Source organism: Bos indicus x Bos taurus, chromosome 5 (genome assembly GCF_003369695.1).
Source record: "Bos indicus x Bos taurus breed Angus x Brahman F1 hybrid chromosome 5, Bos_hybrid_MaternalHap_v2.0, whole genome shotgun sequence".
Lineage (NCBI taxonomy): Eukaryota > Metazoa > Chordata > Mammalia > Artiodactyla > Bovidae > Bos > Bos indicus x Bos taurus.
Window position 1 is genome coordinate 14,314,028 of NC_040080.1, and position 52,226 is coordinate 14,366,253.

Below are 52,226 nucleotides of genomic sequence, written 5' to 3' on the forward strand. Positions count from 1 at the left end.
TAAGTCGCTTCAGTTGTGTCCGACTCTGTGCGACCCCATAGACGGCAGCCCACCAAGCTCCCCCGTCCCTGGGATTCTCCAGGCAAGAACACTGGAGTGAGTTGCCATTTCCTTCTCCAGTGCATGAAAGTGAAAAGTGAAAGTGAAGCCGCTCAGTCATATCCGACTCTTCGCGACCCCATGGACTGCAGCCTACCAGGCTCCTCCGCCCATGGGATTTTCCAGGCAAGAGTACTGGAGTGGGTTGCCAAAGGGCTGCCAGGGGCCAAGCCTAGGACTTTGTGCCCGGAGCAGGTCAGTCTAGGCGGAGGTGGGGGCTGAAGCCGGGTGGGTCTAAGCACACTGCTGACCCCACGCTCCCAGTGCCAGCGGTTAACATTAAACCCTAGGACCGAACGTGTCTGGAGCTGTACATCCACGAAGCAGGACTGCTGGCCGCACTCCAGCCTCAAATCAGACTAACCGCAATCGGAGCCGCAGCAGCCTTATCATCGCTGAGCCTCCAGCCCTGGGTTTGCCCCGGCGCGACCCGTCTGCCGGGCTCGGGGCGGGGCCGCCGCACCTGCCGCGCTCCAATCACGGGCCTGCGCGCAGCGGCGCACGCGCCACGGCCCTGGGCGGGATCTGGCCACCCATCAGTCTTCGCGACCTGCCGGGCCTCCGCCTCTCTGATTGGCTGGTCAGGGAGTGACGTAGAGTCCGCCTTCACCTATAGCTGCGGAGCCGGCCGGCGGCGCGGTGCGGAAGCGGCGGGGCTCGGCGGGCGCAGTGCTGGGCAGCGGGTGCAGTGCTGGGCAGCGGGTGCGGATTCTGGCGGCGCTGAGGTCCTTGGTCCTCTGGCTCCGGGCGTGGGCGGGATGACGCGCTTCGCTCTGACCGTGGTCCGGCAGTGAGTATGGCCGTCGCGGGCTGCCCTTGTCCCTTCCGTGGCGTGCTGCGGGGCTGGGCCGGGGGGACCCAGGATCCGCACCCGCCGCGCCAGTCCTGTCACGTGTGTTCCCCCTCTGCTCGGCCTGGCGATTTCTGGATGTTCCCAGTGAGTTACCCCCTTCCGGCTCTACTGGCCCAGCGACGCTGAGCAGAAGGCCAGGGGTCAGATGTCATCGGTCCCCCAGTACGTGGGGACAGGGATGTCGGAAGGAGTGAGGTCAAGGTCCCGCCCCCCCCCCCCCCCCCACCTCACCCCAGCTTGGGGCTGGCTGAATCCGAAGACACAGTCGAGTCCCCTCACCTCCCGGGCCGCGCGTTTGCCCCCAGCTGGGCCCGCAGGGTCTGCAGCGTGGACCGGCTCGGGGCTGACCTTTCCCCTGCAGGCTCTGCTCCCACTCTGTACCCTCTGTCCCCCAGGCTCGGGTCTGAGATTCTCTTCCCCGCAGAGCTTCGGTCGCTGGGGGAGGAGCTGGGGCCGTGGGAGGGGGGGGGGGGGGCGCCTCGCCCTGCTCTCAGCCGCCTGCACCGCCCTCAACAAATATTTTTAACATGCAGCGTTACAGGGAGCCAAATGCTGACATATCTTGCCATGCCTTCCTTTTCCTTTTCGACTCTATGTTTGCCCGGTGTTAACTGAGTTCAGGGCGGTCAGGAGCACAGATTTTTCAAGCAAGGGCGACATAGATTGGAATCTGGGCTCCACCTGGGAGCCTTGTAACCTGGGCTTCCTTTAACCGACTTAATTTACACGACCTCAGTTTCCTGATTTATAAAATGGGGATAGTGATAGCCCCCACCCCACTGGATTAGTGTGATCATTAAATGTTAGAAAGGTAAAGTGCATAGCACTGGGGAGGGGTGGGGAGCATATATGAGAATTAACGAACTTTTGTTTGTGTTAAGGACAGCTCTGATAAAAATGCAGCGTGTGGTCCAGTATGTGTGTGTGTGGTTAATGGGACCAGCATTCTGAGTGGCTTCTGTGTATCAGAGGACTGGGTTACGGGTCACTAAGATTCCATTTTTGACTTGTTGGAGCTTGCAAGCAACATCAGAATGGTCTAACCTTGTCAAGCTGCCTTTAGTTGCTGTCTTTTTTTGGTCCTGTTCTTCCTGAATAGGAAGGTTATCTCAGCTGTTACCTGAAGTTGTCCCTTTAGGACTCACAGGATTTTAATGGCCAAGCGAGAAATGGAGATCCTTTCTCCACCCCATTCCTCTGCATGTTATAGAATGGTTTATTACCATCATGTGACCTTCCAAGGACTTACAGCTACTCCGTAGCAGAACAGGAACTAGTCTTGATGGCACTTTCCTCTTAATTTGCAGCACTTTCTAGATGCCTGACCCAGTGCCTGACATAAAATTGAAGCCCAGAAGCCATAGAAAATCTAGGCTAAACCACCCCTTGAAAAACAAGCTGATCCCTATTTAGATGCTTAATAGATAATTGTTACATGAATGTATATTTTATCCCCTCCTCCCTTCTTAAAAAGGGCTTGAAAGGTGTAAAGTTGTTCCTCAAAGAAATCCTTTGAGGACTTAATTTAAAAATAAGTCTTAATGAATTAGTATTTGCCAGGTACTGTTGTAATTAAATTCTGACTACCATCCAGTGTGGTAAAGAGGGCCTCTCAATTTGCAGATGAGGAAACAGACACAGAGGTCATGTGACTTGCTTAAAATCACGTGATGAGTTGGGGAGGGGGTTTAAACCAAGGTGGTGGTACTGTGGCCCATCCTGTTAACTGCTTTGCCCTTCTGACTCCTATTTTAGAATTAAAGCCTAGTGTTTGTGGATTGCTTGACTATCACCAGCCATTTCAGAAGCTACTTTTTACTTCTTGTGATCTGACTGTGAAGAGTGATAAGAACAGTTTGCTTTGTTCTTTTCTGTTCATGGGAAAGGGCTTCTCTGGTGGTTCAGTGATAAAGAATCCACCTGTAGTGCAGGAGATGCAGGTTTGATCCCTGGGTCGGGAAGATCCACTGGAGGAGGAAATGGCAACCCACTCCAGTAATCTTGCCTGGAAAACTCCATGAACAGAGGAACCTGGCAGGCTGCAGTCCATGGGGTCAAAAAGAGTTGGACGCTACTTAGCCATCAAGCACACGGGCATCCATAAGAAACTGCAGAGAAAGTGTTGAAATAATTGATAGGGAATAGTTAGTTTCCTCCTTCAGAATTCTCAAAGCTAAAAATTGATGATTCTTTCAGGAAAAGAAACAAGATGCTAAAAGACGCTTACTCCTTGGAAGGAAAGTTATGACCAACTTAGACAGCATATTAAAAAGCAGAGACATTACTTTGTCAACAAAGGTCTGTCTAGTCAAGGCTATGGTTTTTCCAGTGGTCATGTGTGGATGTGAGAGTTGGACTATAAAGAAAGCTGAGCGCCAAAGAACTGATGCTTTTGAACTGTGGTGTTGGAGAAGACTCTTGAGAGTCCCTTGGACTGCAAGGAGATCCAACCAGTCCATCCTAAAGGAGATCAGTCCTGGGTGTTCATTGGAAGGACTGATGTTGAAGCTGAAACTCCAATACTTTGGCCACCTGATGCAAAGAGCTGACTCTTTGGAAAGACCCTGATCCTGGAAAGATTGAGGGCAGGAGGAGAAGGGGACGACAGAGGATGAGATGGTTGGATGGCATCACTGACTCAATGGACATGAGTTTGAGTAGACTCTGGGAGTTGGTGATGGACAGGGAGTCCTGGCGTGCTGCAGTCCATGGAGTTGCAAAGAGTCGGACACGACTGAGCGACTGAACTGAATTGAGTTTTATTGAATGGTGACTCTTCTGATAATGGAAGAAAACTTTAATTGCAATTTAAGCTCAGCCAAACCCTTTATGAATCTTGTGCTTTAAGCTCAGCCAGATTCTTTATGAATCTTGTGCTGTTACTGTCAGCATGTTGATCTTCATCAACATCCTTGAACGTGAGAGTGCCAGTGTGTATCATTGTTGGAACAGAATACCCCAGATTTCAGACTTCAAGTTTACTAATCTGATTGAGCTGTAGTTTCTCATGGTCTTAGAACAGCATTGTTGAAAACCCCAATAAATGCAGAAAAGCCTCTGGTTCCCTCGAAACGTTCTTGTAGGTGTTTGCAGTTAGTTGCCTGCCAAACTACTCCATTTCACTTCCATTTTTAGCTAGTTCTTTAAACATTTTTACAAACTAATTTACTTTTAATTCCTGAAAGATGATTAATTAATATAGGTATTGACAGCAACACTGATTTTATTTTTTTAATTCTGCCTCTTTTGGCAGTTACTTAGTTTTCACTGAATGCTAATCATTGTTCTAATAGAGCAGGCAAGTTGAATATTGGATCATCTGTAAACTCTTATAAAGATACATGTAATTGCTATGTTCCTGTGATGTGTGTTTTCTGGGAGTAGGATTGATTAATTGGAAGAGCCTGTGCAGCTAGGACTAATCTAATGTAGATACAAATGTATCATGAATTGGGTATTTTACATTCCCTAACTCCCACCCAACCATCCAGTGAAAATCCTCACATTCCTAGCCCTTGGAAACTTCGCTATTTTCAAATGAATTAATTGTGGAGGAATCACTGTAAGGCTGTATATTCATGGTTGAATAGCGGGAGAGTACACTCCATTCTCGTGTATACCAGAACATCTACTTTGACAACTCGCCCCAGTTGTACCCTAATGTCCCATGATTTGTCTCTCCTGTGGCAAACCCAAGTACTTGTCTGCTGAATTTGAATTATTTAAAAGGATGTGATTAGGAAATTAAGCTCTCTTACATGGTTTCTAGAGAAGCGCTGTCGAGCATAAACCAGAACTAACAAAATAAAATGTCTTTTAAAGTGAAGAACAGCGTGATAATCCCCCAAACGAACGGTGCATATTTGAGGGCCTATAAATGGCCAGTCATCAGACTTGGCTTCTTGTCATAAGGCTTGGGATTCTTACAGAGTCGGATATCTGTCTTGGAAGTGAATCCCACTGCAGATTTTGCAAATGAGTGCTGTTACTCCTGACTCCTTCAAAATATACTCCTCTGACCTTTCCACTCTCCTGATTTTCCCTGTGGCTGCTACAAGCCAAGCTTTGGTTAGGGAAGTGGATTAATAGTAAACCTATTCTAGCCACCCACTTTTCTTTCCCACTCCCCAAATTAGCTATAACCAGTTGCTTCAAGAATTTGTACAAACCTCTCGAGAAATGTTTGGTTTGTAACAAACATTTACAAAGCTGTAAAACTAAATATTTGTGCACATTTTTTTGGGGGGAAAAAATCCTGTTACTAGATTGCTTCTCTGTGATGTTTATAAGGTGATTTGAAAGCAAAATCTGCCCCATAGGATGCCAGTGCGCCCCGCCCTGCCCTGGCCAGCCTCAATCCAGTTGTTTTGTGACAGTGTTTCTCACCCTGTCACTCTTCTGGTTGCTTCAGAATGGGCTGGGTTTGGTTTTGTAATCCCTCAGCATTGCAGAGCGGAGCAGCTGGGGCCACTCGAGGACTCGGAAGCCAGGGTGGGGACTGTGGGTCCCTGTACCCCTTTCCGCTCCACTCATGGTCCCCTGGACCTGCTCGCTCAGCCCAGCAGATGAATGGGTGGACTGGCTGTCCTATTTGGTCCTGACATCTGGGAAGTAGTTTTGGTCAACATATTTGAAGATTTAACAAAAATTTTCTGTCTGTACATACACTTTTTTTTTTTAATTGGGGTATAATTGCTTTACAGTGTTTTGTTAGTTTCTGCTGTACAACAGTATGAGTCAGATACCGGTACACGTACGTTGCCTCCCTGCCGTCCCTCCCTCCTAGCTTCACGGAGCGCCGAGCTGAGCCCCCTGCCCTGTGCAGCAGCTCCCTCTAGCTATCTGTTGTACACGTGGTGGTGTGTACATCTCGGTGCTACTCAGTTCGTCTGCCCCCCGCCCCCGCCATCCTCCCCCACCACGTCCACAGATGCGCTTTCTACATCTGTGTCTCTGTTCCTACCCTGCAAGGAGTGCATCAAGACTTTTTTCTAGATTGCGTATGTATGTGTTAATATACAATATTTGTTTTTCTCTTTCCGACTTGCTTCACTCTGTACGACAGGCTCTGGGTTTATCCACATCACTTACAACTGACTCAGATTCATTTCTTTTTATGGCTGAGTGACACTCCATTGTGTATCTGTACATATACTTTGAAAAGTAATATTCTCTGCCTTCAATTCACTGAAGATTTATCTATATACATTTTACTTTGGAACAGTTTGAAATTTTTAGCTCATCAATTCGGTACATAGAATAGACAGCTGCAGATAGTTTAGAGTGTCATTTTTACAGGTTAGATTCTTACGTAGGTACAATGTGCTGTCTTTACAAATATCGTGACCTTTCATTGCTGATTTTTTCCCCCTCATTTCAAAAGTAACCTAATTTGATAATAAAGGCTTTCTCCCTGTGTTTCTATTTTAGTGGAGAAACAAGACTTAACAAGGAGAAAATAATTCAAGGTTGGTATTCTCTGACTTTTATTGTTTAGCTCTCTCTGTTCATGTTCATGTGAAATGTAGGTTAAAGAGATCTGATAGGGTAGGATGGACCGGGGGCAGGTCTGGACTGTGAGCTGGGATTACGGAATTAAAGCCTATGGTCACAGAAGTATGATCAGAGTAGATGGTACTCAAGAGGAGTGAGTATCTTGAGTGAGTTGGATGTGAAGACCAGTGGTCTAAATTGTTTGTGGGCGGCTCCAAAGCGACCTCTCAGCTGATTAAGGAGCTGCATTGGGTCTAATTGTCTTCAAATATATCTGCCAGGGTTTAAAATGACTTCATATTTGAAAACAAAAATTTACTGGCTGGTGTTAATGGTATTTTTCCTGCTAAGATATATTATTTTTAGTCGTAAGAAATAAATAGTTTAAAAAGAGAATTCCTGTTCTCACATGGGGTTGTTACTTTATTCCGTCTTGCTCCCCACCCCACCTCAGCCGAGCTTGCTCTGTTAATTTGGGCTCAGGTTCTTTTAATCTCCCTGCGATCCAGCTGGTCTGGCTTCTAAAGAATATCTTTCAGCTAGATATGCTATTTCTGTGCTCTGATGATACAAGCGTTGAGTTTTATATTTTGGGGCTAGGGACATCTGGTGTTTGCAGGAGCTGATTTTTAATACCCCACGTGCCTGCCTCCTTCTGCTGGAAACCAGTCTGTTTCCCACTGACCTGGGCCCCACGCAGAGCATCCTCAGGACTCATTACCTTGTTTGTTCATGGGCCCTGCTCACTTGTCTCGTTTCATTTGAAACTGGCAGTAGAACATGAATAAAAGTTTCCATGTTCAGGACCTGTTGTTTAGATTTGTTTTGTGTTCTTTTTCTCACTTTGGAAGTTAGATGCTTAGTTTCTTCAGTCACAGCCACCTTTTTCTTTTAAGTTTTGTCAGCATTCAAGCTTATATGGTTCTAAGTACCGTTTTTGTTGCATGCCTACAGTTTCGATTTATAGTAATCTAGTAAATAGTCAGTACCAAGTATCTTAAATTTCCATTATGATTTATGATTTCTGTAAGTTATTTCGAACTGTTTTTTAAATTTCCAAATGAGTGGACTCTTTGGTTTTGTTCTTCATCTTTTGTGATTGACTTAGAGTGTGATTGCTTTCTGTTTTGACAATATGGCTTATTTGGTAATATGTCTGAAATTGGTTAGCGTGGTCAGTTTTTATAAATTTACTATATGTTTGAGAAAAATCTTTGTTTTCTAATTGTTGGGTTTGGAGTTTGATATCAAATCATTAATCTTGATTTTGTCGTTCAAATCTTCCCATACTTTACTAGTTTTGTAAATTTACTCATGTGCCTGTATGACCTAAGGGTCAGTTTATGCATGAGATATATTGAATTTCCCACTGTGATGGCCAATTCATCCTTAAATACCTTCAATTTTATCAATTTGTGCTTTATATATATATATTCTGCTTTTACATCCTTCGAGACTATTTTATTAGGTACATACAAATTTAAAGATTGCTCTATCTTCCTGGTGAATTGAACCTTATTTATAGTTATCTTCACAATCCTTAGTGAGACTTCTGTCACAAAGTCATGTATTTCTGAGAGTGATATGGCAGCTCCAGCTGTGTGGGGTTGGAATTTTCCTGGTGTGTATTTTCCCATCCCTTTCTTTTCAGCATTGCTGGGTACTGGTCTCCTAAGTGTTAACCTTGTCAATGGTAGGCAGCTGATTCTGGTTCTCTTAAAAAAAAAAAAAAGCAGTCTTTTTGTTAACTGGTGAGAGTGGTTTAATCCATGTTGACTCTGGTTTCTGGTGTGTTTGGATTTTTCCTTTGTGGTTCTTTTTTTTCCTTCGTTTTCTAATCTTTTCCTTCTCACTCACCTTTACTTCTTAGGTGCCTGCTTTTCTTTCCCTTATCCAACCCACTGTTATCTTGCCTTCTGGCCTTGAAATAAGCCATGTCTGTTCTTTTAATAGTTGTCTTTGTATCTTCACCATTCATACCTAATAAAGTATAAGGTAAATATCCTCTCTCCTGAAAGATGTGTTGGCATGTGCTGTTGTTTTAGTCTCCTGTCCTTTTCACCTGTGCAACCTAGGCATTATTTTACTTAGTGTTTGTTTAATTTACAGCCATACTTGCCAGCTTCTCCTGTCACCATTTCTTTTGCATCTCGGACCTTCATTCCTGAAGCATCTTTTCTGAGAAGTTCTCTTGTGTAAATCGGTTGGTGGTAAAGATAGTTTCAATCAGTTCTATTCCAGGCAGTTCTGTGTCTATTTTCTTTAGTCTTCTTTAGTCCAGTTCTAGACTGATGGTTCTTTTGGAAGCCATTACTCTGCTGGGTTTTTTTATTTTGGCTTCTGTTGCTCCTGTCCAGAGATCTTCTCTCAACCAAATGGTGTCCCATGGTGGATATCCCATCATGGCCATGGTGTCCCATCATATCCCATGGTGTCCCATCTGTCTTTCTCTGTAGCTGTTTTTAAAGTCTTTTTATTTTGGTTTTCTACAGTTTCTCTTACTAAATCTGGTAGGTTTTTTTTTTTTTTTTTTTTAATAATTTATCCTTGGTGTGCATCATGTTTCCTTTATCTGTAGTTTTATGTCTTTCCTGATTTCTGTTCTCCATTTCGCTCTTCCTGTTCTCCATTTCACACTTCCTGTTCTGTTTCATAGTTCCTGTTCTCCATTTCACACTTCCTGTTGTTTCATACTTCCTATTCTCCATTTCACACTTCCTGTTCTCCATTTCACACTTCCTATTATTTCATACTTCCTATTCTCCGTTTCACACTTCCTATTCTCCATTTCACACTTCCTGTTCTGTTTCATAGTTCCTGTTCTCCATTTCACACTTCCTGTTGTTTCATACTTCCTATTCTCCATTTCACACTTCCTGTTCTCCATTTAGCACTTCCTGTTCCTATTTCTGTTTCATAGTTCCTGTTCTCCATTTCACACTTCCTATTCTTCATTTAGCACTTCCTGTTCCATTTCATGCTTCTTGTTCTCCATTTCTCTCTCTCTTGAGTTCCCACTGGCTGTAGTTAGGAATCCTTGTCCTTCCTCCATGTCTTAACTTGTCTGAGACGTGCTCTTATCTCCTCATATCTGTGGGAAAGGGGCACAGGGGACGACTTCAGCCTTACCTTTGGGTTCGTGAAGCTTCTCAGCTTAATGAATTTCCTTTTATCCACTGAGGGATATTTTTTACCTCCACAGCAATTCCGTTTTTTCATTGTTGAAAGATTTGTTTAGCCCCTTCAGAAACCTGTCTGGTTTTGAGGACTTGCTGTTGCTTGTCTTTGTGATGCAGAGTGCAGCCTCTGCTGATCCCACGTCTCAAGCACTGGCGGTTCCAAGTCCGTTACCTGTTGTTTCTGCTGACCCTCATTCACGATGGTTTATTGTCCTGTGTCGTGTCGCTGGCCGAACTGATCTTTGCTCTAAGCTGGTAGAAGGCTTGTCGGCCTTTATGGAGAGTAATTTGCAGTACTGTATGTTACTGAATTTAAACAGTGGAGATAAAGAAGGAAAACTTCTCCAGGTGATGATCCAACCACCCAAATACAGCAGCTGGGCCGAGAAGGTAGATCAGAGGCAGCACTAATGAAACAGGCTGGTAAAGCGATGGGCGGTGCAAGGCAGGGGAGCTGAAGACAGTCTCATCACCCACCAGTTCCCATCAGGCAGACATGCTGGAAAACACTTGGATACCTGAACCTCTATAGGGATTATAGCTTAATTTTGCTTGCTTTTGGTTTTCTGAACAGTTATGTGGAAAGTACTCAAGGAAGTCTTAATAAAATATAAACGCTCTTTATATTCTCTTAGGTATGATTTTTATTTGCATCCGTTATATATATTTGAACATTATTGTTCCTTCTCTTAATACTGCAGGACAAGGAATAGATGAGCCTCTTTCAGAAACTGGATTTAAACAAGCAGCTGCTGCTGGTATATTTCTTAAAGATGTGAAGTTTACTCATGTTTTCTCCAGTGACCTTACAAGGACAAAGCAGGTAAGTTTAGTCAAGGATGAGGCTCGTAAGTCAAAAGTTTCAACAGTTGTACCTTGAAAAATTTCCTCCCAGAGTTCATAGAGAATTAAATCGCACACAAACATCATCCCCAATCCTCTTTCCTCGCTGACAGAAGTTCTTTTTATTTCACTTTTATATTTTATTTTAGTTTGGTAATTTAATCAGAGCAGCTTGGGGGGAAATGTCTAACAAAATGCCAAAAAAAAGGCAAAGAGGGTGTCGTGAGAGAAACTCAGTGGAAACACCAGAGATTTAACGATTGAGATATCAGATATTGAAACTCAGATAGAGTTTAAAAAGCAGTTATGTTGCTATAAAGAAATGAAAGATGTGTGAAATATCTTTAGGGAGCAGATTACTATAAAAACAATCCTAGAGGTTTGAAAAAACCAAATCAACTTCTGAAAGCTAAGGGAAGGAGACTTTAGTGACAACCATGGGGGAATAACAGGGCTGGAATGTAGCCTCCCCCAACAAACAACCAGAAAACAAGACAAAACCTGTGAGACAACTGTTTTCAGATAGTGGACTCCAGGAAGCTTGGGCTGCAGTCTCAGATGGGGTGAAACAAAGGGGATGAGCCCTCAGTTGTCGTGGTTTTCTGACTAAAGTGATCTCCAGACTTCTGCAAAAGCAGCCAGCTGGAGGTCATTGGTCTCCGAGTTGAGGGAACAAAGCTTAGAATTTGGAAGGCTTAAGTAACTAAAATCTGTGGGCGTGCTGGAGGGAGAAATGCACAGAGAAGACTCTAGACACGTGTATAGAAGTCCTCATCAGTCTCTGGTGAACAGTTAGTCTGCACAGGTGTGGCTGGAACCGCACGAGGGCAGAAAACGGAACTCCGGGGGAGAACAGTTGCTGGGGTGCGGTTGTCCAGTTGATTCCTGGGGCCCACACAAAGTGGGGAGGTGTGAGAGCTCCCACAGCACAAGTGGAGGCTTTGCTGAATACAGAGAGTGTGTCACCCCTTCACCGTGAGGCTAAACTGCCCTCAGAGGAGCATAACGAGGGGAGAAGTAGGAGGCGGCAGAAGCAACTCCATCTTCTAGAGATGAAAAAGGCAGTGTTCTGAAATGATAATTCCACAGGGTGGGATTAGCAGTAGGTTAGACACTGTAGATGGAGAAGGCAATGGCACCCCACTCCAGTACTCTTGCCTGGAAAATCCCATGGATGGAGGAGCCTGGTAGGCTGCAGTCCATGAGGTCGCTAAGAGTCGGACACGACTGAGCGACTTCACGTTGACTTTTCACTTCCATGCATTGGAGAAGGAAATGGCAACCCACTCCAGTGTTCTTGCCTAGAGAATCCCAGGGACGGCGGGGCCTGGTGGGCTGCCGTCTATGGGGTCGCACAGAGTCGGATACAACTGAAGCGACTTAGCAGCAGCAGCAGCAGCAGCAGCAACAGACACTGTAGAAGAGGAGGTCAGTGAATGTGAAGACATGGAAACTGAACATTCCAAAATTAACTGTGGAAGGAAAAAAGGCTGGAAAAGGAAAAATGAAGAGTCTCTGAACTGTGGGACAGTACCAGGCAGTGCAGACTTCAACATATAGTTGAAGTCTCAAAAGGGAAACAGGGAAGAGAGTTGGGGTGAGTGTGAAGGTAAAAGATACTTTGAAGAAATGACAACCCTGCAGTGCTTTCAAAAATTAAGGTGAAATAAAGACTTTCTCTTTCAAGCGTGAGTTGAGGGACCCACACTCACATGCTCAGTTGTTTTTGTAAGTGTTTTTGGTCAGTTGGACTTTGACAGAGATGCCAAGATAATTCTGTGTTTGAAAGGGTGGTCTTTTCAATAAAAGGTGTTGAAACAATGGGCCAGCCATCTGGAAAAACATGACATGTGACTCTTGCCTACACAGTACACAAAAACTAACTTGCAGCCCATCATAGAACAAGTCTAAAAGCTAAAGCTATGGGGCTTCTATAAGAAAACACAGGAGAAAGGTCTTTATGAAAGTTTTTTGGGACAAAGCATAAATAAGACACATAGAGGGAGAAAATTATAAATGTGTATGTTATATATGTGTGTATATATCTGACACATATATATTTGTCAGTAAATAACTTTTTATAAGTGATTGATCTACAACCTTTATTATATTAATATATATACCTTTTCCAATAAGATTTTTGCTTTCATGTATTCTTGCTATTAATTAGTGCCCTTTCTTTTAAGCTTAAAGAAGCCCCATATATATTTCTTGTAGGGCTGGTTTCGTGGTGATGAACTCCTTTAGTTTTTGTTTGGAAAACTCTTGATCTTGTCTTCAATTCCGAGCAACCTTGCTGGGTAGAGTATTTTTAGCTGGAATTCTCAGCACTTTGAATATGTCACACCACTACCTCTGACCTGTAAGATTTCTACTAGAAAATCTACTATTAGCCTTTTGGGGTTTTCCTTGTCCTTGGGAGGAGGTGAGTTGAGAGTCTTCCTATGATACCATCCTGAGCCCTCCCAGAATGATTTTTTTCGGGGGGCGGGGTGCGTGTCATACAGAACCTTAGTTCCCCAACCAAGGATCTGAACAGTGCCCCCTGCAATGGAAGCATGCCCCGACCATTGGCGTGCTAGAGGATTCCCCAGTAATGATTATTTTTATGAGAAAAGAAATGGTTGTCTTTTGATTTGCAGACCGTGCATGGGATTTTGGAGAAGAGCAAATTTTGCAAAGATATGACAGTAAAGTATGATTCAAGACTCCGAGAAAGGGTAAGTATTAATAGCTTACTTATACGTTGTTCTTCTACCATAAAATATCACTACAGCAACTCAGTTTATCCCATGGCTAGAAATCAAATGCCTTCCTGCTTGGGATGTGAAATTGGCTATTACATGAAGAATCTACTGTGTGGCAATTACTCTTACTTACTCTCGTGAATAGTGTCTTATTTAATCATTAAAATCGTAGGCGAGAGGCATCTTAAATTATAAAAGTAAGGCATACTTGTGAGGACTTAGTACAGAAGAGTTTAAAAGTGAAAAGTTCTCTTCCCAGCCTCTGATCCTTCTACATCAACACTGGTTGTTAGTGGTCTCTTTGGTCTTCTGATTTAATGACTTATGAAAGGTGTCATTTTAATCTTTCTTACTATGGATTCCTGAGAAGGTAGATTTTCCGTGTCTCTTGGCCATTGGTATTTCCTCTGTGACTTGTGCATTTTGCTAAGTCTTGATTTTTAAGAGCCTAAACAGCTAACGAGCTATGAAGTCACATGGACCTGGGTTTGCATCTTTTCAGAGGAGATAGGATAAAGTAAGCTGAAAGTGTGCTGTAAACATGTACTTAATTGTCTGTGAATTGCAAATTCCCCTTGAGGCACTTTTGTCTGTTGGATCATTGCAGAAATATGGGGTTGCAGAAGGCAGGCCGCTGAGCGAGCTGAGGGCCATGGCCAAAGCGGCAGGGGAGGAGTGCCCAGCATTCACACCGCCTGGAGGAGAGACCTTGGACCAGGTATGCAGCCTGGGGGAAAGTGGCTGTGTCCACGAGCTGGTCGACGTCCGAGTAGCTGAAACCTGACTCCTCTTTGTGAGCGAGATGTTTCTGAGTTTTAGCTGAGCAATTTGCAAGTTGTTTGGTTCACAGAACAACTCTGCATGATACCATTTTTCCCCCCTTTTAACCTGTCCTATCTCGTTTATTAATTTGGCATCATTACTGATCATGGATTTGAGGAAATGCATTGTTAGATGGTCTTGTTAAGAACGGGGAGCAGCAGTCTTTGCAGTGACGGGGGGGTCAGTGAAGCAGGTGTGTGCCGCTCGGGGAGGGCAGCCGATAGAGGCCGTCACGCCTCCCCCGCCCCCACCCCTCCAGGTGACATCATATCCCCTGGAGTGTTCTGCTGCTCAGGTGTGTTACGGGTGGTCGTCTCCCCCATTTTTAATTTTCGTAGTTCCCTTGTAAGGACTTTGCAGAGTTCAGCGAGGGCCGGCCTTTCATCCTTGCTGTCATTGAGCTTCAGAAGCGTTGGACGCGGTTTCCTAGGTGACGCTGTTTCACGACCTTCTGTTTGCTTCAAGTCAGGAGTTGGGCATTGTAACTTACTCACCTTTGCCCCCAAAGTGCTCTCATGGTTCCAGAAATATATTAGGCGCTTACTTACTAGTATCAGTGGAAGTACTGATTGAATGAATAGAGTTTCATCTGCTTCTGTGGTATTACTGACTTACAGAAAAATCAGTTCTGTTTATATCCTAAGTGTTATTCAGTCAATTGTGTCCAACTCTTTTTGACCCCATGGACGGTAGCCCGCCAGGCTGCTCTGTCTGTAGAATTCTTCAGGCAAGAATACTGGAGTGGGTTGCCATTCCCTTCTTCAGGGGATCTTCCTGACCCAGGGATTGAAGCCGGGTCTCCTCCATTGCAGGCACATTCTTTACCATCTGAGCCACCAGGGAAGCCTGTTTATGTCTTAAGATAGTCATTAATGTCAGTTTATTTCACCTTTTTTTTTTTCTTTCATTGCAGCTGAAAAGGCGTGGGAAAGACTTTTTTGAATTTCTTTGTCAACTGATCCTGAAAGAAGCCGGTCAGAATGAACAGTTTTCCCAGGAAGCCCCGAGCAGCTGTCTGGAAAGTTCCCTGGCAGAGATATTTCCTTTAGGGAAGAACTGTGCCTCCACGTTTAACTCTGACAGCGGCACCCCGGGCCTAGCAGCCAGTGTCTTAGTCGTGAGTCATGGCGCCTACATACGAAGCCTGTTGGATTACTTTCTGACTGACCTCAAGTGCTCGTTCCCAGCGACTCTGAGCAGGTCCGAGCTCACGTCAGTCAGCCCTAACACAGGGATGACTGTCTTCATCCTAAACTTTGAGAAAGGAGGCAAAGGGAGACCAACTGCCCAGTGTGTGTGTGTGAACCTCCAGGGCCACCTGGCCGGGGTGAACAAAACTCCCTAAATCTGAATCATCTGCATGGAAATCAGCACATGTGAGCCTCTGAGGGAGTGCCTCTTGACTTTACTTCCGTCCTCTGCTAATGCAGATTTGGAAACAGTTAAAAAGCTGTCTGTTACAGCAGGTTATAAAACTCGAGTGGAATCAGAGCCATGTAAAACACTAATAGAAAACCATCGAAAATGGACTTCTTTGGTGCAAGTACAGTTGGAATTTTCCAGGGTAATTTTACCACCCTGCTCAGTGACCTCTCTGTATTGTAAATGGATGAGGGAACTCAGTATTGTGAATTGAGGCATGAATAACCCTGTTACTATGGTTTGGGGTTTTTTTTTGGTTTTTTTTTTCACCTTTTTAATATCTTTTTTTTTTTTTTTAATGTTTTTCTTTTATGTCTGAAAAATCTAACTTGTTTTCTTGGTATGATACTGTATTTTTTTTTTTTTTCTTTTGCTGTCTTCATCCAGTGCTTGGAAGAGGGTACTTGTAATTTCCACTCCATATTTATGTGACAGATGTTATATTCAAAAAGTCCTTAAAGGAAACCTGCTATCATAGTTTATGTAAAAGCAAATGACACTAAATCTTTACTATGGAAATCAACTGTTGTAACTGTGGATTCTGGAGGGTTTGAGATATAGATGAATATGGCTTGTAGTTTCAGAACAGTATACTGAGGAAGAACCATCACCTATTACAGAATTTTCAAAGAGGGAATCAAAGCAGGAGAAACAAAAAGAGCAGACCTTTCATATCTAACCTGTGGGCTGAAGAATTTAGTTTGAACATGGTGCTTAAGAAAGCACACAGTTGCTGATTTGCTTCAAAGCAGTGGGGATTTGTTCAAGATGAGGTTTCCTCTCTTTTCCACCAGATGGTGCTAGAGAAAAGGGATTTGGGTTATCACCGACTTCATAGACCTGAGTTTGAGCAAGCTCAGGAAGTTGGTGATGGACAGGGAAGCCTGGCACACTGCTGTCGTTGGGGTCGCAAAGAGTCAGACAGGACTGAGCAACGGAACTGAACTGAAATTCTGTGCAACAGATGGGGGTCCCTCTGAAGTCCTCGTCTCCATGGAGAAAGTGTTTTCCATGCAGTTTTGCTTATAAATAGTCATGTTGATGAATGCTGTGAGCCTCAGCTCACAAGAGGGTAAGACTGAGTCTGTCCGTCACTTAAGGCTAAAGTCACACTTAGACGTGCGTCAGGTTTAGGATCACGCAGTCCTCGGTGTGTCCAGTGCCACCGGTGGCCTGGAACGGAGGATGTGGTCGCGCACAGGGAGCTCACTGCAGACAGCTGGCAAGTAATCAGAAAAGGACAAATAAATGCCCACTCCCCCACCCTCCAGAAGTAATAACTAACGCCCTCCTTTTTTAAATAATGCACTGAGATGGAAGTAAAGTTCCTCTAAGCAGCCGTCACTGCCCTGTTGCCTCCTGTTCTCCGCAGAGGCGGCCAGCACCACGGGTCTGCACTCCCACCCGTCCTTCACATGGCTGCCTGGTATCATCAGGGAACGCTATCATTCTGGCGTTTTACAAATGGACACAGCATCGGTCTATTCTGACTTCTCACTTCCTGTGTGTATCTTGGGGCTCTATACTGGTGTGTACAGACCTGGTCACTTCTCTAACCACTGTATTCTGCAGAATAAGCACAGTACGTTTTATTTCTTTATTCTCCCATCAGTGGGTGTTTTGGTTTATTCACCATTTTCTGAATAGAAACAGTGCTTCAGGGAGTGGTCTTGTGCTGTGTCCGAGAAAGCGTGTATCCCCAGCCCGACAGGAGCCAGTATTCTACAGAACAGAGGTTTTTCAGTCTCACTGGAAGTATTTCAAAAGCTCCTGGTCTCCACATCTTTGGCAACACTGGATTTTGTCTGGTGAAATTGTTTTAATCTGACGAGTGAAGGCTATGCCCCTGTGTTAATGAGCTCTTCTGTGACTGCTGGAGTCTGGGCATTTGTGTGTGTGTGTGCATCTTGACCATGGGGTTCCCTCTCTGGCAAGTCATCAGTCCGCATGCATTCTTGGTCTGGCTTTCTGTTCGGCTGCGTAGCTTTTTTGTGGTGAGTTATAGGAGGCCTTGAAGATGTCCTCCAGTTCACTCATCTCTTGTGTATGCCACCATACACCTTTTTCATATGTGTGTCTTTTTTTATTTTGAAGTCAAACGGATATACGCTATTGTTGATGATTTGGGGGAGTTGGGGGTGTCTTTAAGAAGCTTTTCCTACCATGAGGTCATATCCTAATCTCCTTTTTCTTACAGTGTTAAGGAGTTTTCTGAATGTTTCCTCTCATCATCTGGAATTTGTTTTTGAATACTGTAAAGTCAGAATTCTGTTTTAGATATTTTTTCCCATGTGGTGAACGGTTACCAAGTCTTTCTTTTCCCAGTTGGTTCCTGATTCTCAGGCAGACCCCCACGCACCCACATGTGCTAGAGGGAGTGGACTTTGCCCCAGTTCAGGGAGCTCTGGGTTCCCATGCGGGCTTCCCGGGTGGTTCAGCTGTAAAGAATCCACCTGCGATGCAGGAGACTTGAGTTCAGTCCCTGGGTTGGCAAGATCCCCTGGCAAAGGAAATGGCAACCCAGTAAAGCACGCTAGTATACTTGCCTGGGAAATCCCACGGGCAGAGGAGCCTGGTGGGCTCCAGTCCGTGGGGTTGCAAACAGTCGGACATGACTTAGCCACTAAACAACAACTCTGTTCCCGTAGGACTGTCACTCTCAGTTACTGCAGCTTCATGGCCAGGTACTCTGTACGGGGAGCACCTCTATTCTGTACATGTGTTGGAATCAGTTCATTAATTTCCAGAAAAACTCTGTTGCAATTATAACTGGAATCGCATGCCTGTGTTCAATTAGTCATTCGGTAGATTTATTTTGAGCATGGCACATACATGCCAGGCTGTTACAAGAACTATTAGAGCTATTCTAAGAACTGCGAATATATAGCAATGAACAGAAAAATAGACCATCCTTGTGGAAGCCATACTCTGTCCAGGAAGATGAATACAGGACCTGTCGGTGGGCTCTTTGCAGTGGAGGGAAATGAAGCGGGAAGACCCGAGGGAGGCGTGCGGCTTTATTTGAGGGATGCCGGGAGGGTTCCCACAGGTGGGAGCAGAATGTGGGATCCAAAGACTGAAACCAAGAGTGAACTCTGCTTGTCTGTGGGAGGAGACGAGCAACCCAGATGGAGATGGGGACACGGACGGAGGAGGAAGGGTCAAGCTCTGTGTGGGACCCAAGCTGGTGTGGGGGGAGCAGGTACTGGGAAGTCTGGGTGGGCGACAGGAGAAGGGAGCAGAAAGCAGAAGGGATGAGGGAGGGAGGCCTGGCTTTGTGCCTGTTGTAAGGGCTGGGGCTCATCTGTTGATGGGTTAATGTCTGATGGGACCAGGCGGCAACATGGGGAAGATCCGTGGTCAGTAGACTTGCGTTCAGCTTCTAGTAGTTTTGTGGCTGAGTGAGTCTCTTCGTGTCCCCGAGCTTCTATTTCCTTATATTAAGTGGAGAATAATTATAACAAAGTGTGTGTGTGTGTTGGTAACCTTTTGCTTTTGATATGTCATGCCCACAGAAAAGTGGCAAGAATAATACAAGAAACTCCTCATGTTAATCTCTTCACCCAGATTCACCACTTGCTTACATTTTGAGCCATTTGTTTTGTCCTGCAGGCTCGTGGGTATGTTTTCCCCCTGAAACACTGGAGAGCAATCTGGAGATCCCATGCCCTTTCCCCTGCAAAATTTCAGTGTGTTGAAAGTGTTAGTCACTCAGTCGTGTCCGACTCTGCCACCGCATGGACTGTAGCCCACCAGGCTGCTCTGTCCATGGGATTCTCCAGGCAAGAATACTGGAGTGGGTTGTCATTTCCTCTTCCAGGGGGTCTTCCCAACCCAGGGACCAAACCCAGGTCTCCCGTGTCTCCTGTACTGCAGGTGGATTCTTCCTGCAAATTCTTCCTGCAGCCATCCCCAAATCACAGTTTGACTGTGATTACCTTTGTTGTTATTTTTCTTGAGGTTTGATGAACTTCTTGTATCAGTACGTTCATTTTTCATCAGTTTTGGGGAAGTTTCAGTCATTATATCTTCAAATAATATTCCTCAACTTTTTCTGTACCTTTCCTGGAACTCCACTTACACATATTTTGGACAATTTGATACTGTCACACAAATCATTGAGACACCGGTCATGATTTTTTTTAACGTATTTATTCTTTCTTCAGATTAAGAGTATATGTTGACTTTATTATCTTCAATGGCTATTTATCTGCTTAATAAATTTATTATTTCAGATATTGTATCTTTCAATTCTTGATTTCTACTTGGTTCTTTATTCTTTTCTCTGATCTGTTTATTCCTTAGTACCATTCTTTCCTTTTAAATCCTTAAATATATTTATCATAACTGCTTCAAAGTTCCTGTCACTGATTCCAGGATCTGGCTCATCTAATGGCTGGTCTCTAGTGATTGCATTTTCTCTGGACTGTGGGCCATTTCCCCTTATTTTGTCCAGAGCCTGGAATGTGTCGTCTTCCTTCAGAGGGTTACTGGGATCTTGATGTTGTTGTGTCTGTGGGTATTTTTCAAATAGAAAATTTTCTTTCTTTGAAGGAAACAACAAGCTAGAGTGATCAGAAATATAATCACAATTAAAATTTTTTGTTTTCCAGAATTCTGTCTGAATTAGTCAAAATTACTGAGTTCGTTTGTGTATGGGGAAAACCCGGAATATTTTAAAGTTCTGATTTTTTTTCAACTTTGCTTTCTCTACATTTTCCCAGTGCTCCTCCACCATAATTCCTTTTATTCTCATGTTTTGATATATTTTTATGTACGCATACAAAAAAAGAAACACTCAGAGAAGCTGAGATAAATTTTATTTTTTTTAACAGAAGAAAGGAAAAGGGTGGGGTTACATTTTTATAAATATCTATAAATACAGAGCGAGAGGCAAAATCTTCCAAATAAATAAATAAATATTGCCATGTGCTAAGGGACAAAAGACTGTGGGGCTCCCTCGACTCTGCCAAAGAGAAAACCCCAAAGAACCAGTTTTCTGCCAAAGTCCTTTCCATGGAGTTCTCCAGTAGCTCTTAAACAGTATAATAGTATCTCTGATGGGAAATGAAGACTATAGAGGAAACAGTTGCCATGTGCTGCTATTTAGTGTCATACACAGTCTGAGTGTTTCAAAATAGGAACCGGTCCTTCAGCCTAAAGCATCAGGCGAGGACAGTGGATCAGTTTCTACGATTGGGTGCATGATGAGAAGTGGGGGGCGGCAAGGAGGGTGGTGAGGTGACTGGGAAGAAGCTGCTATTCAGATCTGCCCTGCTTGCCCACATTCTCCTCTTCAGGTGGCCATTGAAACAGAGGTAGGAACGGGGCCCCTGAGGATGCCTAAGTCATCAGTGCCCTGCCTGGTGCTCCATCGTCTGTAAGTGAGAGTCGGTATTCCTCAGGATGCCACTGGGGCTTCTGGGACTGAAAACTGTCTTTGGTGCCCCCAGAACTTCCAAGTGGAGTAACACCCAGACATGCCGGCCTAGGAGCCTAGCTAAGCCTCTGGCCATGGCTGCAGGGCAGGTAGGGTGGTGATGAAGAGCTGACAGTGCTGGCTTTTTCTAACTCCTGCACTGGGGTCCCCAGTCCTGGATTTCTTTCCCCAGGATCCTCAATGCCACTTCATGAAAGGGCACAATTGCCACAAAGACCCCAGAACCCACAGTAGTGTTCTCAAGGCCCCTCCCTGCAACAGTTGTGTAGTTGGGATTGCCACTCAACCTGGAAGCAGAGACTTAGCTAAACGCCTCTAAGCAGAGTTTGAATTTTTTTCCCCTTGGAAAAACAAATCCTAGCAGGGTAGATTCTCTGGAGCCAAGACCGGAACCCCTCCTCAGGCTCAATTCACTCAAGCCAGAGGCGGTCCAGGAGGCAGAGCTGTGTCAGGGCCGCAGGCGTCACTCTGGGCCTCAGGCTTTGGTTGCAGAGAGGGACAGGGCAGGGCAGGGGGACCGCCCAGTAGGGAGGGGATGTTTCCACCTTGATCCCTTGCCTCCGGTCTCTGAGGAGTCATTCTGGCTAAATTTTGACCAGCCTACCGCCAATCTTGTGGACAGGCTTTTCCAGAGATGCTTAAGGATGTTTGCGAGTAGGACTGCCCAGTCCATCTGTTAGTGTCCTCTCAGGTCAGGGTCAAGCAGGGTCCAGGCAGATGACACAAAGTAGTGGGTAGTGGAGGATCTGCTGGCTTGGGTCTCCCCTTCACCTCCCTGGGTGAGAGGTGGGCGTGTTGAGGGGATAAACTGCCTAAACCTTTGTTGCTTTTTAAATTTTGTTTGTTTTGGCCCGCAAGATATGTGGGATCTCAGTTCCTCCACCAGGGATCGAACCCACATGCCCTGCATTGGCACGGCTGAATTTTAACCACTGGGCCACCAGGGAAGTCCCTAAGCCTTTGTTCTTAATGATTGGACTGATGGAGAGGACAGGAGGGGGAAGAGGAGAGTGGGTGGGGACACCTTCTCTCCCAGGGGTGCGTGGAGAGGTGGGATGAGGAAGGTGAGGAGTTCCATCCCGCAGGCCTCAAAGGGCGATTCCCCCTGGAGCAGGGAGTGCCGGTCTTCCCGGAGAGGGAGCCGCCACTCCACTCCACCTCCTGTGCTGGGGGTGGCAGGGGAACCTGTCCCCCAGGAGACGATGTGGCTTTCCCAAGTCGGACGCCCTAGGCGAAGCCGGGGAAGGGCCGGCAGCGCTCGGCGCCCGCGGAGCCGGCGCGCACGTCCAGGCGGTGTCCGCGGAGCACCCCGAGCGGGTCGCTGGCGGCAGGGCCGGAGTCCTCGGCGCTGGGCAGCTCCTGGGAGCAGGCGGCGGGCACGGGCGTGGCGCGGGCGCGCGGCTTGAGCACGCTGAGCGGGTCCCCGCCGTCGTGTGCGCTGCGCGTGTGGCGCCGGGGCCGCGCGGTGGCGGCGAAGTGCGGCAGCGGGATCTCGTTCCTGCGCGACAGGAACTGCGCGTATGGGGGCGGGTTGGTGCCCGGCAGGAAGGCGCGCTTGGCCCGGCCCAGGCTGACGAGGAAGCGGTGCTGCGGCGAGTGGTACACGTCGTAGCCGTTCTCCAGTGTCCGCTGCCGGAACCGGCAGCTCTCCGGACTGAAGTGATGCTGCAAGCGGGGCGGGGAGACTGGGGTGAGCCTGGAGCCTGCGGGGACTGGACGCGACCAGCCGCACCCCAGGGACCCCATCCCTCCCTCCCACTCTGCAAGAGCCGTGCCTTAAAAACCCCTTCGTGCCCTGCTGGGCAAAAGGGATTTCCACTCATTTCTAAGCTACCCGGCCCCCAGCGCGGTTCCTCTTGGCCCGCCTGGGGACTCACTGGCGGCCTGTGGCTGCCTGGAGCCACGCTGGACAAAACTAGCTTTCTGGAGGGAGGCCGACTTCCATGCAGCCTCGTCCTGCTCTGTCACTGCCCTTTAAACCCTTTTTGGGCTCAGCGGCGACTTAGGTCAGCCTTTTCACCTGGACAAAGGTGGGGTGAGGTTTGTGGGGCCCCGCATAAGTGAGAGTGCTCCCAGCCGAGACAGAACGTGCGAATTCAGGACATGAACTTCATCACCAGATGACCTAGGCAAGCCCTCACTCAGCCACTAATTGGGGCTGGGTTTTGCCCAGTGACTGCTGGGACCTTTGCAGAGTATGCCATTTAATCCTCAAAGTCCAGGAAAGAAAGTGTTAGGCACTGAGTCGTGTCTGACTCTTTGTGACACCGTGGACTGTAGCCCGCCAGTCTCCTTTGTGCGAGGAATTCTCCAGGCAAGAATACTGGAGTGGGTTGCCATTTCCTTCTTCAGGGGATCTTCCCCACCCAGGGTTTGAACCCAGGTCTCCTGCACTGTAGGCAGATTCTTTACCGACTGAGCTACCAGGGAAGCCCCAGAGTCCAGGAAGTCAGTATTTTAAAGATGAGGACTCTCTATATGCCTGTATGTGGTCAACAGGTATTTTCATATCTATTTATCTATATTTGTTCAACAGATATTTATCTGCTCTGGGTCAGATTCTATGGTGGGTGCTGGGACACAGCAAGCAAAACATAAAGTAATTGCTGTCTTGGAATTTCTGGTGGGAGGAGCTCCGGGGCTCTGCCTTCCTGCTCCTGTTCTAAGGCATGATGTTTGGAACGGCAGTGCTGCCTTGTAGGTCGGAAAAGCCCTTGCTCTCCAGCTCAGAGCAGCTGTCACAGCTGGGACAGAGAGAATTCCTTACAGACCTTGAATTGGGGGAAGCCCACAGGGCATATGATCCACATCCCCACCCTTGACTTCTTCCAGGTCAGGAAACTGAAATTGACGGATAATAGAGGACTTGCCCAAGGACAGGGACATCTAGGAACAACATCATGAGATGCCAGTGGCTCCTCACCCTTTCTTTCTAACGGACTTTACAATATGAACGGATGTGCCGTGAGGACCTGGGCTGCAGACAAGGTGCTGTGCCAGGTACAAAAATGGGGACAAAGGGGGCCAGGTCAGATTAGAAGCTGAGAGCCCAGGAACCATGAGCTGGACTTACTGGGTTCAGACCCCAGTTGTATAAACCAGAGCATCTGATACTTAGATGGGTAAAAGTCCTCAGTGAAAAGATCACCAAGATACACTGCAGGTGGAAATCTTTAAGCTATAAGGTTCTATGTTTTGCCAGAGCTGTGAGATAAGTATTTGCAAATAATAACCCAGCACAGAAAGAAACTCACGGATCCAAAAATGTTGCCTGTGAAGTCCATGCAGAGGTACCGCCTGCTCATCACACCTGTTATCACCACGAAGCCCGCATCCTCCGACCTGATCATCAGGGCGCCTGTGGAGAAAACCATTCAGGTCCAAACCTGGCTTCACATGTGGTCCCCACCTCCAAGAAGCCTGCCTTGATTGATCTGAAGGGGCAGGGTGAGGACTTCACAGAACTCTCCTCACAGTTGTCCTTGTTCAGCCTCTTCTGACTCCCACTTCCCCACGCCCCTCCCCTCCGCCTTGCCTCCTGTTTCTCCCCTGCCTGTAGGGAGCACCCCAAGCTCCCAGCATTCTTCTACCCGTGCCAACACGTTTCTCTCTCCCTGGACTCTGTTGTCCCCTTTGTTTGGCTCATACTTTTATTGTTTGACAGTATGGATCTTAGTTCCCCGTCCAGGGATCGAACCTGTGTCCCCCCTCCCCCCACACATTGGAAGTGCAGAATCTTAACCGTTGGACCACCAGGGAAGTCCTTGGCTCATACTGCTTAATGTTTGCCATGGTGGTCACATTCTCCCAAGATTTTGTGATTTTTAAATCTATGCCCAGATGTCTTTCAGGAATCCAGATTGTACGTGGAGCCTGATCCTCCACCGAGATAGCTGTGTGGAGCCAGCGAGGTGGCAGTCAGCACCCTTTCTATGTGAATCTTCTCCTCTCCTTTCTGTGTATCCAGGTCACTCATGCTCCAAGGCCAGGCTTATATGTCACCATTTTATGGAGACTTTTCTAATCTCCCTCATCTGCATGGACTGTTCTTTCTTCTCAGCCCCTCCAAACAATGCCTCACACCATCAGAGCATGTACCTCATCACCTGTGTTAATAAGTTTATGCCTCTCTAGGGTGGAGAAACAGGTGGTTTAGCTTTCCGTGTTGAATGGATGCAGGGAATTACTTCCTCCTTCTTCATCACTATTCTTTTTCCTTTTCTCACTTGCTGGTGCCCCTCTCCCCCAGGGGTAGCCTCTCTCAAAACCTAGCCCTGGGGCTTCCCTGGTGATCCAGTGGTTGGGAATCCACCTGCCAATGCAGGGGACACGGTTTCGATCCCTGGTTCGGGAGATTCCACATGCTGCGGGGCAGCTAAGCCTGGGCACCACAACCACCGAAGCCCACACGCTCTAGAGCCCATATTCCTCAGCAAGAGATGCCACTGCGATGAGAAGCCCTTGCGCTGCAATGAAGAGCAGCCCCCACTCGCCGCAACTAGAGAAAGTCACGCTCGGCAGTGAAGACCCAGCACAGCCAGAAATAACAAATGAATAAGCCCCTAGCCCTGGACAAAAGCCTGACAGCCATTCACACTACTTACACCCTGAGTAAGTGACAGCAGCTCTAAGTGTGACCCCCCACTCCCTTGCCCACCCCCGTGGAGACTTGCAGTTTTAACAAGTACCAGTGACTAGTTAAATAAAGTCTAAAGTTTCTGTTTTGTAGCAAGGGTACAAGTAGGCCATAAAAGGTGTGATGCGAGTGACAATTGAGCAAGACTTCCTCCCCAAATGCTGTTTAACTTCCTGACATTTTCTACTAGGCTCATTTGTTTAAGTCTCAGGGTCTCTTCCCTTAGCCAACCAGATAATTGTTCCCCACATGTCTCATTTGGCCTCAGAGTCCCCAGGGAGGTAGTTCAGGCAGGGGTCTTCTAGAAAGGTAGCCTGGAGAGCTGTGAACACCGGGCCTGTGTGCCCAGTAAGTGGTGTCACCTCCTGGGTGAGTTACACCCCAGATATACCACATGTGGGCTCCATGCAGAGCCCTCCAAGGACAGCTACAGGCAGTGCTCAGACCCTAGGTGAGCTCAGAGCAGTCAGAATGATGACAGGCAGAGGCCGTGAGGCTGAGAGCAAGCCCAGAAAGAAGCCCAAGTGGAGTGGTCATTGGTTTCCAAGTGTGGCTAAGGATTGGCCTTGACAGAAGCTTCTGGATGTGGGGTGGGTTATGGGAGGTACAGAGGATATGAAATCCTCCATAGTAGCGTCTGTCGGGGTGTCTCAGATCTACCGCTACTGTTGAGGGAAGACCTGAAACATAAAGAACAAGAAGCTGTTTCTAGCCTGATGATTTTTTAGTCTAGCTGAAAAAAAAATTACACTTCATAACTGTTTTTGAGAGGTTGTACTCTGAGTACTTGATATATTTTAAATTCTCAAAAGAGCTGCTATGGGACTTGCCTACTGGTCCAGTGGTTAAGACCCTAAGTTTCCATTGCAGGGGGGCTCAGGTTCAATTCCTGCTTGGAGAACTTAGATCCCACATGCCTTGGGCACTAAAACTAAAGAAATAAAAAAGCATTTTTTAAAACCCCAGCTGCTATGTTGTTAATGTCACCACTATTAATATTGGAAATAGCAACCTCCCAACTTAAATGATGAGGAACCTATGGCAATATTCAAACTCCGATCCATGACCCTGACATCCTCTGCCCACGGCCCAGGAGCTCATCTCCAACTGAGGTCACAACAAGCCTCAGAAGACACAATCAGGGGCCAAAATCCAGGCCATGGCTATGAGGCTTCCAGGTCGTGGTGCCCTGGAGGGGGTCAGGGGAGAGGTTCTGAGCCAGCAGCCCGGAACCCATACATTAAGATTCTGTTCCCCGTTACGCCTCTTCCTAATGTTGTAGCCTCAGCAAGTCATCGCTCTCGTCTCACAGCTGTGCTGCCTGCTCCCCTGGGCTGCAGCAGGATCAAAAGGGATGATGCTGTAAAAGTGCCTTGAAAATGTTTAGCAGATGGAAGGCTCCATGGAGGGTGGCTGGCCTGCCCTTGACAACAGGCCATCACGTGGGCCGTCACTGGCAGATGCCTGCGTCCCTCTGGGTGGTGTGTGTGGTGTCCAGGGCCACTGCGGACAGAAGGCAGCCTGCAGAGGGACAGGGAGCTGCTGCTGTGAGGGTGCGCAGGCTTGAACCAAATCCACGGGAGCCGATGCAGAAGTCTAGCAAAGGCAAGAGCTGCTTTCCTTCCCTGGTGCAGGGGCCCAAGGCAGGTCTGCACAGACCCATGGGCAGAATTTGGCAGAAAGAAAGCATCAACCAACCCCTGGCTGCTGGGGCCACATCTGTTGGAGCCCGGCAGGTGTGAAGGACATTTCCTTTCATGATGCCGTGTCTGTGTACCTGACCCCAGAAGAAGCGTGGGATGCGGTCCAGGTGTGCTTTAGGTCACTTACCATATGTGACCACGAGCCAGATACCTGTGTTCCTGAATCTCTTTTCTCATTTGGAGCACAATCATTTATCCCATTTGGTCGACTTTGGGATGTAAGGAGATAATATTTTTATCCACTATAAATACACTTTCTAAATACCAGTGATTGTTACTATGACCATTTGCCTCAACCTCTGCTGTAAAAGCAGAAAATTTTCTGCCCTATTCTCGTCTCATGGCCAGTAAGTGATAAATAAGATGATGGGTGTAATCAGCTTTGTATTGTGTGTTAGTTGCTCAGTCATGTCCGACTCTTTGCGACCCCATGGGGCGTAGACCGCCGGGCTCCTCTGTCCATGAGATTCTCCAGGCAAGAATACAGGAGTGGGTTGCCATTTCCTTCTCCAAAACAGCTTTGGGGTCCCCAAAAGAAAGATATTATTTTGAAAGATTAAAAAGCCCAAGGATAGTTCAGCTTCATGTAAAGAAAGTGACACTGGGGAAGGTGAAGGAAGTAAAAAGTTTAGGATCTAGAGAGAAATATTAACTGGGAGTAACAAGCATCTCGTTGCTACTCTTGCCGCAAAGTGGGGCTCACGGAATTCAAAAGGGTGATCTTGTTTATAGTAGGGAGGAGATACAGGCTTCATAGGGGTTCCCTATTCACAGCTGTGAGTCCTGAGGTTCTAGCATCTTGTAGCAGATAATTTAATAATGATCAACAAACCAAAGATGGGCTGAACACTCAATGATTCATCAAAATCCCTCACTTATAAAAGTTAAAAAAAAAGAATTTAGTAAAGCACATTAATCAAGTGAACTGCATTTTACTGGAAATAATTAGGAGGGAAAATACACCCCACATCTTTCCATCAGTGTAAAACCATCGTTGGTTTTACAAAAATTCCAGCATTGCTTGGTGTTCACTGGGGAGGTCATTACAAATTCTTCCTCGGCTTAGTACTTAGCTGTGCTACCTCGTTACATGTATCGGTGTTTCTTCTTTCCTTTTTGGGTAACTTTTTATCTTAGCCTACCTCTCTCTCTCTCTCTATTTCTTTATCTATATGTATGTAATGCTCTATATGTATGTAATCTATATGTATGTAATGTAATGTAATGTGATAACTGATCTGGATAATATAAAAGTTTATACAAACTAGGAGAAGTGTCTCCCTCCCACCCCTGACTCTGTCCCTTCCCCAGGTTTCTTAATTGCCAGAGACACAGGCTTAGCTAGGACCTATATATGACGAAAGCACATTTCTGTAAAAAAAAAAAAAAAGATCTGAAATCAGTTCATTTCACTTTGCTTCCTCTCACTGATTTTAATTCATTCCAACTAGCGCTCTGTGCCTTTTGGGGGCCTGAGGTCAGTGGCTACAAGAGGGAAAGCTCTCTGATTCATTCTGCAAACTCAGTAGGCTAAGCCCCGCCCCCTTCTGGCACCACTCACAGCCCTCCCCCCATCCCCACCAGGATGCATCTTTGGGGGCTTCCTTTCATCAAAGGAAGATAAGTTTTAGAAGCAGTCTTTAATTGTCTGCAGCCCTTTCCATCTAGGGGAATCACAGTAATTCCCCTACTATCCTGCATCGAAAATCATCTCTCATCTTGAAGGGAGGACGACCCTCAATGAGAGGTGCAAAACCATGTTTCCTAATAGTCTCTTCACAGCGGGAAGACATGAAGGGTTAGAAGCCTGGAGGTGCTTGAAGGGCTGGGTCTTCTTTTGAAGTCACCTTAGCTTTGGGGAATGTCGGACACATTGCAGATGCTGCTAAGTATCCATTGAATAAAACACGCGCTCCGTTGGTGGCAACAACTGTATCCCGATTTAGTTCAGATTTTTGCCATGTGGCTCAAACTTGGCTCCCAAGATGTTGACGCCTGAATCCTACCATATTCCCCTGAGTTCTGGAAACCATTTGGTATTTGGGGAGACCTTCTTCCTATCTCCCGTCACCATCTGCTGAGAACTTGAGATCTGAACTCTTGGCTTTGCACGTTCATCTGTCTTGCTACCACGTTTAAGGCCCTTTGATTCTTAGCAGAATGAATGTCTTGCATACAGCAAGCCCATTGCAAAATTACTGAATCATTCCGTGCAGCAATAAAGGGCAAGTCATTCCTACAATACACTTTTTAAAATTAAACAGAGATTGTGATTACTCTTTCACTCCTCTGATTGAATTTTGAATCAGTTGGCATTTTTCTGTATCCTTAGAGTAATTTTTACTAATTTTCATAAAAGAGAAGACCATGTTTTTTTAAACATCCATCCTCTTCCCACCCCATTTTCCCTTCTGAGGACATCGGAAGCACAGCTAGTTGGCTGACTATTGTAGACTGTGGTCCAATTTTCCACAAACCTGATCTTTAAAAACATTCTGATTGTCTTATGTTTTCAGTGAGTTTCCAAGCAGCTCAATTTGCTACTAGGTAGACCTTTCAGCTCCACAGAGAAGACTCACTGGCTCATAGCAGCCTGGGTACCACTGAAGCCCTCAGTAAGGTTGTTGGATAGATGAGTGGATGGATGGGTGTGTGGATTCACTGGGTCAGACTCATCAAGACAGTGAATGCTGTCTAGTCTAGTCTTTGATGCATTTTTCCTGAGAACTTTACAAGGCCAGAATACTAGAAGCCCGGAGTTGGAAAGAGCCCCTGGATTCATCTATCCCAAGCCTTGGTCTGGTACAAGAATCCTCTTTACAACCTCCAAGGCTAACCCAGTCCAACGTTCATGAGCATAACTCAGTGTCTACTGACTGGTCTGGCTTCTCTTCCTCCCAGCCTCCTTGTCTATCATTTGTACATTTTTATGACTCTTTGGACAGGGCAAAGGGGAAGAGGTTGCTCTTTGTGGGAAGACAGATTTTAGTTAAGATGGAAATTATTCTGTTGGGAGAAACCAATAAACACTAACTGAGGAGGTGACAGAATATTCTCCCGAGGTCTAAACACACACACACACACACACACACACACACACACACACACACGCACACGCACACACACGCACACACACACGCACACACTGGACGAGGGTCTAGGAGGCTGCATTCGCCCTCTGGCCCAGCTAAGGCCTCCCCAGAGGCCCCAGAGCAGCCCCCTTCCCCCTGGCGTAGGCAAAGCCCCACTCACTGTAGACAGTCTGCTGCGGGGAGCCATCTACGTGCCCGTCTCCGTGGATCTGCAGGTGGTAGCTGTTCCTGGCCGTGGCCGTGTACAGGTGGGTCAGGCCGCCCCAGCTGGAGCCCAGCAGCGGGGAGCTGTTGGGATAGGCTTGGACCACACAGCTCAGGGTGCAGACCCAGAGCCCCAGGCGGGCCCCCAGCATCGCAGCTTTCTGAGTGATCGGTGCTGAGTCTGAAACCCGACCCTGCCTCCCTGACTCTGCCAGCTTCTTTCTCCTCTTCCTTGCTGGTTTCTGGCCTGAGGCTCCTCAGCTGCATTCCCTCCTTTTTTCCCCTCAGACTTTTAAAGGGTAGCAGTGTGACATCAAACAGGAAAAACTCCGCCGTCCACATCCTCTGTGTTGTAATCAGCCCATTTGAAGAGAATACAGGGATCTCTGAGGCTCACGGAAGGCACGTCGGTTCCAGACACACACACACACACACATAAACACACACACCCCTCAATTTCAAGCCAACGCTCCCAAAAGTGAATGATGTGTGGGCAAAAGTTATCTACGACTCTGGGCTGTCTGCTGACCTGCCCCACTTCCACCAGGAAATGTGAAGGCAGCCAGCAGTTCTGAAAAAATCCAGCTTCAGCCATGCAGTCGACAGACGCCTGTGCAATTAATCTCCCATCAAGTCCACTCATTTTGCTTCTCTCCCAAACGAGTGTTTTGAATTCCAATCAGGAGCTGTGCATCCAGAATGTTCTCTGTGTACGGTGCTAGGTGGGTGTATGGAGGGATGCAGAAGTAACCCAGGTCAGCATCAGGCCGTGGCATCCTCCAAGACTCCATCCTCGTGAAGATTTGGGAGCCAGAGCCTGAGGCACCCAAAGCCAAAGTTGCCGCCTTGGGAAGGATTCGAGATGGGAAGGAAGAATAAAGACCCAAAGTCACTTCTCCTTTATGAAATGCTGAGGTTCGATTGCTTGGTTCCCCTGATGAGGACTGCCCAGAGCCACTCCACCAGTATAGTGGTCTCCCCTGCAGTGTGCAGTTGAATTCAGAGAGCTTGTGAAGATGGGACGTCTGCTGGCCATGCCCAGGGAGCAGTGCCCAGGAGGGTCCCTGGAGCAGAGCTGCAGGCCAGGGGTCCCCACAGTTAAGCAGTGTCCCAGTTCTTAGGGGTCCTGGGTCCTGGGACTGGATGTGTCCTCTGATTGGAGGAGAGAGATGTGATGCCTGCCCCAGCTAACACAGGAGGCAGAGAAGAGTCAGGAACTATTATACAAGGCATCACGGGGTGTGAGGTCACAGATGCAGGCACAGAAAGCGGGTGTTTGTTATTCTGCACGTATACATGTTTTCATAGTTTATAAAAGCATTTTTCACATGTATTTGCTCATCTGATCTCATGGCCACCCTGTGAGGTAGACACACCAGGCATTAACAATATTTTAACTTTAGACATGAAGAAAGGGAGCTCTTGGGGTTTATATGTCTGGAGTCACAAATCAGATGAGCGGGAGAGCAGGGACAGCATCTTAGTTTCCCCAGGCCGCTGGCCCCATAATAATCCTGGTTACACATGGCACTTACAGAGAGCTTACTAAGTGCTTTACATATAACTCATTTATTCTTCATAGTAACTCTCTGGGGGAGGAACTGTTACCTCCTCTGTGTAGATGAGGAGGCTGGTGCAGACAGTTTAAATAACACGCAGCTTATACCGGGAGTGGTCGAGTTTGAAGCTGCATATCCTGAGCCCACCACGGGTTGGGGCTGAAGTCACGAGGGCAGGAGAGGAAGGGCCAGGAGCAGAGGTGCACAGTGCTCCTCACCTGGACCCAGGATGTATCTCTAAGACAGGGTGCTGATGCCCCAGGTTAGAGAGAAGATTTAGGACAGTTCAGTGCTATATGTGGGGCTTCCCTGGTGGCTCAGGTGGTAAAGAATCCTCCTGGCAGTGCAGGAGACCTGGGTTTCATCCCTGGGTCGGGAAGATCCCCTGGAGGAGGAAAGGGCAACCCACTCCAATATTCTTGCCTGGGAAATCCATGGACAGAGGAGCCTGGTGGGCTACAGTCCATGGGGTCACAAAGACTCAGACACGACTGAGCGACTAAACCACCACCACGGATGCTATGTGTCAGACAGCCTTCTTTAGGAACAGTCACAGAATGGTCCATGCAAAGAACCCCATGCCTCAGCGAACTGAAGAAACAGCTTTGAGGATTGAAGTGCAAGTCATTCAGGAGCACCTGTGGTGGGTAGCACTGTGAAGCCGGCCGCAGGTACTGAGAGCCTTCCCTGTGCCAGAGCGGGCAGGGGAGGAGTTACAGAATACAGTGCAAACTTGTCTTCAAGGGACCCACGATGTGATCCTGTGATTTGTTCCCTACAAGTTGCCTCCTGAGAAGGACTGGATGGCCAGGATGGGCGGGGCTTACGAGGGCATCTGGAGGAGGGACAGATCTCTGGGTGGACACAGTGGTCAAGGAGGACTTGAGGGCAAGAGAGGCTTGAGGGAGACTCACAGGGTGGATGGGGAGGGGTGTCCCAGCCCCCGCCAAGGCACAGTGGGACGCAGGGCAGGTGTCTTGGGAGGAGGATGTGGGCATTGGCTCTAGTCCCAGACTGGTTGGAAGGCAAACCTCCCTGGCCCCTTCCCTTGTGGGGAGGTGGTCTCAGGGTGGGTCAGGGTTTTCTCTGCTTTGTGGGACTGTGAAGCCCCTGTCTGCAGAGGAAGGTCTCTGCTTCCTACCTGTACGTCTTCACGGTGTATCATTTCAACAGTGGTTTCCCCCGCCATCTTGCTCATCCAGCCCCTGGAGTCAGGGAAATCAATGCCTAAGCCTCCAGGAGGGATGGCCTTCCTGAAAACATCACCCTGTATGTTGTTCTGCTGACAGTTAAAGTGCATTTCCTAATATCCAATCAGATTCTCTCTTCCCCAATGCATCCACTCAATCCTCACATAAGTGTTTATAGGAACCCTATCTTATAGCCAGTGCTTTGTAGGAAGTCTTTAGGGAAGCCTAAGAATGAAAAAGGACAGTCCTGTTCTTCAAGGAGCTGATAACATGCGGGGCAGGAGACGCCTAGCTTCTGTCTGGCTCTTCCCAACCTACAATCTGCGTCTACACCCAGCATCCCACTTGATGCTCTGACAGTCCTGTGAGACAGGCTGTCAGGTCACTTCAAGAACTTTATATCTCAAAACTACGATGAAGAACCACCTCACACTGGTCGGAAGAGCCATCATGCAAAAATCTACAAATAATAAATTCTGGAGAAAAAGGAACCCCCTTACACTGTTAGTGGAGATGTAAATTGGTGCAGCCATTATGGAGAGCAACATGGAAGTTCCTCAAAAAACTAAACATAAAATTGCCATATGATCTAGCAATCCCACTCCTGGGCATATATGTGGAGAAAACTATAATTTGAAAAGATACACGAACCCTATGTTCCTAGCAACACTATTTACAATAGTCAAGACGTGGAAGCAACTTAAATGTCCATCAACAGATGAATGGATAAAGAAGATGTGGTACATATATGTACAATGGAATACAACTCAGTCATAAAAAAAGTGAAATAATGCCATTTGTGGCAGCATGGATGGACCTAGAGATTATCATACTAAGTGGAGTAAATCGGACAAAGACAAATATCACAGGATATCACTTCTATGTGGACTCTCACATATGACGCAAATGGATTTATTTACAAAACGGAAACAGACCCACAGACATAGAGAGCAGACTTGTGGTTGCCAAGGTGGAGGCAGGTTGGGAAGGGATGGACTGGGAGTTTGGGATTAACAAGTGCATGTATATATATATAAACCATGTATATTAACATATAAGCGTATGTATAACTGAACCACTTTGCTGTACACCAGACACTAACGCACAGTGTAAATCCACTGTAGTTCAATAAAATACCCTTAAAAAGCTCATCACCGCTCAGTCAAGAATCAATACCTCCCAAGGTGTCCTCCCAAGTCCCCCCAAGGGCCTTTATTTTGGGAAGGCTACCATGACCAAATCTTCCCTGATAGCTCAGTTGGTAAAGAATCTGCCTGCAATGCAGGAGACCCTGATTCAATTCCTAGGTCAGGAAGATCCCCTGGGGAAGGGATAGGCTACCCACTCTAGTATTCTTGGGCTCTGCTTGTGGCTCAGCTGGTAAAGAATCTGCCTGCAATGTGGGAGACCTGGATTTGATCCCTGGGTTGGGAAGATCCCTTGCAGAAGGGAAAAGCTACCCACTCCAGTATTCTGGCCTGGAGAATTCCATGGACTGTATAGTCCATGGAGTTACAAAGAGTAGGACATGACTGAGCGACTTTCACTTGCCATGACAAGAAAAATAAGCTGAAATGTCTGCCTTGGGAAGGAGAAATTGAAACATCTCTTTTGGGAGGATAAAGATGGAAGAGAAGGTGAGTGACCCCATGGGAGGTTTTGATACTTGACTGAGAGGTGATGAAGTTCTTAAAGAACTTTCCAAAATAAAGGCCCTTGGGAGGACTTGTCGTCTGCACCTGCTGCTCCTGCCAGTGAACCCCAAGCTTCCAGTGACCTTGTAAATCTGTAATTACTGACACTGACGGGTCGGCAATGGCTGTGGATGAGAAGGATAGGCATCTGGGTGTTATTTACTTGACTTTTGGAAAAATAAGCTTTGACTTTCAAATGCATACCATTTAACTTTGCCACCTAGTATCAACTTACTGCAGAGCTTGAAGGGCTTCCCTGGTGGCTCAGCTGGTTAAAGAATCTGCCTGCCAGGTTCAGTCCCTGGGTCGGGAAGATCCCCTTGGAGAAGGAAACAGCTACTCACTCCAGTATTCTTGCCTAGGAAATCCCATGGACAGAGGAGCCTGGCGAGCTACATACAGTCCATGGGGTTGCAAAAGAGTGGGATACGACTTATTGACTAAACTGCTACCACTACAGAGCTCGAAAGCTTTTTTGAAAAATAACAATTGTTTAAGTGTGTTTGATGAAAATGATATCTGAGTGCTTGCTCAGCATAGGGGTTTAACATTTTTCAAGAAGGTATACGTCATGCTGGATAGGAATTCTGAAGAGGCTTGCAGGGTATGTCTGTGTGTGAGTGGGGGTGCTCTGCTACTTGCTGACTGAGAGGAAGCTGTCATGAGAATGTGGAAGGAGTGGCTGGGGGCGAGGAGAACCAGGAGACGGAGAACGTCCTAGGAAACAGCATCCCTGGAGGGCAAAGGCTTTAGGGCGGGGCCAGCCCTGCGAGTGCACAGTCATGCCCTGCACCCTGTCGTCTGTGGCTGGTATTTGGGCACCATCTAAGACAGTGAGAGGAGCTGAGCGCTGGGAGGACACCCACAGCCAAGCGCTGGAGCACAGGGGAGCTTTAGGGCTGTGAAACTGTTCTCAGAGAGACTGCAATGGTGGACACAGACCCACATAGAAGTCACGACCCAAGGAGCGAACCCTCATGTAAACTCAAGACCTTTGTTAGTCATCACATCTCAATATTGCTTCAATGATTGTGACAAATGCAATACTTAATGCAAGATGCTGGTAGTAGAGGAGATTATGTGCTGGGGGAGGTATATGAAAGCTCTCTGCTCAATTTTGTTGTTAACTTATGTGTGTATGCTCAGTCAAGCAGTTGTGTCCGACTCTTTGGGACCCCATGGACTGTAGCTCACCAGGCTCCTCTGTCCATGGGATTCTCCAGTCAAGAATACTTGAGTGGGTTGCCATTTCTTCCTCCAGGGGCTGTTTCCAACCCAGGGATCGAATCTGCCTCTCTGATGTCTCCTGCATTGGCAGGCAGATTCTTTACTACTGAGCCATCTGGGAAGCCCACTGTTATAACTTCCCTAAAAAAAGAACGTATATTCCAAAGAATGAGAACAAAACTCAGCCATGGCATTTGCCTGAATGGGGGTTGAAATGGGATTGCCACCTGGAACAATTCATTCCAGGGACAGAGAAATGGGGTCTGCTGAAACAGCACCCATCCACCTGCGTTGACTCGTCACCTTTTGTGCCTTGAGATAAGACACGTTCAGTCTCTCACCTGCCCTGTCACATGGAGCAGCTTCTCCGTCGCTGTGTAGACTTGTTTTTTTCTAAATCTGTGCCTGCAAACTGCGGAACCGCATCCTCCTCTCTGACCTGTGTTCCCAGCTGTCTGCTGGGGAGGTGGATGTGTGAATGAAATAATCTCTCAAGTCCCTACCGGGTGTCTCAGTCTGGCAGTGTCTCTGGGGTCAGATCCTGTCATGTCATCCATTCCCCTCCTCAATAACTCACTTTATCACTTGCTACACTTGACCTGGTCAGCTGGGAAGTGCCCACCTGCGGATGTAGACAGAGGGTTTATTGTTCTCTGCTGCTGGCCTCATTTTTCCCCTCTTGCCTTACTTACAATGTTCACACTGGACTAGGGATCAACTCAAGCAAGAAAGATGCCTTCACTCTCTATTGTCTTTTATTTCCTCTCCGATCATTTGGTTTTAAATTACAGATGTTATTTTATTTATCGTACTACTTTATAAAATTGGAGATTTTGGTTTTTGGTGATCAGTCTGTTTAAATGATCTGTTTTTTTCTTAATTCAATTTTGGTGGGCTGTATGTTTCTAGAAACTTGCGCATTCTTTCTAGGCTGTCGAATTTGTTGGTATGTAACTGTTCATAGTGTTCCCTTGTGTTATTTGGTGTTTCTGCGGTATCAGTTGTTATGTCTCCTTTTCCATTTCTTATTTCGCTTATTTGGATTCTCTCTCTCTTCTTGGTGAGTCTGGTCAGAGATTTGCCAGTCTTGTTTATCCTTTCAATGAACCAGCTCTTGGTTTTTTCATTTTTTTAAATTGTTTTTTAAATTTCTATTTCCTCTCTGTCCTTTATCATGTAGTTTTTTAAATTACAAATGCTACAGATGCTGTTAATTTAATATTGAACATCACACAAAGGATTGTGTATTTTTAACATTTAATATTATAGGTCTCTATAATATCAGTCTCAGCCCAACAGATGTGCTCAAGAGGAAATCCAAATATATAGACAGAACCCGCCTGATACATTCCCCAGTGAAATGCAAACGGCTTCTCGAATGTCACAGAACCCATGTTGCTGCTGTCTGGCCTGTGGTGGTCCGAATGAAGCTTATGTTGCAGGACAAAGAGGAGTTAAAGCCTTGCAGACGCCTTCGCTGGGGACCCTGGTCAAGGGCGGGTCACAGAAGAGCCTGACAGCGGAACATAGACTGACCCGAGGCTGCAGCTCACGTCCCCTTTCCTCCGCCACCTCCCCCCTTCCTCTTTTCCGCTGACACCCTTCTTACTGGAAGCCCTCTCCTGGCCTCCTCCACGACGGCCGGGGAGAGATAAGACAACACCGCGTGTCCCGGGCTGCGGGAGGGATTTCAGAGGGTTCACTTTGGGTGACAAGAGAGGGGCTGCACTGGGTCCATTCAGAGCAAAGCCAGAGACTGGGGTCAGGCTTGCTGGGGAAGCGGGGAGAGGTGGGCCTGAGGGTGTGGGGGAGGGAATGGGGGAACACAGCTTGTTTTTGAGATGAGGTTTTATTTTGAGATAGGACTTTATATGTTTTTGTATAAAAACAAAAGATTTCATTTATTTTTTAAAATTAATTTTTTATCGGAGTCTAATTGCATTCCAATGCTGAGTTAGTTTCTGCTGTGCAGCAAAGTGAATCAGCCGTACGTATACACACATCCCCTCCCTATGGGATTTCCTTCCCATCTAGGTTGCTCGGAGCACTGAGTAGAGTTCCCTGGGCTATATGGTAGGTTCTCATTAGTTACCTATTTGATACATGGTATCCAGAGTGTATATGTGTCAGTCCCAGTCAGACAGGGATGACTCCAGAGTGTGTCATCCAGACAGAAGTAAATCAGTAAAAGGAAAAGGGTATAAATGATCTTACTTGCACAAGAGAGACACAGACACAGAGAACAAACATGGAAACCAAGCGGGGAAGGCAGCATGGGATGGACCGGGGTAGCCAGCTTTTGAATAAGGATTCTCAGTGTTTGTTGCTGTTGCTGTTCAGTTGCCAAGTCGCGTCCGACTCTTTGCGACCCCGTGGACTGCAGCACACCAGGCTTCCTGTCCATCACTGTCTCCCGGAGTTTGCTCAGACTCAAGTCCATTGAGTCAGTGATGCCATTCAACCATCTCATTCTCTGCCGCCTGTGGATTCTCAATATAAAGTTTGTCAATTTGTTACCCTGACCCCCACCAACAAATCTCACTTGAAAAAAAAAAGTTTATAATTTGAAGTGGTGCTTTCCTGAGCTCTGTGTCCTGTGAATCCCCAGGGATAGCAGGTGCGCAGGGCATGGCTGGGACCTGGGGGGATGGGTGGTCAGCTTGCAGACAGATGCCACCTTCTATCTGGACCCCCGTGTGAGGAAGATTGGGAAGCCCTTTTCCAAGGTCATCACACTTGCTCCAGGTATAAAAACAGCCCTAGGGATAAAGTGCTTTCTCACACCTACTCAGGCCCGAGCCCCTGTGTAAGCCCAAGGAGGAGGTGAGGGCAGTGTCCCAGCAGATTTTCAGCAGTGTCTCCAAGGTGATCCACACTGAAGCCGGGACTGGCCCTCATGCCCTAGGTCTCATGTAATAACAAAGCTCCACCCTTAACATTTACAAAGGGCTTTCCAAATGGAATAGTCTGACAAAACATCCTCACATCCATTCTCTCTCTCTCTTTTCTTGGCTACTCTGCAGCTTATGGATTTCTAGTTCCCTGATCAGGGATTAAACCTGTGGCCCCTGCATTGGAAGCTCAGAGTCTTATCCACTGGACCGCCAGGGAAGCCCCTCTTACATGCATTCTCTTATCTGATCTTCCGAACCACTCCGTGGGAGAGTAGGAATCCCATTTGATGTCTGAAGAAACCGAGGATCAATCTGGGACTTATGCAAGGTTTTATGTTTCCTCTGAGGCACAGCCGGGAGACAGACCCTGGCCTTCTTGCTCTGAATTCAGAGCTCTGCCAAAGATAGCCCCTTGCCCCATATCTGGTGTGTGTTCCCATTTTCAGGGACTTTAACCGAGTGGCTGGGGTGGGAACATGGTGGGCAGAGAGCAGTGGCAGGGAGAGCTGGAGGGATCTGGTACCCTGGAATTAGGCTCTGCAGGAGGAACTTGGAATGTTTTCTCTCTTTTAGGTGGGGAAGAGGGATTCCCAGGTGGCACCAGTGGTAAAGAACCTGCCTGCCAATGCAGGAGACATAAGAGACCAGGGTTCCATCCTTGGGTTGGGAAGATCCCCTGAAGAAGGGCATGGCAACCCACCTCAGTATTCTTGTCTGGAGAATACCTGTGGACAGAGGAGCCTGGTGGGCTATAGTCTATGGGGTCACAAAGAGTCAGACATGACTGAGCACACACACACAGGTGGGGAAGAAGGAGAAAGGTCTAGAAGCCTTGGTTATCCTGCTCGCTAAACTTTGCTGGGCTGCTATCTCCTCCTAACCCCTCCTACTCTGCTCTTTTGACCAGAACCAGAGAGAAGACAAGGATGCTTGTCAAGCTGGGATTGTGTCCAGGGAAGAACAATGGGAACTGTGAACTGCAGAGTTGCCTTGTGTGTGTGTGTGTGTGTGTGTGTGCACGGCCTGCCTGATCTGATTGGCACTTGCAGGCTGCCCATCGGAACCCAGCCCGCCCTCGCAGGATGCCTGGGGCTTGTCACGCAGCCCACGTCGGAGAGCAGACATCCTGGTGCCCACTCACCTCCTCGGAGCCTGTGACCCAGGCCAGTCCACCGGGTTTGGGATGCCGCACATCCGGGCCTGTGTTATCTCGGGGTCCTGGGACTCCTTGGCCCCCCTGCCCAGCCTCCTCCCCTCCCAGTGGACACGTAGCCACCGCACACTTCTTGGAGGGCTATTTCTAGCTGAGGGGGCTGGTGATTCAGCCCAGCCTGTCAGGTCAGGTTGTCTGCGTGCTGCAGCTGGGATGGGCGGCCTGATGTGCTTGGGTTCAGCAGAAAGCAGGATGCGGGGGCTTCCGGAGAAAGGCATCCCCCTGGGCTGCTGGAGGTCACAGCTGCTGACACGTGGGGGTGGGGCAGGCAGGATGCTCTTGCCGCACGATGGGGAGGGGCGGGGAGTCCACAGGGCGAGGCGAGAAGCCAGCCGCCTGGCACCTCTGTGCTCTGACCCCCTGCCCCGTCTCCCTGCGGGAATCACTTGTCTTCAGTGTGGCTTGGAGTGAGCAGAGATCTGTGGTTGAAGGAAGGTCCTGGGGTTCGACAGTTTGGGCCAGAACCTGAGCTCTGCACCATCAAGCCATTTCCCCACTCTGAGACTTGGTTCTCTCATCTGTCAAAAAAGAGGTTAAACCTACTGCAGGGCACAGGGAATTCTGCTCAATATTATGTAGCAACCTAAATGGGAAAAGCATTTGAAAAAGAATAGATGCATGAGTATGTATAACTGGGCTTCCCAGATGTCTCAGTGGTAAAGAATCCTGCCAAGCAGGAGATGCAGATTCCCTCCCTGGATTGGGGATGATCCCCTGGTGTAGGAAATGGCAACCCACTTCAGTATTCTTGCCTGGGAAATCCCATGGATAGAGGAGCCTGCCAGACTACAGTCCATGGGGTCGAAAAGAGCTGGACACGGCTGAGCGACTAAACCACCATCACCATATGCAAGACTGAATCACTTTGCTATACACCTGAAGTTATCACTACACTGTTAATCAACTATATTTCAATATAAAAGGAAAAGTGTTTTTTAAAAAAGAAACCATAATTATACCTGTGTCTTTAGATGGTCAATAAGATTTAATACAGTGGGTACACAGTCTCATGGGAAGGGGCCACGTAGCCCTGCTTGGTAGATGGTCAGTTTTTCTTGCCACTGGTAGTTCCTTTTCCAAACTCCAGCCTCCTACTGTAGATGCAGGTGGGAACCGTCTGACCATTCCCACCTGGATCTTGCCTGCAGTCATAATTCCTCACAAGTGACTTTCAGAGCCGCTGTCATTTCAGAGTTACTGCCGATGCCCGTCACATATTGGAGCTTGTTGTTTTTGTTTGGTTGTTGTTCAGTCTCTAAGTCGTGTCCGACTCTTTCCAACCCCATGGACTGTGCAGCACGCCAGGCTCCTCTGTCCTCCGCTATCCCCCGGAGTTTGCTCAAATTCATGTCCATTGAGCTAGTGATGCCATCCAACCATCTTATCCTCTGTCGCCCCCTTCTCTTCTTGACCTCAGTCTTTCCCAGCATCAGGGTCTTCTCCAGTGAGTCAGCTCTTCACATCAGGTGGCCAAAGTATTGGAGCTTTAGCTTCAGCATCAGTCCTTCCAATGAATATTCAGCGTTGATTTCCTTTAGGATTAACTGTTTTGCCCTTGCAGCTAAGGAACTCTCAAAAGTCTTCTCTAGCACCATAATCTGAAAATATAAATTCTTTGGTGCTCAGCCTTCTTTAAGGTCCAACTCTCACATCCGTACATGACTAGTGGAAAAACCATAGCTTTGACTACACAAACCTTTGTCAGCAAAGTGATGTCTCTACTTTTTAATATGCTGTCTAGGTTTGTCATAGTTTTTCTTCCAAGGAGCAAGCGTCTTTTAATTTCATGGCCGCAGTCACTGTTAGCATCTTATTAAGTATTTACGGAATGAAGGGATGCGTTCCTCCTGAGCCTGATATAAGGGCAGGGCACTGAACTGGGAAGGAAAACAAACACAAAGCGAAAGCCTGGGTTCAAGTCCCCGCTGCCCCCATGGCCAGTAACATCACCACCCACATCAGCAAGATGGCCCCATTTCAGCGCCCCCTCCCTGGCGCACTCTCTGCCCAGCCTTGTCCCAAGGGTGTGGGAACAGGTAGGCCAAGGGTATGGCTCCTTCTAGGCAGATTATCCTTCATCTCCAGTGACTTCCCAAAGAAGGAAATGAACGAACAGTTAAATAAAGGGAATAACTGAAGACCCTCCTCTGAGAGGCCGGAGTAGAACCCATCTGGTCTCTCCTCCTTCCAGCCTGGCCTTGATTCCCACCAGGTATCTAAGGAAGCACAGAGAAGGGAAGGAAGAAAGGGAACTTAGTGGCTGAGAAGAGCCTGGTGTGACGTACTCCATGATGTTCCTAGCTATGATTTATGTATTCCTTCTTCTAAAAAGCTCCAGCCACTAGTGTGTCAGAACCCCAGAGTGTACACCTCTGAGAAACAAGGCCTTTTGGTAATTGACTCACGTGTGAGATTTCATTCCCAGGGCTGGAGTGAAGAGGAAGTCTTCAGCTCCCTGATGTTTGTTCTTAATTATCAGGAATGAGGAGAGGAAAAAAGGAGAGTGGAGGAAGCAAGATTTCCAGAAAGAGGGTGTGAAGAACCATTCCCAACACTGCAGAGAGGACACACAAGCTCAGGGATCAGGCTTTGCAATTTTTCATTCTTGATTTTGCAAAGAGTTCTTTCTAAAGAGTAGGACTGGAAACCAGATTGTGTGGACTGAAGGCAAGATAAATGAGGGGATGAAAGTGGAGAGTGTGGACATTCTTTTAAAGTGTGGAGAAACATTAATAGGAAGAGCCACAGGGTGATGGTCTAGGCTAATTAGTTAAGAAACTCAAGAGAAAAAGTGATTGATTTATCAAATCACAAAAAGAAAAACTTTACAGGAATACCACTGCCATTTGGATCATTTGTTCCACTCATAAGGCTTTCTTTGTGGAAGGGCTTACAGGGCTAATCCATCCATGACTGTTTTCTCCAATCAAGGAAGGAGATGAGAAATCAGGGGCTATTTTTAAATTCTGGGTTCAAACTGCAAAACTATAAAACTCCTAGAAGATAATATGGTTGAGAAAATGTAAGTGACCTTGGGTTTGGCAATGACTTTTTAGATACCAGTCATTACAGTGAAAACTTTGGTTCTGAGAAAGATAAAGTCAAGAGAAGCTGCAGACTGGAAGAAAATGTTTGCAAAAGGCACATCTGAAAAAGGACTGTTAGCTAAAATATACAAAAAAATCTGAAGACTCATCAATAAGAAAACAAACAACAATTAAAAAATAGGCATAAAATCTGAACAGACACCTCACACAAAGATTCTATACAGATGCCAAATAAACATTCAGAAAGATACTCCACGTCATATGTCATCAGGGAAAGGCAAATTAAACCAACAATAAGATACCACTACACACCTGTACACTACACACTTATTAGATTGGTATTCAGAATTGACAATGCCAAACACTGCCGAGAACATGGAGCAATAGGAATTCTCACTCACTGCTGGTGGGAATGCAAAATGGTGCTACCACTTTGGAAAACAGCTTGGCAGTTTCTTGCAAGATTAAACATACTCTTACCCCGTGTGTGTGTGTGCCAGTCGCTTCAGTCATGTCTGACTCTGTGCGACCCCATGGACTGCAGCCTGCCAGGCTGCTCTGACCATGGGGAGTCTCCAAGCAAGAATACTGGAGTGGGTTGCCCTACCCTCCTCCAAGGGATCTTCCAGTGCTAAAAATAAATATGCTATCAAGCCATGAAAAGACACAGAGGAACCTTCATTGTCTAGTATTAAGTGCAAGAAGCCAATCTGAAAAAGGCCACATACTGTGTGATTCCAGCTATGTGAGTTTTTGGAAAAGGCAATGCTATGGAGACAGTGAAAGATCAGTTATTTCCAGGGTTTGGGGGTGGAGAGATGAATAGGCAGAGCAGAGAGGATGTATCCCTGCGTTTAAACTGCATATTTCTTGGGCTTCCTAGGTGGCTCAGATGGTAAAGAATCCACCTGCCAATGCAGGAGACTCGGGTTCGATTCCTGGGTCAGGAATATCCCCTGGAGGAGGAAATGGCAACTCACTCCAATATTCTTGCCTGGAAAATCCCATGGATAGAGGAGTTTGGCAGGCTGCACAGTCTATGGGGTTGCAAAGAGTTGGATATGACCGAGCACACAGGCAAGGCTGTAAAAATACTCTAATGATGAGTATCTGTTACTTGATCCCTGTGTCCAAACCCATAGAATCTGTAACAACATCAGAAGTGAACTCTGGTGAAAACTATGGACTTTGGATGATCATGTGTCAATGTGGTTCATCAATTGTAACAAATGTACCACTCTGGTGTGGGATATTGATCAAGGAAAAGGCTATGCATGTTGGGCCACTCCAGTGTTCTTGCCTGGAGAATCCCAGGGACGGGGAAGCCTGGTGGGCTGCCGTCTATGGGGTCGCACAGAGTCGGACACGACTGAAGTGACTTAGCAGTAGCAGTAGCGTGCATGTTGGGGGCAGGGAGGATGGGAAATCTCTGCTTCTTCATCTCAATTTTGCTGTGAACCCAAAACTGGCATCAAAAAATAAACTCTTAAAAGATTTCCTTCTTCAAACGTCCATGTACCTTATAGCCTGATAAGTTTGGCAAAACCAGAGGATTCGATTTAGAAAATAAAAAGCAATTGCCATGTGCAGTGGTAATATTTGCTGTTTGATACACAGCTTCAGCACATACACTTTTAAAATACATTTTTTATTGAGGAGTGTTGCTATATGATACTTTAGCAGTAAAAAGTGATAGACATGACCTCTGCTCTCAAAGTGGTGACTGTTTAGCAGGGAAGAAAGACAATTTCAGAAGTCACATTCAGTTCAGTTCAGTTCAGTCGCTCAGTCGTGTTCAACTCTTTGCGACCCCATGAATTGCATTAAGAGTTGGTAAATATTGCAATAGGGAGAAAGTGTGTCAGTGGGTCACATCCTGGCAAACAGGACAGTGAATAACCGGGAGGACATGATGAGGGCTAAACCGAGATCTGAAAGGTGAGTAACTTTGTAAACTATAGAAAAGTAGAGAGGCAAGAAAATACCCATACTCTGTCTGAGCGATAAAAGTTATTTGATCACAACTCAGTGTATTTTCTTTAGATCTTCCTTTATTGAACACCTTTTTTTGTTTTGTGAGAATTTGTTACTCATAAATAACTTAAGAAAATAGAGTGGAAAAAGAACAAAGTAGAAAGAACAAAGCTTAAAAAAAAAAACCCTGCCATCTATCAATATCCACTCTTGAATGAACTTTATTGTATATATCTCCATATATAGGCTTCCCTGGTGGCTCAGTGGTAAAGAATCCGCCTGCAGTGCAGGAGACCAGGGTTCGAGCCGAGGCTCGGGAAGATCTCCTGGAGAAGGAAATGGCAACCCGATCCAGGATTCTTGCCTGGGAAATCCCCATGGACAGAGGAGCATGGTGGACTACAGTCCATGGGGTCACAAAACAGTCAGATATGACTGAGCACCACCACCACCATTTCATGTGTATCTTTATGGATAGAAGAATAGGCAGAAACATTAACAGAAGTGTTTTTACAAAAATGGAATCATACTACATATTCATGTTTTTACACAAAAATGTTTTAATTTGATATTACTTGGATTTAATGGAAGGAAACAATGGAAGTTAAAGTGGCAAAGTAATTGGTGAACTTCAGTTAAATGAGTCATTTGCACAAGAGATATTGTTTTGATAAAATCCTCCCACATTTAAGAAAATAAATTATGAAAATATTATAAAAGCATTGAGAGGTTAGAATCATTGCCTATCTATCAACATTTTTTTGGTGACTGATTTAAATTTGGCGGTTTCAAATTGGGTAAATGCTATGAAAAATAAAGTAATTAGCATCTTTCACATGTCTGTGTTCTCACAACTCCCTAATTTTGCTAATTATATTCTTAATTTTACATCATCAAAGCTGTTCTATGATTGTGTAGTTGTCAGTATCTAATTGTTTTAGTGTTTACCACCTGTACTTTTTCAGCTGTTTCTCATTTCCTGAATTTTTGTTTGGATTCTTTTTTAATATATAAAATTGTATTAAATAGCTTTTCCCCCTCATCCCAAGTAGAGTTTCTGGGTGCTGTCTTCCTAAGTTCTTTCAGGTTTGATAAATTTTGTTTCTTGACTTTGCTAAATGACTTCTTGGTGGTTATAATTTGGGGTGCCACTTTCTCTTCCTCAAAACTTTGTAAATATTGCCCCATTATTTATCAGTTAAACAATGCTCCTGGAAGTCTGAGGTCAGCTTGACTTTACTTCCTTGCAGGTGTATTGTTTCCTATACCTAGATTTTATACTTGGAAGGACGAAGTGTCTTCTCTCTTGAAAACCAGCAGTCTTGTAAAGAGCCTGAATGCCACCAGACTGCCCTACTGTGAGGAAATCTAAGTCAGCCACCCGGCAAGAGAGAGAGAAGCCAGGCATGTGAGTGAAACCTTCTTGGACCCTCTGGTTCAGCACAGCCAACGCTAAATGCAGCCAAGTCTTGACGCCATCTGCTGACGTGGAGCAGAAGAAGCCCCCAGCTAATCCCTACTCGCATTCTTCATTTATAGAACTGTAAGCCATAGCCACTGATTGTTGTTTAACAGTGATTTGTTATGTAGAAATAGATAACTAAAACAACTCTATAAACAGTTTTGTGTCTATTTTTTTTAATCCACTTAATGATGGATCCCGACCACTTCTTCCTGAGCTTCCCAGGTGGCTCAGTGGTAAAGAATCTGCCTGCCAAGCAGGCGACGTGGGTTGGATCCCTGGGTTGGGAAGATCTCCTGGAGAAGGAAATGGCAACCCAAGTCAGTATTCTTGCCTGGGGAATCCCATGGACAGAGAAGCCTGAAGGGTTGCAATAGAGTCAGACACAACTTAGAGACTAAACTTAAATAACTTCTTCTACATTAGTATTTATTTTTTGTCTTTTTCTTTCCTTTTCTTTCAACTTCTGTAGTATGAATGCATAATTTCCACACCACTTCTTTTTATTTTTTACTCTGTCTGAGCAACTCTGCTTGTTCTGGGTTCAAGGATGAGGTTGAGAATAGCTCTGAAAAAAATCTATGCAAGTCTGTTAGACTAATTCTCATGAAATGAATATTTGCCACTGAAAGTGAATATTTACCACTATAATTGACAGAGAACCCAACTGCCAACAGTTCAAACACAGAGAGGGTTTTTTCCTCAGGTAATAAAATATATTAGTAGGTGTTTGCTGGCAATGGTTCAGTGGCTTATCATCAGGGCTATATCATTTTGATTCTTCAGCCTTGACCCTGGAGTTGAAAGATGGCCACTCCAACTCCAGACATCACGTACATTTTCCTGGCAGCGATAAAGGGGAAACACAAGGAAAAGCTTCCCGAGCCCCGGGTAGGATTCGTCTCGTGTCTCGTTGGCCACCTATTATATTTGTATAATGACCTTCCTTTTCCCATGACTACAAGTGGAAAAGATGCTCATTCTAAAGCCTTGGAAAATTTAATAGAGAGCAACGGTTATGTGGCGGCCTGGATAGGAGAGGAGTTTGAGGGAGAATGGATACTGAGTCCCTTCACCCTTCACCTGAAACTATCGCAGCATTATTAGTGGGCTATACCCCAGTACAAAATGTCTTTGCTGTTAAAAAATTAAAAAAAAAAAAAAGAAAGCAAAATCATCAATAATCTCATACCCCAGAGATGGTGTCAAATGTTAACATTTAGGAACATTTCCTTCCGGAAATCCACCCCTGACATATGTAAATGATATTATATTATATATTTGGTATGGCACCATGCTTATTTAAAAAAAAAAAACAACTCAGTATTGTGTTTTCCCTCACCATTAGTTTTTCAAGGTCATAATTATTTTTTATTATTTATCTTTCTTTTTCTGGATCACCAAACTTATCCCTGAAAAATATTCACGTTTATGAACATTCCTGATATTCTCAAGAGAAAACTATTCGAAGCAGCCAGCAGCTTTATCAGAATTTCTAACTATTCCGTGTTGTTGGACATCCAGGTTGTCTCATCACCAGAGATAACACTTTGATGAATATCCTCACACACAGATTGTGTTTGCATTCTGATGACTTCCTTTGTGTGAATTCCTAGAAGTGGGCTTACTGGGTGAAAGGGTAAAAACACTTTCAGCACTGCCTCTCATGCTGCCAAATTGCTCTCCGGAAGGGTTGTACCACTTATACTCCGACCAGCATTTTATGAGCACGGCCCATCACTGCAACCTTGCCAGGACTTCTGAACCTCTTTCAGACCTTTTGCAAAAAAGCAGTGAGGCTTAGAAAGCATAACAGTCAGACTTCTAACTGATTCTAACCAGCAATCAGAAGTCCTGCTTTTAAGTTCTGACTCCAGCAGAGCTTTTGTGTGACCTTGGGCAAGTCAGTGAGTGCACGTCTAAGTTTGGCTTAAAAATTCTGTGTTCTGTCGTGAACACTGTTGTCTGCCTGCTCAATAATTATTTGCCCTTTACTCCTTTCCAACAGATCCTGATTGGCTCAGACACGCACCCCTCCTCTATGAAAAGCTTTGGGGAGGCTGACCACGGGCCGCCCCAGCCTCAATAGGTGGAAGCTGATTAATTTAAGCAGTGGTTCTCAAACTTTTCAGTTTCAGACAGCTTTGCCCTCTTTTTTCTTTTTTAAATAAAGTTTTATTGGAGGATAGTTGCTTTACAATGTTGTGTTCGTTTCTGCAGTACAGCAAGGTGAATCAGCTATACCTATGCATATATCCCCTCTTTTTTTGGATTTCTTTCCCATTTAGGTCACCACAGAGCCCTGAGTAGAGTTCCCTGTGCTACACAGAAGGTTCTCATTAGTTACCTACATTATACACAGTCGCGTACATGCATCAATCCCAATCTGTCAGTTCATCCCACTCCCTTCCCCCTCCCCCTGGTATCCATACATCTGTGTCAGACACCGTCACACTTCTGAAACTTTTTGAAGAACTCAAAGAGCCTTCATTTCTAGGGGCTATATCTGTCAGTATTCACTGTATTTGCTACTAGAAGTAGGGAATTTAAGAACTCTTTTGAATTAATTTACAGATAGCAACAAGAAGCCAGTTAGATGGTAACCTGATTAGCATATTTTAAAGAAAACACCTCTTATTTTCCAAAACCAAAAACACTCAGTAAGAAGAGCAGCATTGTTTTACGTGTCTGCAAAACTCCTTTCAGCGCCCGGCTTCATAGCAGCACAGCTGGATGCCCACATTCGCTCCTGTGTTCCGTCTGCTGTGTTATCACCCAGCACGCAGTTGCTGTAAAAGTCCATCGTGAGAGACTGAGAGAGAAAGGCAATACTGTTATGAAAATACTTTTCCCTTCATAAACCTCCTGAAAGGACCTCAGTGCCCCCAGGGGCCTCTAAACACATGCTGAAAGCTGTCATGGTGACCGCACCAGAGGCTGGCCTGGGAGTGCGCACACAGCCCAGTGTGATGGGTGAGGCGTAAAGGAGAGGTTGTTGGTGGGCTTCAGGAAAATTCTTGCTCCTGCAGAAAAGTGTATGAAAGGGGTGATGGTATCTGCGTGTGATAGATGTGTCTACAGTTATTTTTCTGCCACTGTGGGAGTGAAAGGTGTGCATGTAGAGGGGCACAGCCAAGGGGTGACAGGTGTGAGGAAGAGAGTGGCCCTCAAATGAGGGATGGGCGAGGGGAGGAGGTGGGGAAGCAGGAGCCAGAATCAAGATCCCCGCTGGTCCAGGCTGGACAGCTGGACACTGCTATGAGGCTGTGAGTTACCAGATGCAACTATTTTCAGTAGAACTGTGGGATGAGAAGTGAGTGCCCATTGAGGGTGTGGTATTAGGGGAAATGATGGGAAATTCAGCATATTGGAGCACTGACTGTTTTTGGTGGTCTTTAGTAAATCTTATAAGAAAGAGACAATATTATGCCAATTGGAAAGCAGAGAAGGAGGTGGGAATCTTATTTCCAGGAGATACTTAAGCCCATAAAAACCTTACTGGCCAGGACCCTCCCAAACACCTTCCTTTGAGTTTCTTCACCAGACCCTCTGGACAGGGTGTCAGCAAGATCAGCTTTATGGTGGGGGCTCCCTGCCCAGGAATGTTATTTAAAGTGCCTCTGGGCAGAGGTCTTTACACTGGGCCCAGGAGCTCACTTATCAGGGGACTCAGAGACCACATCCAGATAAAATCTTTGGTTGAGGATTAGAAGCAAATTGATGGAAGCTACATGTGGTGATGGAGAAGACTCTTGAGAATCCCTTGGACAGCAAGGAGCTCAGACCAGTCAAACCTAAAGGAAATCAACCCTGAATATTCACTGGAAGGAACTGATGCTGACACTGAAGCTCCAGTACTTCGGCCACTTGATTCACATTGGAAAAGACCCTGATGCTGGGAAAGATTGAAGGCAGGAGGAGAAGCGGATGACAGAGGACTAGATGGTTGGATGGCATCACCGACTCAATAGACGTGAGTTTGAGCAAATTCAGGGAGATAGTGAAGGACAGAGAAGTCTGGTGTGCTGCATTCCATGGGGCCACAAACAGTCAGACACGACTTAGCGATTGAACAACAACAAAAATATTAAGGAAACTGTGTTGCCAGAGAAATCCTAACCTTGGCCAAGAAAAGGATCGTTTTTTAAATCTCTAAGTAATCCCCATACCTCTGAGCCTGTGGTCACTGAAACTCTGTACCTCCTCCGACAGCTATCTCATTATGGCTGTGAAAAATTCACTTCTTCATATTCAGGATCTGTCTCCAGTAGGCTTCTAGGAAAATGTGAATACTTTCCAACATACAGCAGTATATTGAATCAGATCAGATCAGATCAGTCGCTCAGTCGTGTCCGACTCTTTGCGACCCCATGAATTGTAGCACCAGCTAGGCCTCCCTGTCCATCACCAACTCCCGGAGTTCACTCAGACTCACGTCCATCGAGTCAGTGATGCCATCCAGCCATCTCATCCTCTGTCGTCCCCTTCTCCTCCTGCCCTCAATCCCTCCCAGCATCAGAGTCTTTTCCAATGAATCAACTCTTTGCATGAGGTGGCCAAAGTACTGGAGTTTCAGCTTTAGCATCATTCCTTGCAAAGAAATCCCAGGGCTGATCTCCTTCAGAATGGACTGGTTGGATCTCCTTGCAGTCCAAGGGACTCTCAAGAGTCTTCTCCAACACCACAGTTCAAAAGCATCAATTCTTCGGCACTCAGCTTTCTTCGCAGTCCAACTCTCACATCCATACATGACCACTGGAAAAACCATAGCCTTGACTAGATGAACCTTTGTTGGCAAAGTAATGTCTCTGCTTTTGAATATGCTATCTAGATTGGTCGTAACTTTCCCACCCAACAAAAAACATACTAGTTGCTCTCTACCCACCAGATATTTTACAGACATTATCACATTTGACCCTCACAATAACCCTACAGAAATGAATACTGATTCCTGCTTTGCAGATGAGGAAACTAAAAGTTAGTTTGTTTCGGAAACTTCCTGGTTTCTTAAATTTTCTGATGATTTCCACCTTTAGAATCTGGTTCTCAAGCTGGTAACTGCTGGCACCTTTGTCTGTATTTGCTCATTCAAGTTGCAAAGGTACAGATGGCCAACCCAGCACTCTCGGGGCAATAAAGTTCTCTGACCCCAAAGAATCTAGAAATGAGCTCTCTCACTAAGAGGGAAATGAAATTCAAAGCATAGTGACATGAAACACTGATTTGGTTTTTCTTAATCAAAAATACAAATTATAATCTGTCAGGAAGTCCACAGGTATGGCCGTTTTCATGCATGTTGGTGGGAGGGGTGTTTTTGACTGGAGGAAGGGAGTTCAGAGGAATTTCTGACCCACCTTGAACCACATCATGTAAGTGGCTGACCTGCAGCTAGTCCTGGGATCTGCTGATACTCAGTGGCTTCAGTAGGTGTCC

The 52,226-nt window shown here is 46.3% G+C and overlaps 2 protein-coding genes across 3 annotated transcripts; one reads left to right on the plus strand and one right to left on the minus strand.

Moving 5' to 3' along the window:
• The first annotated feature begins 722 nt into the window (after positions 1-722).
• On the plus strand, positions 723-20,070 carry TIGAR (TP53 induced glycolysis regulatory phosphatase). Of its 2 annotated transcripts, none has more exons than XM_027541061.1 (6): positions 723-889; positions 6,383-6,420; positions 10,326-10,447; positions 13,110-13,187; positions 13,822-13,932; positions 14,950-20,070. In XM_027541061.1, exons 1-6 carry the CDS (start codon positions 858-860, stop codon positions 15,379-15,381), a joined length of 813 nt encoding a protein of 270 aa, XP_027396862.1. In that variant the 5' UTR covers positions 723-857; the 3' UTR covers positions 15,382-20,070. The 2 variants fall into 2 exon arrangements, with proteins under 2 accessions (XP_027396862.1, XP_027396863.1); XM_027541062.1 differs by lacking the exon at positions 723-889 and adding an exon at positions 939-1,114 and having other exon boundaries at positions 14,950-15,981.
• A 2,055-nt stretch (positions 20,071-22,125) lies between these two features.
• Positions 22,126-30,685, minus strand: FGF23 (fibroblast growth factor 23). Its single transcript, XM_027543392.1, has 4 exons — positions 30,490-30,685; positions 26,143-26,214; positions 24,153-24,256; positions 22,126-22,563 (listed from the first exon to the last, which is right to left on the minus strand). The coding sequence occupies exons 1-4, from the start codon at positions 30,683-30,685 to the stop codon at positions 22,126-22,128; spliced, it is 810 nt and encodes a 269-aa protein (XP_027399193.1).
• Positions 30,686-52,226: the final 21,541 nt, after the last annotated feature.

Coding starts and splice junctions, on each gene's coding strand:
- TIGAR (XM_027541061.1), top strand. CDS start 858: ATGACGCGCTTCGCTCTGACCGTGGTCCGGCA. Junction 6,421..10,325: donor CAAGGAGAAAATAATTCAAG/GTTGGTATTCTC, acceptor TTAATACTGCAG/GACAAGGAATAGATGAGCCT. Junction 13,188..13,821: donor ATTCAAGACTCCGAGAAAGG/GTAAGTATTAAT, acceptor GGATCATTGCAG/AAATATGGGGTTGCAGAAGG.
- FGF23 (XM_027543392.1), bottom strand. CDS start 30,685: ATGCTGGGGGCCCGCCTGGGGCTCTGGGTCTGCACCCTGAGCTGTGTG. Junction 26,215..30,489: donor CCCGCAGCAGACTGTCTACA/GTGAGTGGGGCT, acceptor TTTATGTTTCAG/GTCTTCCCTCAACAGTAGCG. Junction 24,257..26,142: donor TGGAGGATTTCATATCCTCT/GTACCTCCCATA, acceptor TTTTCTCCACAG/GCGCCCTGATGATCAGGTCG.